A 72,089-nucleotide genomic window follows, 5' to 3' on the forward strand; every position below is an offset into this window, starting at 1 on the left:
TTTTCCTCATTGTGCTGGCAATTAACATTTGGTTCCTTGGTTACTTATGCAAATTTCTGCAGCCAGCATGAATTTCTCCTCAGAAAATGGGTTTTTCTTTTCTATTGCATTGTCGGCCTGCAAGTTTTCCAAACTTTTATGCTTTGCTTCCTCTTGAACGCTTTGCCACTTAGAAATTTCTTCCACCACATACTCAAAGTCATCTCTTTCAAGTTCAAAGTTCCACAGATCTCTATGGCAGGGGCAAAATGCTGCCAGTCTCTTTGCTAAAGCATATCAAGAGTCAGCTTTGCTCCAGTTCCCAAGAAGTTCCTCATCTCCATCTAAGACCACCTCAGACTGGACTTCATTGTCCGTATCACTATCAGCATTTTGGTCAAAATCACTCAACAAGTCTCTAGGTAGTTCCAAACTTTGCCACAACTTCTGGTCTTCTTCTGAGTCTCCAAACTGTTCCAACCTCTGCCTGTTACCCAGTTTCAAAGTTGCTTCCACATTTTTGGGTATCTTTATAGCTGTATCCCACTACCTCCTGGTACCAATTACTGTATTAGTCTGTTCTCATCCCGATATGAAGACATACCCCAAGACTGGGTAATTTATAAAGAAAAGATGTTTAATTGATTCACAGTTCCACATGGCTGAGGATGCCTCAGGAAACTTACAATCACGGCAGAAGGGGAAGTAAACATGTACTTCTTCACATGGTGGCAGGGGAGAAAAGTACAGAGCAAAGGGGAAGAGCCCCTTATAAAACCATCAGATCTCATGAGAACTCACTCACTATCATGAGAACAGCAAGGAAGATCCCAACCCCATGGTCTAATCACCTCCCATGAGTTCCCTCCCCGATCACGTGGAGATTATAATTTGGATTACAATTCAAGATGAGATTTTGGTGGAGGACACAGAGCCAGACCATATTAGTTTCTTTTTAGGGTGATGGAACATTCTTAAATGAGGTAGTAATGATGGTGACATGACTCTGTGAACATGCAAACAAGTACTGAATTGTATACTTTAGAAGGGATAAATAAGAACTAAGAAAGTGCTTGGCACTGCCTGATAAATATTAAGTGCTTGCAAACCTTAGTTGTTGGTATTACCATTAATAGGAATAGAGGATTATGTCATTAAGAATGGCAGAAAAATCTAAATTTTCTCTCTCTCTCTCTTTTTTTTTTTTTTGAGACAGAGTCTCTGTCACCCAGGCTGGAGTGCAATGGTGAGATCTTGGCTCACTGCAACCTCCACCTCCTGGGTTCAAACGATTCTCCTGCCTCAGCCTACCAAGTAGTTGGGATTACAGGCACCCACCATCATGCCTGGCTAATTTTTATATTTTTAGTAGAGATAGCGTTTCACCATGTTGGTCAGGCTGGTCTCGAACTCCTGACCTCAGGTGATCCACCTACCTCGGCCTCCCAAAGTGCTGGGATTACAGGTGTGAGCCACTGCATCCAGCCCTAAATTTTTTCTAGACAAGATAATTAAGAGTGTTTGACTGATAATGTGGGTCTCTGGAAGAGTAACCAGTTCCTGTGCCAAGTGGAACGAGAAGAAAAACATGATGTGCCACGCAGGCTATACTTGTCCAATGCTGATCCCACCTTGCATTACACAGGTGAAGAAAAACCCATTGCTAAACAAATTAAACCCTAATTCTACACCCCTGGTGAAAGCCACAGAGAGTTGAACTTGTGAAAAGCAGCTTGATTACAAAGTAATGCCTTCTTTTCTGAAAATCTGTTGTGACTTTCAGTCAGGACTCATGGGGAAGACCCCTGATTTATTTCTCTTTCAAGAGCATCCATAACAGCCTGGCCCCTCAATGAACTCTGCTTTCAGCGGTCCTGGAGGGTGATGGCATGTCTCTCTGAGGTCTATCCACAGGGAAATTTCTCATGGGGTACACGGTCTAGATTTTAAATCAGAGCAGCTCAAACATACCATCTAAATTCAGTGCAAATTTCTCCAGCTACTTTCAGGACATTCCAAAGTTTAATACTATCTATTTATATTTTAAAAAGGCTTTTGCTTTTATTTAATATGACAGACAACAAGGAAACTGCTGTGGAAGAAACTTCCATGTATATGTCTGAGGCTCCAGGAGTCCAGATGAATGTACTCAGAGAGTCAGTCCTCCTAAGTTAGAGCAAAAGCTGAACAACCAGGCTGAAAAAACGGCTGTGTGTGTGTGTGTGTGTATGCAAAGAAGGCAAAGAAGAAAATCTTGGCAGGAGAAAAATAGAAGGTAGGCCAGTCAGAAAGAGCTTCTTGAATGGCCAGAGAAGAAAGAATCTGGATGGAGAAGCAGAAGCAGAAAATTTTAGGCTACTGGCGGTCATCTGCACAAGTCTTCCCTCTCGTCTTCACATAATTGCTCTCTGCATGTAGGTAAAGTCACAGACATGGAGAAATCATTTTTCTGCATTCAGCACAACTCCCTTGAAGGTTTGTGACCACTGATGCTATTCCCAAGAAGGTCAAGAGAATTATGGGTGAAATCACTTTCCTCCAGCATCAGCTTCCTCAAGAAGGAAGTGCCAAAGTTTTTACTCTGGCAGAGAAACTGGTATTTCATAACACGGCCTTTATGCGGGAGTTTCTCTACCACTGTGACTATTAGTATGTCTGTTTCCTCTAAGGCTTAAAATTAGAACACCAGGCCTAATTAGGTTTGTTTACAATTCAGCATGTGTCAGCATGTGTAGGGCCCGAACCACACAGCATGTCCAACAGGAAGCGTGTGTGTGCAGGTCATCGCTGCTCTCCACCGAGATGATCTCTCCGAGAGCATCACCCATGGTGTGTTTGGACAGGAAAGCCCGGATAAATGAACACAGCATCAATGTTGCCAGTAATTCAGAAATGGAGATATCTGGAAGTGATAAAAACTGCAATTGATAAAAGCTTCTCTTGTTAAATTTAGGCCACACATACTCTACATAAAATATAGCAGTTAGGAAATGATGTGTGTTGATTAATCCTGATGGAGTTGTTTTTCCAAATGTCTTCTCCCTGCTGGGAATTTCCCACTTCGGCAGGCTCTCTCGGGCCTCCCCAGTTGCTAGTCTCCTTCCATGACCTGACCTGGTGTTGTTTATACGGCTATTTGCACATTTCTTAACAGCCTTTGCAAAGGGTCTTTAATGACTTTCACTCCTGGCAGTGCTTTGCTTCAGGCAGAGCTCCAAAGTCTGCCAGTGTTGTTGTGTTTATTTGTGCAGTGCCCTCCCCAGCTTCCCCTAACCCCCTCAGAGAGGGCCTGGAAAGCATGCTGCAGGTTAGATAGCTGTAGATGAGTTTTCAGACTTGGGCTGTAGCTGTTGGTAATGAAATACGGAAAGGCCATTTAAACAACTAGGAACTGTCCTCAGGTTCCCAGGGGGGCCCACTTAGAGTCCTGAACCTTAATATTTTAAGCCTGCTTGAAGAAGTAGCATTGTCAAGGTTCCAACTCCAGTACTTACCAGTTATGTGATGGAGAATAAGCTCACTATCTTTCTTGGGCTTTGGTTCCCTCATCTGCTAAATGAAGGGAGCAAAACAGATGACTGCCAAGGGCCAACCACCTCGAACAGGCTGAGCTCAGTGATTCCTACATAACCCTAGACAATGGGCTCACATTGGCTACACATTAGGAAAGATGGAAAATTTCCTTCTGCAGGTATCTTGAAGAATGACTAATATGATGGAAAAAGCATTGGACTCTGAGGCTAGATAGATATTTTAGAGTGTGAAGAAGATAATTAACAGTGAAATTATGTAATTCCAGCCATGAAAATGAAAATAAAATCTAGATTGCCCAGCATGATATTTTAACCTGGACTTCCCAGCTATCCCTTTCTACTTTGTGGAGATTATTGTAAAATATTGGGGAAGCCAGGAATTCACCATGAAACAAATGAGGCAGAGAAAGGCTAAGAAATATATATTTCCATTCTACTTTTTCAAGAAAGACCAAGAATGTCTGAGTAGGCAGAGCAAGAATGGTAAAAAGAGGAGCCAGGTGTATGACAGGCCAGGTTCTATAAGCACATAAAAGATGGATGCTGTAACTTCTGCAGCATTCTCACAGGATTACCAGGGCACTGCTGAAATCAACTGCATCCACACTAGCAAAATTCTGATACCAAAGGACACACCCTGCCTAGAAATAAAAATAAAGATATCAAAACAAGCATCATTTGTCCTTAAAGCAAGGTCAAATTCTTCTGATTTTGAAGTAAGAGTAAGACATGTTGGAATCAGATGACATTTCAAAACACTGGTTATTGTGGGAAATGGATTTATGTATTTGAAAATTTCAGAACTGTTTTAAATACAGAGAAAGTATGTTCAAAACAAATTAATGTAAATGTGAAAGTCTTTCCAGTCCACATAGCCATTACTAGAGGAATATCTCCTCTGACATTGTCTTTCTAAAATCCTCATGTTCTCATATTAGATTACCTTGGCCTAAATTTCTTAGAATGAAGATTTCAAAGTTGCTAGTGACATTCTTTTCTCATGAACTTACATTCAGTTCCAAGCACATGTTTATTAAATGTCTACTGTTGTATTAAGCCTGGGGACACCAAAATGAAAAAGGTAGGAGTACTGTACATCTCTGTCTCCAAAAGCTTAATGTTGAAAGACAGGGAATGCTAGATAATTTTTCAGTGAAACAAAACTATAAGAGAGTAAATGTATGCATGAATTTTTTCCTGGATGAACCTCTTTTTATATAAATTAGGAAACACATGATCAAGCACTCTGAATGCTGTGCCTTACTACATATACTTGGGCTCTTGGTCCACCTGAGTAATGAAAGTAGTTTCCTTTAAACATTTTTCTGGCTGGTGTTTTTTACAGTGTTACCCAGGTTGATGATTCTTCAGGTAATTGGGCCTTACAGTTCCTTAAACTCCTTTCTTCTTTTTTCCTTAAACTCCTTTTTTCAGTGGCCTATGGTCTGCAAAGGGCCACATTCAGCTCTGATCAAGAGGACTGCACAGTGTACTCTAGGAGTGGAAGAAAAAGTAGAATGGATATGTATTTTAAACTTTGCTAATAAAGTAAGCTAGAAAAAGATCGGTTGTTAGGAGAAAAATAAAAATAAACCAGGAAATGGGGACTAGTTATGGGGGTGATGGGTTGCTAAGTGACTAGAGAAGACTTTACTGAAATCAGGTTAAAAACATTAGAGAAAATACTGATATAGAATAATTCATGAGGCCTAACATTTGAAGAATGGGAGTTTCGGTCGAGGATTGACAAAATGGAGAAAAACTTGAGGTCACTCTCTTTATCTGTTTTCCCAGACCTTTACTTTTTCAAGGAAAAAATAATTTCTACAAAACAACCATGTCAAAATTTCTCTCTTCTCAAGTCTATTCACTGTCACTCCAATGTGAAAGCTTTTATATTCTTTTAAAATATTTCAACTTCCCTAAAAAACTACAATTGCCTTATCAGTCAGCAAGAAGTCAAGATCATAAGATTTAAAGACCATCCCACTGACCTAGGGAGGAAGGTTCAGTGAAACTTTTATCTTTAAGTTGAAGCTACTCCCTCTCTAGACAATTATTTGTAGATCTACATTTTATACCCAACATCAGCAAAAGCAGTGAACCATTAAGTGGCACCAAATTAAAGAATGAATGTCTCAGTGTGTGTCTCACTGCACTTAAAGAGCCGGAAGCAATCTGTAAGATCAAAATCACCCCCACTAGTTCCTTAATTCTGAGTGTATGAAATCATATGGCAGCTATTTACCGTGTACTGTAGTCAGAAAAAAAAAAAAATCAAATTTTAGTTATATTATTTAAAAGGCCCTGGGCAGAAAATTTTCATAGATCTATTTCATTGAAAGCAATATCACCCCTGGTGCAATTGAAAGAATATGAATTAGGATAAAGAGATCTAAGCCTGGCTTATTCTACCTTGTCTTCTGGATGGGTGAATTAAAGCTTGTTTTCTTTCCGTCATCTTTAAAATAATAATAGTGAATTTTAAGTCAAATGAGATCGTGAATATAAAAGTACTTTGCAAAGCAGAAAACACGATTCCTAGTTTAACCACCTTGGTTCATTAGGGATAATTATTATTAATCAACAAATTTGTCAGTACAAGGCATAGCTGAGCATGCATTATTCTCATTCCATCCCTGGAGCGGCTCTAAGAGGTAGGCTTTGTGATTTTGTGCATTTTACGATGAAGCCACTGAGGATTGGTGAGTGTTAGGAAGATGTCCCAAGGTTTTGAGAGGTCTTGGTGGGTTAGTGTCATGACATCTGATTCCAAAGTCTCTGATCTGATCCATTTCCTATCAGGGTCTGCAGGAGATTCAAGACGTGTCTCTTCTATCCTCTTTTGTTATTGCTTTGTTTTTGGTGTTAGTTATCAGTTAGTGTATTCACATAATTTTCTTCAAGATTGATTGTACTAAGTAGCAGAGATACAAAGAGGCTGTCCTTTCCCTAAAGTGGTTTCTAGTTTAATGGCAGAAGCAATCAAGGATGCAGACAATTAGAGTGTAGCCTGGTAAGTGTTTTGACCAGGGTTGACTTCCTGGGCCTGTGACCTGTGCAGTCCTGCTGTACCCAGTATTTGGAAGGGCCCCATGCTTGATATAATGCTGCATTACTGCTACTTTGAAATTCTTGATAATTTTGAACAAGGAAACCTGCGTTTTCATTTTGCTCTGGGTCCCACAAATTGCATAGCAGGTCCTGGTCTTGACACAAATGGAAGTGGTATAATATGGGCATGGAGCAGGGAAAGGGTTAGAAAGAGGGTCTTAGAAGAAGTGCTGCCCAAGCGTAATCTTGAAACATAAGGAGTTAGCCAGAAAAAAAAAGTTATTTGGGGCAGGGAGCTCCACCTCATTGCAGGCTGAGGGCCTTGCAGGTGCCCAACAGAGCTTGGTCTGGGGAGGATGACTGAGGAAACTGGCTAGCCTCAGGGGTTTTTCTTACAGGAGAAAGGACTTGGGAAGCTGTGGTGGGTTGGGGAATGTGAGGAATCTCTTCTCTACAGCCCACTGGGTAATGACGGATGTCAAATCTTTAGCACTTCTCCCCTTGCAGGCAGAAGATGTGATGGTGACACGGGGATGCTGGTCAGGTCCTTGGGAAACAGTATTAAAATCTAGAATGAAGGGAACAAGGGTTCAAGTTGCCTGCAACCCCTGATTGGAGTGCAAGAAAGGCACCGAGCTTATCCTGAGAGCTAGCATTCCACTTTAAGCCAGAGATGGAACACTAACTACTCAGCAGATATCGAGTAATAACATTAGATAACCATTTTGTCATGTTTACTAAGGACTAGACACTAACTTGTAAGTACTAACTTGTACTAAACCATTTAGCTGTCCCAACTTCTCTATGAGGTACTTACTGTCGAAAATAACGACTTCTTGAATAATGAGAACACATGGACACAGGGAAGGGAACATTGCACACTGAGGCCTGTTGGGAGTTGGGGGGTAAGGGGAGGGAGAACATTAGGACAAATACCTAATGCATGCAGGGCTTAAAACCTAGATGATGGGCCAGGTGTGGTGGCTCACACCTGTAATCCCAGCACTTTGGGAGGCCAAGGTGGGCAAATCACCTGAGGTCAGGAGTTTGAGGCCAGCCTGGCCTACATGGTGAAAACTTGTCTCTATTAAAAATAAAAAACTTAGCCAGGCATGGTGGCAGGCACCTGTAATCCCAGCTACTTGGGAGGCTGAGGCGGGAAAATCACTTGAACCCAGGTGGTGGAGGTTGCAGTGAGCTGAGATTGCACCATTGCACTCCAGCCTGGATGACACAGTGAGACTCTGTCTCAAAAAAAAAGCAACATGCTGGGCGCGGTGACTCATGCCTGTAATCCTAGCACTTTGGAAGACCGAGGCGGGTGGATCATCTGAGGTCAGGAGTTCAAGACCAGCCTGGCCAACTTAGTGAAACCCCGTCTCTTCTAAAAACACAAAAATTAGCCAGGTGTAATGGTGGGCACCTGTAATCCCAGCTACTCAGGAGGCTGAGGCAGGAGAATTGCTTGAACCTGGGAGGCGGAAATTGCAGTGAGCCGAGATCGCGCCATTGCACTCCAGCCTGAATGACAAGAGTGAAACTCCATCTCAAAAAAATAAAAGAAAAAGAAAAACAAAACAAAAACAAAAACAAAACCTAGATGGGTTGATACGTGTAGCAAGCAACCTTGGCACATGTATACCTATGTAACAAACCTGCATGTACTGCACATGTATTCCTGAACTTAAAGTAAAATAAAAAAAGATACAGCCTAGTCAAAACTAAAAAAACAAAAAACAAAAACAAAAAAAAACAAACAAAAAGACAAAGTAAAGAAAATAACAACTTCCTTCATTTTACAGATGAGGAAATCAAGGTGCAGACAGATTGCATAACATCCAATATTGCATAGCAAGCAAATGGCAGAGGTGGGATTTGAACCCAAGTTGTCTGTGTCCAGTTTGTGCTTATAGCCTCACCACTGTATTAAATACCAGCATTATTAAAATCCATTAAAATCCCATGGCTTATGAAGAAGATAAAAATTCTTCACATGGGCAAACAGGCCCCGTCTCGACCCACCATCTGTCTAGCCTCATCTCTCCCACATGCTCTTTCTTTGAGATGCTGAAGCATTCCATGCTTCTTTGTGTTTGCAGCAGATAGTATTTTCCAAAGAGGGTCATCACAATAGGTCCCAGCTCATAGGCCCTTCTTAGAATGTGACATTGACAAGCCTCCCAAGCAGACATAGGCCTATGCCCTCTCTCTTTGATTCTGAGTGGTCCTATGGTTACTGTAGAAACCATGCTCTATGACTTACAAACAAAAGTCACAAAAAGCAACAGAGCTTCCACTTGGTTCTCCTGACAGGCTAACTCTTGAAATCCAGCCACCACGTGGTGAGAACACAGAGAACATGTGGTGAGGTCTTCTATGGATAGGTGCTTCTGTCAGTCCAGGCCAAGCTGAAGGTCAAGCTTACAGCGACATCATCCTCCAAACAGGAAGGGAAGAAGCCTTCAAGGTGACTTTGGCCTCAGCTGCCAGTCTGATTGCAACTACAGGAGAGACCCTGAGCAAGAACTGCCTCAGGGAGCCCACTTACCCCTGGAATTGTAAGATAATCCTAAACTGAGTGTTGTTTTGAGCCACTAAGTTTTTTGGCTGGTCCATTAAACAGCAATGAATAATTGGAACAGGACTTTTGCTCCTTCTGTTTCTTCTGCCTGTAGTGCTCTTACTGTCCCCTTCTCCCAGATAACTTTCCTGCACAAACTGAAATATCAAAGGAGCCTCCTAACTGCATCCCCAGTGCCCCTCCATTCATGTTAGCGCCTATTGCTTTGTTATATGCTCTCTGAGACCATATTCTTTTCCTTTAGAGCAGGGGTCAGCAAAATTTTTCTGTAAAGAGTTAGATAGCAAATATTTTCAGCTTTGCAGGCCATGCGATCTAGGTCACAAGTACTTAGTTCTGCTGTTGTCTACTTGTCTGCATATTAGAACTACCAAGAGAGGTTCTGAGACTTCCAAAGTTCAGGCCACTCCCAGAACATTTAAACCATGCACTCTAAAGAGGGGGACATAGGTATCAGGTGAATCCACTATGCAAAAAGGTTAGGAAATCTGTGCTGTTGAGCCTTTTCCCTGTTTGTCATTATGCATTTTTAGTGTGATTACAGTTTTAGTGCCCCATCCCTCACCAGAGCACAAGCCCAAGGAGAGTGGCTTTTACTTTGGGTTTGTTCTTGGTGTCCAACCAGTGCCTGGCGTATGGCATGCTCCATTATATATTTGTTAAATAAGCAGATGAATAACAAATATTGTTTGGATGAACTTGTTGAATCCCCCTTAGCCCCCAAATCTTTAGAAATTTTCCATTTCTTCCATGATTCTATTCATGCATTCTCTCATTTCCCCAGGATCACTCCCATAGGCTTGTCTCTAAATACTCCTTGTTATTTTCCTCTCAAATTCAGTGAGTCACTAAATCTTATCCATCTACCTCCACCACATCAACCATGGCCACCCTTTCTTTTGCATTCTTTTCATTCACCTGAGTTCACCCTATTTTTCTCCTGGATTCTTAACCAGGAGAATCCGACCAAATTTCACCAGTTTCTCCTGGATTAAGAGTAGAAATTCAACTACTTTCCCAGCTTCTTGTCTTCTCTCTCTCTCTCTCATCCATACTGGAGCAGAATGATATGGGCTGTGGTACCAGAGAGACATGAATTTGGATTCTGGTCCAGCCATCAGGACACTCTTGGGTGAGTCACCAGCCTTTCTAAAGCCTCAGTTTCCTTACTTGAATCCTGCAGTTAAAATCTTCTGTGAAAGCTTGTTGTACCATATGGAAAATGCTTAACACTCTGCACACCACACAATAGGCAACAGCTATTGTCGCCACTGTGTTTTCTGTACCCTTCATCTCAACTGGCTTCCTTAAGACACCCTATCCCTCCGCTAGAATATGAGCTCCATGAGGGCAGGAAATTGTGTCTGCTTGGCTTACTCCCGTATCCCCAGGTCACTGTTATAACATCCATAGCTTGACATTTTTGGACCTATCTGATTTGATCCCAGTCCCCTTTCCTTGATGGATTTTCCTCACACTCTATTTGTAGTCTGTGTTTTAGTAAAATTGAATGACTTATCCTTCTCTCACACTTCCTCTACTTTCCTGTCTTTCAAGCCTTTACTATTAGTTTCATCAGCCTTCACTGGGCTGTAATTTCTCTCAGCTGAAATTTTGTTTGTTTTTTTAAGCCCAGCTCACAAGCTACTGTGTTCATCAAGTTTTTTCTGATTCCCCACAACTCTTCTGATGCTATTGCTGATAATCCTCCTTTCTTAGCATTAGATGTCTTGTACTAACATTATTGCTTTCTGTGTATTATCAGATGACTTTTGGGTGTAGACAGAATGTCTGATTAAATTTTGTGTGCCCTTTGTACATATCCTGAACCATAAGAGCTCATCCAATAAGTATTAGAATATGTTTTTGACTGAATGAATGTATCCCAGTTGTATCATCTGGGCCAAGGAGATTGCCTTAAAAGGAAGAACCCTGGCAAGAGACAAATACAATTTTGGGGGTAACTCAAAGTTGTCATTCTAAAGTTGAAACTGGATTCCTCAAGTGCCAGTGGCAAAGACAAACTGTGTGGAGAACAAATGCACCTTGTTTGTAAACAGAGTTTACAAAGATAAACTTGTTCATCTCCCATATGTGTTTTCCAGCTGGAGCTCATACGCAATTTCCCCAGGGTTTAGACTTCAATGTGCTAGGGAATCCCCCCTGCGGATTAAGCCTTGCCATGTTAATGCTTAACACACCTCTAGATTAGGTTACAATGTGGAGGCTCCCCATGCTGCTAGAAGGAGATTTGCCTGTAAATTGGAACCACAAAGATCCTTCTGTGTGCACACTCCATTTCTTGCTTCCTACTGAGAGCTACCGCAGACACTTCTCAATGTAACGGTAAAAATGGTCTATATGTACAAAGAGCCAGCAAACATATGAAAACATGCTCAACATCGATAATAATCAGAGAAATGCAAATCAAAACCACAATGAGATATCTCACAACAGTTAGAATGGTTATTAATAAAAAGTCAAAAAATAACAGATGCTGGTGAGCATGTGGAGAAAAGGGAATGGTTATATACTACTGGTGGAAATGTAAATTAGTTTGGGCCTTGTGGAAAGCAGTTTGGAGATTTCTTAAATAATTGAAAATAAAACTGCAATTTGACCTAGCAATCCTATTACTGGTCATCTACCCCAAGGAAAAGAAATTATTCTACAAAAAAAAAAAACCAAAAAACAAAAAAAAACACTTGCACTTGTTTGTTTATCTAGCACTATCCACAATAGCAAAATCATGGAATCAATAAAGGTGCCCATCCATGGTGGAGAGAATGAAGAAAATGTGGTGCGTATATACCATGGAATACTATGCAGCCATTAAAAAAAGAATGAAACCATGTCCTTTGCAGCAACATGGATGCAGCTGGAAGCATTTATACTAAGTGAATTAACACAGAAACAGAAAATCAAATACCACATGTTCTTACTTATAAGTGGGAGCTAAACAATGGGTACACATGGATGTAAAGATGGGAACACAATGAGGACTCTAAAAATGGGGAGGGAGACAGGGGATGAAGGCTTGAAAGGCTACCTATGGAGTACTATGTTTACTGTTTGGGTGATGAGTTCAATAGAAGTCCAAACCCCAGTACTATGCAATATATCCACATAACAGTCCTGTACATGTAACCTCCTCAACAAGAAAGCAAGAAAGAAAGAGCAAAGGAAAGAAAAGGAAAGGAAAAGAAAGAAAAGAAAAGAAAAGGAAAGAAAAGAAAGAAAAGGAAAGAAAAGAAAAGAAAAAGAGAAAAATGGTCTGTAAATTCCTTACTTGGTCTTGGTCCTGGCTAAGCAGTGACAGACCTGTGCAAGCAGCGGGTTGTATTGCCCTCTACACTTCCATGTTATACACTCTTAGTAATATGGTTTGGCTGGATTCCCACCCAAATCTCATATTGAATTGTAACTCCCACAATTCCCATGTGTCATGGGAGGAATCTGGTGGGAAGTGATTGAATTATGGGCGTGGGTCTTTCCTGCACTGCTCTCGTCATAGTGAGTAAGTGTCATGAGATCTGATGGTTTTAAACATGGGAGTTTCCTGGACAAGCTCTCCTTTGGCCTGCAGCCATCCATGTAAGATGTGACTTGCTCTTCCTTGCCTTCTGCCTTGATTGTGAGGTCTCCCCAGCCATGTGGAACTATAAATCCATTAAATCTCTTTTTCTTCCTAGTCTTTGGTATGTCTTTATCAGCAGCATGAAAATGGACTAATACAGTAAATTGGTACCAGCAGAGTAGGGTGTTGCTGAACAGATACCTGAAAATCTGGAAGTGACTTTGAAACTGGGTAACAGGCAGAGGTTGGAACAGTTTGGAGAGCTCAGAAGAGACAGGAAAATGTGGGGAAGTTTGGAACTTCCTAGAGATTTGTTGAATGGCTTTGACAAAAATGCTAATAGTGATACAAACAATAAGGTCCAGACTTGAGATAGTCTCAGATGGAGATGAGGAACTTGTTGGGAACTGGAGAAAAGGTGACTCTTGTTATGTTTTAGCAAAGAGACTGGCAACATTTTGCCCTGCCCTAGAGATTTGTGGAACTTTGAACTTGAGAGAGATAACTTAGGGTATCTGTCAGAAGAAATTTCTAAACAGCAAAGCATGCAAGAGGTGACTTGGGTGCTGTTAAAAAAATTGATTTATAAGAGAACAGAACATAGAAGTTTGGAAAATTTGCAGCCTGACAATGCAAAAGAAAAGAAAATCCCATTTTCTGAGGAGAAGTTCAAGCCACTGCAGAAATTTGCATAAGTAATAAGGAGCCAAATGTTAATCTCCAAGACAATGGGAAAAATGTCATCAGGGCATGTGAGAGGTCTTCACGGCAGCCCCTACCATTGCAGACTCAGAGGCATAGGAGGATAACATGGTTCTGTGGGCCAAGTCCAGGGTCCCTGTGCTGTGTGCAGTCTAGGGATTTGGTACCCTGCATCCCAGCTGCTCCAGCCCTGACTAAAAGGGGCCAATGTATAGCTGGGGCCCTGGCTTCAGAGGGTGCAAGCCCCAAGCCTTGGCAGCTTCCACACGGCATTGAGCCTGTGAGTACACAGAAGTCAAGAATTGAGGTTTGGGAACCTCTGTCTAGATTTCAGAAGATGTATGAAAACACCTAGATGCCCAGGCAGAAGTTTGCTGCCAGGGTGTGGTGCTCATGGATAACCTGTGCTGGGCAATGCAGAAGGGAGATTGTGGGGTCAGAGCCCCCACACAGAGTCCCTACTGGGGCACCACCTAATGGAGCTCTGAAAAGAGGGCGACCATCCTCCAGACCCCAGAATGGTAGATCCACCAACAGCTTGCACCATTTGCCTGGAAAAGCTTCAGATACTCAACACCAGCCTGTAAAAGCAGCTGGGAGAGAGCTGTACCCTGCAAAGCCACGGGGGCAGAGTTGCCCAAGGCTGTGGGAGCCCACCTCTTGCATCAGCATGACCTGGATGTGAGACATAGAGTCAAAGGAGATAATTTTGGAATTAAGATTTGACTGCCCCGCCAGATTTTGGACTTGTGTGTGGCCTATAGCCCCTTTGTTTTGGCCAATTTCTCCCATTTGGAACAGCTGTATTTACCCAATGCCTGTACCCACATTGTATTTAGGAAGTAACTAACTAACTTGCTTTTAATTTTACCTTCTCATAGGCAGAAGGGACTTGCCTTGTCTCGGATGAGACTTTGGACTGTGTCCATGTGGACACATGGGAATTGTGGGAGTTACAATTCAATATGAGATTTGGGTGGGAACACAGCCAAACCATATTACTAAAACCAAACACCGCATGTTCTCACTCATAGGTGGGAATTGAACAATGAGAACACTTAGACACAGAAAGGGGAACATCACACACTGGGGCCTGTTGTGGAGTGGGGGTAGCAGGGAGGGATAGCATTAGGAGAAATAACTAATGTAAATGATGAGTTAATTGATGCAGCACACCAACATGGCACATATATAGATATGTAACAAACCTGCAGGTTGTGCACATGTACCCTAGAACTTAAAGTATAATTAAAAAAAAAATGTCTGATAGTTTGCTCAGAATGATGGTTTCCAGCTTCATCCATGTCCCTACAGAGGACATGAACTCATCCTTTTTTTTGGCTGCATAGTATCCCATGGTGTATATGTGCCACATTTTCTTAATCCAGTCTATCATTGATGGACATTTGGGTTGGTTCCAAGTCTTTGCTATTGTGAATAGTGCCACAATAAACATATGTGTGCATGTGTCTTTATAGCAGCATGATTTATAATCCTTTGGGTAGATACCCAGTAATGGGATGGCTGGGTCAAATGGTATTTCTAGTTCTCGATCCTTGAGGAATCGCCACACTGTCTTCCACAATGGTTGAACTAGTTTACAGTCCCACCAACAGTGTAAAACTGTTCCTATTTCTCCACATCCTCTCCAGCACCTGTTGTTTCCTGACTTTAATGATTGCCATTCTAACTGGTGTGAGATGGTATCTCATTGTGGTTTTGATTTGCATTTCTCTGATGGACAGTTATGATGAGCATTTTGTCATGTGTCTGTTGGCTGCATAAATGTCATATTTGAGAAGTGTCTGTTCATATCCTTCGCCCACTTGTTGATGGGGTTGTTTGTTTTCTTCTTGTAAATTTGTTTGAGTTCTTTGTTGATTCTGGGTATTAGCCCTTTGTCAGATGAGTAGATTGCAAAATTTTTTTCCCATTCTGTAGGTTGCCTGTTTACTGTGATGGTAGTTTCTTTTGCTGTGCAGAAGCTCTTTAGTTTAATTAGATCCCATTTGTCAATTTTGGCTTTTGTTGCCATTGCTTTTGGTGTTTTAGACATGAAGTTGTTGCCCATGCCTATGTCCTGAATGATATTGTCTAGGTTTTCTTCTAGGGTTTTTATGGTTTTAGGTCTAACATTTAAGTCTTTAATCCATCTTGAATTAATTTTTGTATAAGGTGTAAGGAAGGGATCCAGTTTCAGCTTTCTACATATGTCTAGCCAGTTTTCCCAGCACCATTTGTTAATAGGGAATCCTTTCCCCATCTCTTGTTTTTGTCAGGTTTGTCAAAGAACAGATGGTCATAGATGGACTGTGGACTTTAAATGAGTTAAGACTTTGGGGGACTGTTGGGAAGGCATGATTGGTTTTGAAATGTGAGGACATGAGATTTGGGAGGGGCCATGGGTGAAATGATATGGTTTGGCTGTGTCCCCACCCAAATCTCATCTTGAATTGTAACTCCCACAATTCCCACATGTGGTGGGAGGAACCCAATGGGAGGTGATTGAATTATGGGAGCAGGTCTTTCCTGCACTGTTTTCATGATGGTGATTGAGTTTCATGAGATTGGGTGGTTTTTTTTTTTTTTTTTGACAGAGTCTTGCTCTGTCACCCGGGCTGGAGTGCAGTGATGTGATCTCAGCTCACTGCAACTGCTGCCTCCCAGGTTCAAGTGATTCTCCTGCTTCAGCCTCCAAGTAGCTAGGGCTACAGGTGTGTGCTACCATGCCTCAATTTTTGTATTCTTTTTACAGAGACAGGGTTTCACCAAGTTGATCAGTATGGTCTCAATCTCTTGACCTTATGATCTACCTGCCTCAGCCTCCCAAAGGGTTGGGGTTACAAGTGTGAGCCACCACACCTGGCTGAGATTTGATGGTTTTAAAAACGGGAGTTTCCTAGACAGGTTCTCTCTTTGCCTGCTGCTGTCCATGTAAGACATGACTTGCTCCTCCTTGCCTTCTGCCATAATGGTGAGGCCTCCCCAGCCATGCGGAACTGTAAGTCTATTAAACCTCTTTTTCTTCCCAGTCTCAGGTATGTCTTTATCAGTAGTGTGAAAATAGATGAATACACTTTGTTAAGACAAACTGAACTGAGCAGGTTCTGTGGCTCAGACAGTGGGCCAACAGTTAAAGATTAGCAACGTTTGACTGAGACCAAACTTCAGCAGGTCTTCTTGTCACTCTCTGGGAACTAAGACATGTGATAAAGAACCCTTATCCAAAATATATAAAGAACTCTTCAAACTCAACAATATGAAAACAAACAACCAAATTAAAAATGGCCCCAATACCTAACAGATGCCTCCCCAAAGAAGACATACAGATGTCAAATGAGCATATGAAACGATGCTCCACATCATGAGTCATCAATAATTAACTTATTTATTTTCTTGTTTCTTTTACTGTATTTTTACATATTATATTATTAGTTCCATGGTGATTACAATTTGTATCTAAATTTAAATACTCTATTTTGGATTAATACCAATTTAATAGCATATAAAATATGTATAGGTCCACTCCAACTCTACTCCTTTGTACTACTGTTGCACACAAATTACATCTTCTTACATTATATGGCCATCAACACAGATTTATAGTTATTGCTTTTGCAGCTGTTGTTAAAATCAGATAGAATTTTTAAAAAAAGTAATAAACAAAAAATAAATTTCTATGTCTTTTATATTTACCTTTTCCAGTTCTCCTTACTTCTTCACATAGATTCAAATTATTCTTCAGGGGTCTTTTCTTTTCAGACTGAAGGACTTTCCTGAGTATTTCTTGTATGGCAGTTCTGCTAGCAACACATTCTGTCCATTTTTGTTTATCTGAGTATGTATTAGTTTTCCCTTTATTTTCAAGGATATATTTGTTGGATAGAGAAGTTTTATTTGCCAGCATTTTAAATATTTTATCCCACTGCTCTCTGGCCTTTATATTTTCTGATTAAATGTTAGTTATTCATTTTATTGAGGATTACTTGTACTTAATGAGTTGTTCTTGTCCTGCTTTCAAGAGTCTTTCTTTGCCTTTCTTTCTAGAGATTGATTATGATGTGTCTAAGTTTGAATGTCTTTGAGATTATCCTACTTGGAGTTGTTGAACTTTGTGGATACATAGATAAATGATTTTCAGCATATTTGGTATTGTTTTTGGCTACTATTTCTTTAAATACTGTTTTTTTTTCTTTCTCACCTCTCCTTCTGGGACTCCCGTTATGCATATATTGGTATGCTTGGTGATGTGCCACAAGTCTTTGAGGCTCTGGAATTTTTTTTCATTCTTCTTTTTTTTCATTTCATTCCCAAGACCATATAATCTTAATTGAGCTGTCTTCATGTTCATTGATTTTCTTCTTCTGCCAACTCAAATCTGTTGTTCTCTACTGAATTTTTCATTTGAGTTTTTGTACTTTTCAACCCTACAACTTCTAATTAGTTCTTTTCAAGAATTTGTATTTCCTTATTTATATTGTCTATTTGGTATAACAATGTTTTTAATCTTTCATTTTATTCTTTAGACATGATTTTCTTTGGTTCTTTGAGCATATCTTAAATAGATTATTTAAAATCTTTGTTTGGTAAGTCCAAAATCTGGACTTCCTCAGGAGCTATTTTTCCTGGATGGTGGACTATATCGGGGTTCTCCAAAGAAACAAACACATAGAATAGGGGATACATATGTTTGTGTGTGTGTGTGTGTGTGTGTGTGTGTGTGTGTGTGTGTGTACACAGTATACATGCAATTGCAATTGCTACCTTTTAAAATTTACATCAAATTCACTTTCCCTATGCTACTTTCTGTCCTAGGCTATGTTCCCTTATTTTTTCACTTATCTTTCACCTTGGTTCCTACTCTAAGGATAAGACCAAACCTATTAGCCTTCTCAAGGCCTCAGCTTGGAATTCATAATCAACACATTAAAGAAATCACTGGTCATTTCTTTTATTACCTCACTCACCCCTTTGACTACCCTAAGCTACAACAATACTGGCCATCCTGACTCATGATTCATACTGCCTACACCTTCTCTATATATTTACTTATTCCTAAATTTTGGATACTTACAGCTTCCCCTAATTCACTGGGAGGAGCTTTCATTCTCCCTCAATAATTTTTATCAGAAAATGCAGTCTGATGCCTTTTCAATCACTGGCCCTCTTCTGTATGATATTTTCTCCTTTCCCTTTCCAAAATGTCCTTTATATTTTGAAATTCTAAGAGGCTAAACATTTGTATTTTCCATGTGGGAACTACTACTCATATTCATATTGTTGCTGCTGTCTCATTTTGAATTCTTTCAACTTCTCACTGTGCAGTATGTGCAAAACAATTGCATGCCATAAGTTTGTATATATAAACTGAGACCCAGCCACATGTAGAATAAAAATCTATCTTGAGAATGAGTTATTTTACATTGTTAGCAAAACAATTCAAACTAGTAATACTTTTTTTTCCTCTGTACCCTTCTCTGAATTTGAAGATGTGTCATATAACACATAACTGAGATAGTGTGGGGGCAGTCTGGGAATGGTAACTGTGGGTTCCTAAAACAACAAAGATGTCATGTAGCACTTTGGGTGAGATAAGGGAAGATTTGGGCTGAGAACAAGATGTAGGCAGAGGATACCAAAGCTCCAACTAATGAGGGAGTTATCACTTGAAAAGTTACACAGCTGTGGGTCACTAAAGTACCAGCTATCTAAGGAAACTTCTGGAAGCCATCTTGCTTTCATTTCACAATCTTCTGATGACAGAATAAACAGTATGATTGGTAGCACATTCCTTAAAGTATCCCTGCCCTTTCCACTTCAGTGGCAGAATGAAAAATTCATGAAAAACCAAATATTTTAGGGAAACAAAAGCATTCCAATAAGTTGAAATGCCTATGCCTTTTTAGTAGATTTAGGAGAATTAGCTAATATATAAAATTAAACTTCTTGGAAATGGTAAAAGCAAACAGTACCTATTGATCATTAAGGCTCCATGAAATGGTTAAAAGCATCTTGGCATTTGTTTGTCTTTGTCAGTATAAGGACTTTCCTAATAGTTGTGGGAAATCAGAAATAAGAGCTGCAAAAAGTGAGATAAACTTTCATACGTTAATGCATCTTTTAATTTCTGAACATATTGTGTGGAAACATAGGATTGGTTAAATTCCATTGTCTCTTTTTATTTAATATACATTATGGTCATCTCCTTTGTGTAAAGTATTGATGCATGTTTTGAGGACACATACACTGCATTCCTTAAGAAGCTCACAATATAAAATATGGGTGTAAAATATGAGCATTTTGGTAACTACACCTAGTATAGAAATTAATATAAAGAAGAGATTACTTGAGGAGTCAGTGTTCAGGAAGTTTCACAATGAAGAATGAATTCCTTGAAAAGTTAATATATTTAGAGGTGACTGGGGGGCAATAACACAAGTTACAACTGGAGGTTGAGACCCTGCAGTAAGTGGGACAGTAAAAGGGCCCAGCCTTGCTGTAGGGATTTATGTAGGAGAGTGGTGGGAGGAAGCATCAGCTGAGGTCAGGGTGTAGTTACCAATCTGATGGGCGCTACTTTTCACTTGAGGGGCGATGGGCAGCACCATGACGCTACCGCAGTCCTGTTGCTTGTCCAGCATGCTGCTCCCTCAGGACAGATTCTTCATTGCTTCTTAACCTCCCCTCTGTCTCCCAGCTCCTTCGTGCCCCCATTGCCTCTTCTTGTTAGCCTCATTCAGCATCCTGATTCCCCTCTCACAGCCCATTTGATAATTCAAATGGATATGGTTGAATACTTTTATATAACTGAAATACTTTTGAAATTTAACTTTCTGTCATTTGAAAAATAAAATGAGACATCTCCCCAAATTGTGCAACATGGCAAAATTTTAAAAGATTAAAATGTCAGGGCAAAAACATTTAATAAAACATAACAAACAAAAGCAAAGAGAAAATAAAGATTGGATTGAAACTACAAATAGTGGGTTTTAAATTGAGCTTGGAGCTTCTTGGCAATCAAAGCGGGAGGGGTTTATAAGATCCGCACATCCTAGGACTTTTTAATCTACCTTTAGGCAGTTATTTTGATGTAGACAAAAGTATACTAGAAATAAAATAGCATACAAACCTAAATTCTTATTTCAGCTCTGCCAGTAATTAACTCTTGACATTAGTTATTTAATTTCACTAGGTCTCAGTTTCCTCATATGTTAAAAAAAAAGTGTTCAGTTTGAATAGTTGACAAAGCCCTTCCCAGGTCGAACATTGTACCATACAATTATACAGAGTCCAGCAAACATATTTCTATGAAAATCCAAGTTGAATGGAATAAAAAGTGAAATAGAAAAGCTCTTAAATGTCTGTTTTCTTCAGTCCATAGATAATAAATATATTAGATAATAAATGTATTGCCCACTTTGCTGTTGGAGAAAATACATTATTCATCCTTTACTACCCATTTGTACATAGGGAGGGCTATTAGGTTGAACTATATGAAAGAAACTGTCATTCCTCTAGCTCAAATATGGGCAAATATTGGCAATTTCACATGGTTTAACCTAATGAATGTTGTGTTGAATTGAGATAATCAGGGATATTGCCGTGGAAGGCGCCGATTTTAAAGTCCTTTATTTGGGACAGTGAAGAAGGTATTGGAAATAAAATGGGAGAGGGGCTGGCCTCTTGAGGTTCAGACTCTGCTATGGTCTGAATGTTTGTGTTCCCTTCCCGCCCCACCGCCACCTCCCAAATTCATATGTTGAAATCCTAACCTCCAAGGGTGACAGTATTAGGAGGTGGGGCCTTTAGGGGTGATGAGATCATGAGGGCTATGAGATTAGTGTCCTTATAAAAAATGCCCAAGAAAGTTCAACTGCCCCTTCTGCCATGTAAGGACAGTGAAAAGATGGCATCTATGAGGAAGCGGGTCTTCACTAGACATGGACTCTGCTGGAGCTCTGATCTTGGACTTCTCAGCCCCCAGAGCTGTAAGAAATAAATTTCTGTTGTCTATAAGCCACCCAGTTCGTGATATTTTGTTAGAGCAGCCCAAATGAACTAAGACAGGTTGCTAATTATTGTCAAGTGTGAGCCTCTGGAGCCAAGCTGCCTGAGTTCAAATCCTAGCTGTGTAAAGCTGAGCAACTTGTTTAACATCTCTGGGTTACAGTTTTCTCACCTGTGAAACTGAAATAGTTGTATAATACTACTTTATTAGTAGAGTTGTTTTAAGGACTGAAATACGGGTAAAACACTTAGCACACTGCCTGACAGCAGATAAGTGCTCAGTAAATGTTAGTTATTAGCTACATTAGCTGCTGGGTGGGCAACTCAGCAAAGTGCACAGAAAGGTATATGCAATGACCACCATCCTGAGAGATATAGTGGAAACCTCTCTCCTTGCTACTTGGTAACCTGTATTACAAATTCATACAGGAATATTGCTTATTAGCTAGTAGCTTTCAGAATTTTTAAAACTGAGACCCAAAGTCAGAAATACGATTTACACCATGAACTGCTATATACGCACATAACTGAAAGAAAATTTCACAAAACAAATCTAACCTTTACTCTGTACTTTGCACTTTGATCAGCACTTTTCTATTCTATTCTCTTTGTACTGCCTTCTAACCACTAAATTGATTTTATGACCTAGTGACGAGTCTCAGCCCAATAGGTCACATTTAGCTTTAAGTAAAAAGAAATGTATTTTGGTTCAATAGAGTTAGGAACAGGCTCACAAGGTAGTGTTCACGGATAAGAGACCACTTTGAGCTTTCCTCCAGCTCTAAAAGAGCCAGTGTTTTGTCTCTTGGTCCCCCTTTCCCAAAATCCATATCCCTGCCATACCAGCTGCAAGGAAAATACTAGTTATGCTTTAGCAAAATTCTAATGTGTATATACAGGCTAATCAGTTCACTTTTATACAGACTTTAATATAAACCCTTCCATCATCACATGTAGGGTTGAAATGATAGCTTAAATATTTGTGGTTCTTTTACTGGATTTTCAGTGTCCACTTATCATTGGGTTAAAAGTGCAATCAGCCAATGTAGCTTTTCCTGGCATTCTGTCTTGCAACATTTCTACCACACACCAGCATGTAAGAGATATTTGTCAGCACACACTACATTTTTCATAGTAGCAATTTTACTTTTACCTTATGAAGTACTTCACTGCCTTGCTATTTGGGTAGGACCAAAAAGATAATTTCTTAAAGACCAAAGTGCAGATAGCAGTATGGTAATTTCACCAATAAATCATTATTATTTTGATAGCATGTTTCACCTTCAAGTTCTCCATGAAAATTATCTCCACCTTTCAAAAGGATCATTTCAAAAAATGTGTTAAAAGGAGCACACACACAAGGCATGATGTCAAGACAGGGGTAGGAGTGGGAAGCCCACTGTGATTCCTGCCTTCAGAATGGAGAAGCAGGATTTTGAGACAAAATCATCATGTTACCACGTATCTTACTCTTCTTGGAATTGTCTCACAATATTTTTTTTTTTTTTTGAGACAGAAACTCTGTCACTCTGTCACCCAGGCTACAGTGCAGTACTATGATCACAGCCAACTGCAGCCTGGACTTCCCGGACTCAAGTGATCCTTCTGCCTCTGCCTTATAAAAGATGCCCAAGGTAGCTCCACTGTCCCTTCTGCCATGTAAGGACACAGTGAAAAGATGTCATCTATGGGGAAGCGGGCCTTCACTAGACATGGACTCTGCTGCAGCTCTGATCTTGGGCTTCTCAGCCTCCAGAACTATGAGAAAGAAATTCCTGTTGTCTATAAGCCACCCAGTTTGTGATATTTTGTTAGAGCAGCCCAAATGAACTAAGACTGATTTCTAATAATTGTCAAGTGTGGGCCTTCGGAGCCAAGCTGCCTGAGTTCAAGTAGCTAGTACTACAGGTGTGTGCCACCGTGCCTGGCTAATTTTTTAAATTTTTAATAGAGACAGGGTCTTGCTGTGTTGCCCAGGCTGGTCTTGAATTCTAGTGCTCAAGCTGCCCTCCTCTCTCAGCTTCCTGAAATGCTGGGATTACAGGCATGAGCCACAGCATCCCACCTGTCTCACAATATATTTTTTTTAATTTTATTTTTTTATATTTTTAAATTTTATTTTTCCATAAGTTATTGGGGTACAGATGGTATTTGATTACATGAGTAAGTTTTTTAGTGGAGATTTGAGAGAACCTGGTGCACCCATCACCCAAGCAGTATACACTGCACCATATTTGTTTTCTTTTATCCCTCGCCCCCTCCCACTCTTCCCCGCAAGTCCCTAAAGTCCATTGTATCATTTTTATGCCTTTGCATCCTCACAGCTTAGCTCCCACATATCAGGGAGAACATATGATGTTTGGTTTTCCATTCCTGAGTTACTTCACTTAGAATAATAGTCTGTAATCTTTTCTAAGTCATTGCAAATGCTATTAATTCATTCCTTCTTATGGCTGAATAGTATTCCATCATATATATATATGTATATGTGTGTGTGTATATATACACACACCAGAGTTTCTTTATTCACTCGTTGATTAATGGGGATTTGGGTTGGTTCCACAATTTTGCTATTGTGATTTGTGCTGCTATAAATATGCATGTGCAAGTATCTTTTTTGAATAATGATTTCTTTTCCTCTGGGTAGATACCCGGTAGTGGGATTGACAGATCAAATAGTAGTTCTACTTTTAGTTCTTTTAGGAATATCCACACTGTTTTACATAGTGGCTGTACTAGTGGTGGGAATGTAAACTGTCTCACAATATTCTTAATGTCCAAAGAAAACATTCGGATATTTTTTAAAGTCCTCAGTTCAGCAAAACATGTTCATTGTTTCAACTTCCAGAAATCATTAATGGTTCCCTTCTATGTGTGAAGCTCTTTTCTAAGCTCAGTGAGGAATATAGAAGAGCTATAAAATATAATCCCTGCACTGAAGGGGACTGAGAAAATAGCAACTAGTGGTTCTGAGCACTGATTATATATGCCAGGCATTATGGATTTCTCATTTGAGTCACATTACAATTTTGAGAAGTAGGTGCTATTGTTGTCTCATATTACAGATGAAAACCCTGAAACTTAAAGGGTTTAAGAGCCTAAGTAAATGAAAGAGCTAGGATTCAAACTCAAGCAAGCTGACTCCAGAGCTCACTCTTTCCTTCATTTTACAAAAATGTGATGAGAAATTAACTTATGAGTTTGCCGTTTGATGGACCAAACAGCCAGTGACAAATGCTGCCCAGAGCCAGGTGAATAGGCATTTTTTTGTCATTTGGGTATTCGTGGATACACAGCAATCTCGTACTATTTTGAGAAATACACAAAAAGGGTCCTGCACCAAAGACTTTTAGTGCTACAGAGAGAATAAATGTGCCCCCACCTTCTCACATACACACTAACATAGCACTTCTGCTCGTTAATATGAGCTGCAGAATAGGTGGGTTTTACAGAAAAAATAGCCTAAGATCGACTTTCCAGGTTAATATCAAAATGTATTCTTATCCAGAGCTTGCTATGTTGATAATGTTATGTAGGCACCTTGAATATTTTTAGACAGTATTACTTTACTTTATTATGTTCAAAATCAAAGAGTGTCCAGTTTTTCTATTTCTATTTATAGTAGCTTTGCTAGCAAATGTTAAACTTCTTTCCCAGACATATAAATTTGGATTTTTCAAAAGAATTCGTGTAGGAAAATACTTGCACCCTTACTCAGGCAGGATGAAAGTATGCCTTTTTAATTTTTTTTAGTTTTTATTTTTATTTTTTTAGAAAGTCAGTATATTACATCAGGGGGCATTATGTGCATAATACAATGGTCCTGACAGCCTGCTGGTCAATCAGCAGAAGTAGGCACTAGTGGGTACTTAAGGCAATCTACCGAGATTTTTGAGGATGAACTTCTGTTTTCCCGGTTCAAAAAGCACAGGTCTGTCACAGATGACAGACATCTCATGCTAATGAGCCATTAAAATCACAGGATCCACACCACTGCCCACTTCTGCAGCATTTTGCAGATCATGGTCTGGGGAAACTTGATTTAGAATTACCCAAGGAGCCTATAAAAATGCAGATTCCTGTGATTTTGCTTGACATCTGGGGCCAGCCTTTGGAATTCATGTTTTAAACAAGGATCTCAAGGGACCACATTTTGAGAAATGCTGGACTCAATATTAGCACTCCGAACTTTAAGAAAATTAGAAGCCAGTGTGTCTTCAGTGCATACATTTTGAGAAATAAAGAAAAATTTCATCAGTGTTTTCTAAAGCAATTTATGCAGAATAACAACCAGAAGAGATTAGCTGTAATAAACAATTTCCATGGTCAAATAAGTTTGGGAAAGCTCCATCTAATATACTTCCTGTTAGAAATCCTTAATTTGCATATTAAAGGCTCTGAGAAATACTGCAGGAAAGAAACCTACTTTCCAAAGAGATTTCACCATAGGAATTTGTTTTGGGGATGAGATTTACTAATTTTCTATGGAACTAGTATTCTGCAGGCCTCATTTGGGAAATTCTGATCGCAAGCCAGTGGTAGACTTTCTAAAGGAGATGAACAAGGTTTAGAGACCCAGAGTCCCAGCTTTAATCCCCAATACTTAGGAATCTTTATAGAAAGGTGAAAAACTTTGTAATTTAATAATGACACCTCATATCTGTGTGGCTTTTGTAATTTTGTAGGCCCCCTTTCACACTTTTTCACTTTAAAAATAAAATCCTGACTCAATTCCTGTGAGCCATACAGATGAAGCTTATTATTATCGCTATATGAGTGAATAAACAAACTCTTATTACAAGTGAATAAACAAACCCAGAGAGTTTGCCTTGGTAAGTCATGCATTTCTACATCTTGTGCATTATTCATCACATAATACATCCAAGCTTTAGATGACCTGGAAGCTCAGATTCCAACAATACCTCAGCTTATGAGATTTTTGCTAAATTTACTAATAATGTATTATCTCCTTTATGGGAATAATGATTATACTGATTGGCCACTGGTAGAAAGAGCTGTGAATTACTTTTCCAAAAGTGTTGATGAATTGACTTAAACTCAGGTACCTCGATGATATAGTTTGGATATTTGTCCTCACCTAAATCTCATGTTGAATTGTAATCCCCAACATTGGAGGTGGGGCCTGGTGGGAAGTGACCAGATTGTAGGGAGAATTTCTAAGAATGGTTTAGCATCATCCCCTTGGTGCTGTTCTCATGATAGTGAGTGAGTTCTTGTGTGATCTGGTCATTCAAAAGTGTTTGGCACCTCCCTGCCACACTCTCTCTTTCTTGCTCCCTCTTTCACTGTATGAGGTGCCTGGTCCCCCTTTGCCTTCTGCTGTAATTGTGGGCTTCTTGAGGCCTCCCTAGAAGCTGATGCCAGAGTTATGTTTCCTGTATAGTCTGCAGAACTGTGCACCACATAAACTTCTTTTCCTTAAAAATTACCTAGTCTCTGGTATTTTTTTTTATAGCAATGCAAGAATGGCCTAATACACTCTGCTTCATCTGTCCTGCACCCAGTGGGGTCCAGTGGCTTAGTTATTACATGTAGCCATGGCTGGGGGTGAATTTGTATCTGAGGAATTATTTTTATCTATGTAACTTTATTTGACCCTTTAAAGAAATGAACTCATAAAATTGTTCCTACACTATGCCTTGATCCTATTAGTTAACATATTCCACTAATATAATCCTTTAGCTAATACAACATATGGGCTTTTAGAGTTACTATCCTAGTACTTTGGTCCTACTTTTTAAAATTTTTATGACATTTTTTTTTCCCCTACACTTTTCCACAGCCTGACTTCTCTAAAGCTCATTCTAATTTATCTTAGTCCCAAGACTCATGGACTTTCCCTCACTAGCATGGCTGCCACAAAAATATTTAGATTAATATCTAAATTATAAGACTAAATAATTAACTACATCTGTAACAAACTATTTTAAATAGTGAACACACATCTGAGTGTACCTGGGAAAGCTTTCTGACTCTTCAACATCCTTGATAATGTGGCTAAATGTCACATTCCTACATTTAATGTATCTTCCCCTGTCCTCTCTCACCCATCACCTGCCATTCAATTCTGATGTTTGTGTCAAATTTGAGTTATGACTATAGGTAGGTGTTACTTTCAGGAATTATTTAACAAATTTCCCCTAAGTTTTAGTGTCTATGCTTTTTTCAATGTCAAAAAATTTACTAAGTTGTACATAACAACTCCTTTTCTTCTAGGTTAAACTGAGACTTATTTTCTTAGGCTTTTAACCACAAAAATATAGACCTCTCTAGAAACACTTCATTCCCAGCCCTAACTTTGTAATCTGTTTTGTTATAACTGATCCAGAGAAAATAAAAATGCCTCATGTTTGAAGTCTACGCTATTCAAGGGTAAACTATGTCTCACTTTGAGTCATTTTATATGTTCATTATATCTAGAAAAACAATTTGAATAATAAAAGTGCCAAATGTTAACTCAAGCTATAAACATACAATGGCATATTTACATCATACATCAAACTTTTCTAGATTTCTTTTCTTAATGCTTCTCATCCTGCACTAAAATCCTTAACTCATTTGTTTCTTGATTTATGAGATAGATTAATTATTTTCGATTAATAAAAATTAGAACCTTTAATTGGACTCTATTTGAGTTTGGTTGCATTAAATGAATCTACTGGTGATCAAAAATATATTTTTAAAGGGAGTTTAGGGTAATATATCAACAAATGAGGAGCTATAAACATGATTAATATACACATTAGACTTTCCTTATCACATTTTGCTGGCAGTTTTTATCCGGTCACAGCTGAAATTCCATTGAGTTCTTTCTCCTTTTGTATAAAATACAGATTATGTGGAGACAGCAGTCTGAGCAACTGGAGTTTCATCTTGTCTGCCCATTAATTATTAATGCTGTTTCAGTACGTCTTATCTATCACTGCTGAGAGATGAAGGGCTGTATTTTTATAGTCATTTTCTAGTAAGAAAACAGGCTGGATGGTGACTTTGCACTTGGCAATAAGGAAAGAATCACAAGGACTTTCATTTTTATGAAAACATTAAAAAAGACTGTTCTAACTCACTAATTTTACTCTTTCAATGAAGGGTGGTGTGATTTTTGATGAGTAAACCAAAGCTGAGGAAAGCACATATCTCTTTTTACATCTTTTTTCAAAATACCATGAACTCAAAGGGTTGAATCCAGGTCACTCTGAATATTGGAGATTATACATGGCACAGGTTGTATTGATACATCCATATGAGCAGATTTTAGCTTATGTCTCAATTGCTTAATAATGGATTTAATCTTCCTTTTAGGGTACAATGTTATGATTTAGAGCCCGGGCTATAATGGGGCACACACTAGCCAGGTGACCTTGTGCAAGGGACTTGCTGTGCTAAGTATCAATTCACTCATCTATAGAATGCATGAGGATACTTATTTCACAGGGTGGTAAAAAGGTTAATTAAAACATAGCATTTAAACAGGGTCCAAACAATGGTAGTAAGCCCTGACATTTGGGTTCTTTTGTCTGTTTTGTTCACTAAAATCAGTAAAATGCACTACTCTAATTTGCAACAGGAAATAAAAACAAAAAAAGTTGATTCAAAGAGTGTTTCAACAGTTTACACTTAATTTAAACTGGGGGCTTGGAGGGTGTGAAGTGGACAATAAGTTAAATTTTAAGACTAGAGTTTTCATCTATTCTAATGAATAATAGAAAAGCAGATCTGACTTATTAAGTAGATAAAATTTGGTATATCAAGACATTTTTCTGTGATTACTTGATGACCTTAAGTAGATTGCCTTAAATTTACTTCCATGTTCAATTTCTCCTTTATTAAATGTATTGAGGAAACACTTATTAGTGAATGTGTGGAAAATCTCAGAGCATAGAACACACACACACACACACACACACACACTTGGATTTCTCTGAACATTTACATTTACAATAATAGTATTTTCCCAATTACAGTAAGTGTGGCAGAGACCATTAATTGCCCCCAGGATCCATTTGTCTCTTCATCTCTTTAGTTAGAGAAAACCTACCCACAAATTTAAGCGAGGCTTATGGCCACCAAGCCTTTCCAGCCCTTTTTATAGCCATGTGTGACCAGGTGACTTATTTCTTGTCATTTAAATGGGAGCACAAGTGGTGTATATAACTTCTGGTCATGTCCTTGGAAAGAAAGCTGCTTGCCTCCATTTCTTTTCTCCCTTCCCACAGGCTGGATTTAGGATAGTGACCCTACTTCAACCATATAAGCAAGGTTATAATCCTAGGAATTTGCAAACAGAACGAGCCACACAGAAGGAACCTACGTCCCTGGATGACACTGAAGACAAGAGGCATTTACCTGCCTACTCCATGGACTGTAACATGGAAAAAATGCTTTTGAGCCTACAGTTTTTGAGCCATTCCATTTACGTTTTTGTCTTTATTTTGTTTGCAGCAACTTACTTGGATCCAGGTAATCACATCGAACCTAGGGGTAGGGCCCTTGCTGTGAATGACTAATCAATATTTATAGCTTCAAAGACTTGACCTGCTTTAAGGTGCAAATAGCTCTGGTCAATCTTGGTGACTTGCAGCAGAAGGCAGTTAATCAGGTAACAAAAGATAGTTTTCAAAGAAAATTTTCTTCATGAGGAAAATGTTATGGCATTATTTATCCTTTATCATTTATTGGTTGGGGACCAAATAGATGAAGGAAGAAAAACTGAGGGCTGTACAAATAGAAACTGCTTGCTGATGCTGTCCTGGCTTCTGCAGTAAGAATGTCTTTTAGAGACCCTGGGACAAAAAGCAACACTGAAAAATCTAAGATGTGTGGGAATTTTTTGATGTCAAAAATCATTAAATAGTTCTTTTCTAAATTCTTAACTCCCTATTTTGCAGACATCACTTCCTGATGACTCTAATTATTTTGTTGTATCACAGTGATGTTTTGCCAGCCAGTAGAAACACAGTATTAGTCCATATAGTAGTATTAAAAAACCTTTAAGCTAGGATAAGAACTATGTGTCTTTGAGCTGTCTACACTGACCCTGGTATGTGACATGTTATGATAACAATAATGGTAATGCTAATAATAGTAATGATATTATAGGAATAACAAAGGAGTCCTTTCATCTCAAAAGCATGGGTCTAACTTACTCTTTGTGTCTCAAAAGTTTAACATCATTTTTCTAGTCAGGTAATAGATTGGTTTTGCACCAGGGTAATAGTTCCTCTTAGTTCCCTCTATAATGTGCAGTTGGGAGACACTTGACTCTTCCCCCAGCCAGGGGGATCATATGAAACTGGCCTGCATTTAGTTTTAGCAGAAAAAAAAATCTAAATAATGGAACTAATCATTCAAACTGTAAAAAGTACATATGCAGAATCACTAGTATTTACTTGATTTTCCTGCCAACCTTCATTATGATACTTCATAAGAAGTTAAGAAAAGGAATATCATTTGTACCTAGATCATTGGATGCACACTAATGCTTAGTTACCAATTCATGACTTTGTGAAAAATATTCCCAAAGGACAGCATACTCTTCCTGTGTAACACCACTGAACAAATCACTGCCACATGTGTCCTTTGGTGTATCTGTGGCCTGATAATTATTTAAGGGCCAAATTTGTATCCTATTCTTTAACTACCAAGTGATCTTCCTTCCCTGATTAAACAGATACTCGGAGCAACAACTCACAAATGATGTTCTTAAATGACACTAAAAGTCTCAGGCAAGATCTGATTGAACTGTTGCTGAATCCTTGGTTACAGAGTTTTTTCTTTATAACATCTGAATTAGTTTCAGCCAGGAAACTATAATTGGCCTCTCAAATGTGGTAGTGAGAGATCTGGCTTAGTGACAGAAAGACCAAAATCAGTAAATGAGGGAAAATAACAACCTAGAGAATAATGACTGAAAGAAGAACATTAATACTAAATAATGAAGAAGAATGTAAACAGATAAGAGACTCAGAAAGCCCTAGATCTTTAAAAGGCTGAAAGAGGGAGGGCAAAGATAAAAAATGATAAGACCTGTCAAGAAGAACAAAGTCAATGTGTGTACATTATTCAGTTTAAGGAATTAGAGTCACAAGGTCAAGTGTGGGTAACAGTAAATATGAATGATGAGGAATAAAATAAGTAAAAAGCAAGCTAGTTTCATAAATCAATTCCACAGCAACTTAGCTGGGGGGAGGTGAAAGGAGAATGGAGGATAACCCATTGGAGCCTGTTGAAATGTCAAGATCTATTACCAATTACTAAATATCAACGTGTTCATGCAAAATCCCAGTGTTCAGGGTCATAAAACAGTGCATTCCATGGACCAGTGGGGATTATCTAATTTGCACTTTGAAGTGCACTTAAACAAAACAAGAGAAAACATGGGCATTTGTAGCAAGAGGAAAACATACATTAAAAGACAAGTAGAATGAAAGAAAATATAAGCCCCCATCTCAGCCTATTATCCCAGGATGATCTCTGAGCCCACCTTGGAGGGGACCCCATTTCTGCTTCTTTGGCTGTACAATGCCAAGGAAGAAGCTGCTATAAAAGACAAGCAAAGGGGGAGGTCTGGAATGAAGATTTGGGCAAGAGTCCATACGCCAAGGTTAAGGGCCAGAACTCCTGCTCTTTGCGCTCTCCCACTGGGAGCTGTACAGGCAGGAGAAACAGGGATGGGCCCCTTGGGGAAGAAGGGGACACTAGAGTTGGCCACTAACAACAGATTAAAGCCCAATGTAAACAGTGTGCTGGACACATGTGGGTTGTAGAGAGAGTGGTGATGAATAAGCCTGTATCCAGGAAAGGACTTCAAACAGGAGGAGGCTGAGCGATGATGAAAATGATTCAGTGCCCTAAGAAATGACTCATGAGAGGAACAGAATGTGCAGAAAACAAAGAAGAAGTGTCCACATTTATCAAAGCACGTGACAAAGATGGGGGATACACAATTAGGGAGAGCAAATCATTGGAACAGAGTAAAGACAAGAAGAGAGGCCATAGGCAGTCTGAAAAGAAGAAATCCAGGGATGCAAGGGCAGCAGTATAACAGAGTGGATTAATCCACTCTCACTGAATTATGGTCAACACAAATTAATCTTGCAGTCCAGTTGATTTAACACTGAACTGGACTGTAAAATTAAGGGAATGCTGATTCTATTTGACTAGCATTGGTCTCTACCTATTTTGTGAACATCTCCATTCTCAGGCTCTTTCTCCCTTTAGGTAGGGCTGATCTTCAGCAGGTATGCTCTGGTAGAGCCTAATCAGGTATATGCCGATGACTTACCTGACTGGGTAGTGTTTATATAATACTTGTTGCTACATGTTTTGATTATCATTTCTACCTTCAAGTATTCAGATAACATTCTGAACCCATTTGAACTAAACTTTTTTAAATGACCTAATTGATACCTGTGTTTTGGACTAACTATTCTAATCTGTTATCTTTCTCTCTCTCTCTCTCTTTTATTTTTTAGTATTGCCCAATCTTTCTAAATCACTCTTTGTACTATATCTTCCATGTCTCTGAGTGACTAGAGAGAGCAGAGCTTGTAACTGAACATGGCACATGAATAAGGGAGAAAAATCCAAAACAGACATTGTTTGTGCTGTTACTGAGGCTTCAGGATGGGTTTGTTACTGCACTGCATAACCTAGCTTCTACTGATTGATAACATTCACTTTAAGCTAACGTTGTATAATGCGTATTATAAGTCTGGACCTACAGCCTTCAGTTTTATTCACAAAGAACTATCCATAGAATTCGTACCGTATATGATTCTGTATGCATATTATAGATAAATCCTAGATCAGATAATAGAGTTTTCCCAATTGTGCATTTAATAATTAAATGAATATTTGTGGACTAAATGAATGAATGAATGAAAATGACAATAAAATGGTACCAGGAATCTCTGAAATCTAGCAAAATTATTTATAGAATCTTCCCAGCATTTTGTAATTGGAAGGGACTCTAAACACAGCTACTCCAGTCTCCCACAACATCCCTTCCATTGGGTGTATCCAACCTCCCTAAATATTTCCAGTGTCAAGGAGCTCACCAACTTATAGGATAGCCTTGTTTTGCATATGGTGAGTTCTGACCCTAACACACATGTGTTTGATTTAACTCATGTAATCTTTGTCTCCACTTAAATGGAATCCCCTGAGAGAATTAATGAACATTTTGTGTTGAGTTTTATACTCAATGGTGTAGCCAGTTTCCTTTCTTTAGCAATCCAGGGTCCCACACTGAGGCATGATTGGTCTCTCTCAGCACTGTGGTTCCCCATTAGAACTTCCACTTCTCACCTTCTCCAGCCTCTAGTCAAATACAATTGTCTGGAGTTATATTTGAAATAACTGTAATAAACAATCTGAACACTTTAACATAGGCTTCTTGGGGAAATGTCTAACCCAGGGAAGTTTTTCCTGATATGGACCTACTTACCTTAACAGGTAAGAAAGACAGATAGTCGGGGCCAGATAGACCCTGTTTGGAGCTCTAATCTTACTATGCAGGCAGCTCTATGTTGTCCATTTGTATAGAGTTTGTTTTCTTTATCTTACTTTGTCCTGACCTTTCACTAGGTGGAAGACTAGAGCATTTTACTCCCTTGCTTAGCTCCAAATTCTCAGGCATTTATTTATGAACGTATTTAAACCTCTAGCTAAAGCTTTTAAAAAGTTGTTTCTCCCTATTAAATATTAAGACCATAAAACAGAAAATGAGTTTTCTTAGATTTGAGAAATGCACAATTGGCACATCTTAAAACAGTGTGTTCACGCATGCACACATGTGTGATGGGGGTTGTGTGTTTTCTGTGAGCAACAGTTGTAATGGAGGTTCAGTGGGAAGAGTCTGAGCATTGGAGTCACAAGGCCCAAGGTTTGAATCCTAGCATATGAATCTTTGAGGAAGTCACTACTTTGAGTTTCGGTTTCTTCATCTGTAAAGTGGGTCTAATGATATCACATTCTACGATGGTTTTGAAACTCATATATTCCTGGCACAAGAGGGGCACAAAGTCAATATTTATTTCCTTTTTCTATTCAAGAGGAACTTTTGTGGGAGAACTTTCTCATTATAAATCGCTAATTTTCTTTAAAAATAGATCTTCATTGTTCAATTAAGCTAAGAAGAAGAGTAAACACATACTTTGCCCGAGATAAATATATAACACATATGCAGATCTGGAAAGAGCTTTCTGTCAAAAACCATCCTAAATTAGCATGGTTAAGCCCTTGTGTTGTTAACATATAGAATGGTGACCATGCCTGTTCCATGCACTTTGACACTACACTGCCCTGGTTTGACTCACAAGCATGACTCGACTTTGACTTAGGAATCTGATTGACTTTTGGAGACAGGTCGGATTCATTTCAGCATCACCCCTGAAACACTTTGCAGCCAGCTGAGTTCATTCCATGTGACCCTGAAAGCCACTGAAGTCACTGTAGCAGCCCCTGGGATCATCCTTTACCAAGAGATTTGTATTCCAACGGGCAATTGTGGATTATCAGGCCAGTTCTATTGTAGACTTATTCCCTTTCCACCTACCTTTACTTATGATGTTTATCTTACCTCTAAAATACACTTTTATCTTGACTTAACAGGAATAACCTTTTAAAAGCCTGTCTGAGATTTCTTTACCTCATGATAGACATGGCCATCTTCAAAATTACTCTTCTAGCCTGCAGATCTGTCTGCAGAAATTGGGTTGGGTGTGTGAGTTGATGTTCCATTTATTTGTGTCACTTCCTATTTTTTATTAGTCTTGTTTTCTTAAATACTGTACATTGGATAGTCCAGAAGGTAAAGGACCATTTATTTGGTGCTTCTATAAGTTTCCTTGATGTTAAACACTATATATACACACATATACATATATATAATGTATATATGTAGTACATACACACACAAATATATACAACATACAATATAAACAATAAGATTAATTTGCTGACTGATTCTTATAGAATTATTTGCCAATTTCTTGTCTTCATTTAAAATCCTACCCAGGATTCCTTCATTTGTTCATTAGTTAGTTAATTCATCCATTTGTTTCTTCAATAAATAATTGTTACGCCCATTTAGTTCTAAGCAGTGATTTAGACCCTTTGGGCAACATAAAGTGAATACTATAAATTCTTACCTCCAGAGGGTACAGTCTTGTTGGGAGAAGTGAACAATTGTGATAAGTAATACAAGGACCATGGTGGCATAAAGGGGCTAGTCATTAATGTGTAAAAAGGTCAGAGAAAAAGTCATAAAGAAGGTAGAACTAAGGAAGGGTCCTAATTTATGAATGTGAATTTTTCATACAAGCAGTATCAGGGGGTTGCACTTCAGGCAGAGAGAACAAAATATGCAGTAATAAATTGTGTTCAACCATGGAGCACAGGAGGCAAGTAACAGTGGTGGGAAATAAGATTAGTGAGGTAGGCAGGGCCAGAACCATGAAGAATCCTGGAAGCCACACAGAGCAGCTGGGACTGATTGTTTTGAACGGAAGCACATTATCAATGACTTGAGTAAGAGAGACAGGACTTGCTCTCCTCTTACTGGGTCACCTTTTGATCACTTGCATCATCAGCTGAATTAAACTTGTTCTAATATTAAGTTTGACACTTGTGCACTGGCTGGGCAATCTACATGTTTTTCCTTTCCAGAGGAAAACTGTCTAATAGCTGGCCTGATGATAGCCTTTCAGGGGAACAGTCAGCATTGGAATAGGAAATTCTGTTTTACATATTCATTGTTTAAATCCCTCCACTAGACCCACAAGCTGTTGCAAAAGAGAAAGATCTTGTCTGTTTTATTTACCCTTGTATCCCAGCATCTAGATCAGTGCTGGCTCACAAAAGAAACTAATATTTGTTGAGTAAATGAATGAATAATAACAGATCATTAAAAAATGAGACAAAAACTTATAGACTGCAGGGAGAAATAAATGAATCTACTGTTACAGTTGGAGACTTTAACACCCTCCATTAAAAATGAACAGATCCAGTAGGCAGAAAATCAGTAAGACATAGTTGAACTCAATAGCACCACCAATCAACAAGATATAATTGACAGCCATAGGCTACTTCATCCAACAAAAGCAGATTACATATTCTTCTCAAGCTCACATGAAACATTTTCCAAGATAGACCACATCCTAAGCTATAAACTACACCTTAACAAATTTAGAAGAATAGAAGTCATACAATGTCAGCTCTCAGACTGCAATGGAATAACACCAGAAACCAATAACAGGAAGTAAATGAATGAGTTCAGGAGTAGATCTGAGTCAAGATCAGATAATTTTGGGGAAGTACCTTTTTTTATCAAGCAGGAATTTGGGGTTGTTTGCTAGAAATATCTTTGAATTACAGTTTCTCTTGAACAGGTAGCAAATCTGGTTTTGGTACTTTTTCAACACCCTGTTTAATTGCCAAATATAGGGTAGTTGGCAGTTTCTCATCTGTCTATACGCCCTGTCTATGGGGAATAAAAGAGGAAAGTCCCCAAGGAAGTTGGCCTTGGTATCTACTTCAACTATATTTCTTCTTCCCATACCTCCATTGATGGCCAAACTGGTGCTATGAGAGCAATTAAACTTAAGTGGCTGTTTCTGCCTTATTTTTCCCTGACACAGATATTTGTTCTTTTGTTATTTATCCTTTTGTCCAGATGAACATTTTTAATTTCTTCAGATAATGCAAATAGAGTCACTAGGTCCAAGATTGTAAGCCACAGAGGTTTCTCTCACCATAACTACTTTTAGAGGTAGTTAAGTAGACTTGATAAAAAAATTGTAAAGATTGTCAAAAATATTTGAGTCAGATTGTAGTCAGAACTGCTAAACTGCTAACTGAACAGCTCATCAGGAGTGAGAAGTGGGGGAAACAGAATAAATCCAGCTATTAGAAGTCTTCATTGCCAGATGTCCCCTTTGTGACATGGAATAGCTTTGAGTTACAAGAAAAAAATCTCTGAGAGCCTGGCTGTGGTTGTCCAAAACTTATCTGAATTATTATTCCTTTTGCTTCTTCCTCACTCTGTCCCATACCCTATCCCACCCCCAGATGCTTGACTTTTCTGACCCCACTCTTGCCTCCCCAGTCTTTGTTTTTTATCTTTTCCCATTGTTGATTAACCTCAACTTCTTAAACCTTGTTTATGCCAACTTGGTCCCCAAATATCTATTTAGTCATCCAATGAATATTTACCAATCCAGATTAGTCATTTTTAAAATTTGTCTACAAATTCTGTTCAATATCTGGTATAGTGGCACTCTATAAACCTGAAAACAAACAAATGAAACATATAAAACCCCACAAATGCTTTGTATTATTGATTATAAAATTGATATAAGTTGATTATATCTGATGGGCTTTTGACTAGTCTTATAGAGGGTGCTGACAGAGGGCCTGGCAGGAATGAGGGAAAGAGGTAATAATCAAAATCAGCCACATCATCTGAGAGTCTCTGATAGACTGCTCTTTATTAATCTGGAAGGCAATTAATCTAGATTCCCCATTCTCTTTTCTCTCTGAACCATTTGACTCACCTTACTTTACACACATATTTTTATTCTAAGATTACTTTGTCAAAAGATAGATACCCATGACTTCCTATTTGAATACTAATCTCTTCTTAGTAACCTTGACGTTAATAAAGATCCTCTGAAGATTTTGCCATACTTGCTAGAATACTCTTAGCTTATCCTAACATAATACCAACCTGTAAAATTGCCAATATATACACCTTGATTTGTCATTTCAAAAGTGAGCAAATGTTTTGCTTCACCACCTGTTGCTGTCAATCAAAGTCAGAGTTTTGAAAGAAGCATGATTGGCATAAAAATGCAGCCCATGACAAGATTTTATCTTTAGAACAAGTTTATCTTTACCCTTCTGCAAGAATTTGCAACTGTGTGTTTTTTAGTACCTTATTCTAATCAAAGTAAGCATTAAATAAAATTTTTCTTTCCATGCCATTATTCTTCCACATTATAGAAAATATGGAGTTTACAAAGAAGAAGAAGGGAGAGGAGGGGAAGGATGAAAAGGAGAAGAAGAGCATGATATGAATTTTTGATAATCCTACCACCTGGGAAACAATTGTTAACATTTGACTCATTACATTTCCGACGTTTTCTTTACACATTTTCCCAAGCTCTGCCTCCTCATTAAATCAGATGTTCACTTTCCTGAGTGTCTTTGCATATGGTTTTGTCTTATATTTTTCAGGAAGGCCTGAGAGTATGTGATGTAGCTCCTCACTCCTTTCTACCCCGAACAGCTATGTATTAATACAGTGTTTTCATATGCATCACTCCTCAAAGCCCTATAGCAGACTGACCTTCCACCTGTGGCAACAGTCCCATCCCTTGTGCTAGCTTTACTACCCTTTATCACCAAAGAAAGTGAGTGACAGCACCCTCTTTTTTCATCTTCTACCCCTAAACACTCTAATTTCCCTCTGTATAAAAGCACATCCTCACCCTAAAAACCAAACACACAAAAACAAAACAAGAGGAAGTATCCTTCAAGCTCCTCTTTCAAGTGGCTAGTACTTCTAGGTCTTTCCACCACCCCTGCTTCCATACTTCTCAATTACTTCTAGCAATCAGCTTCTACCATCACCCCTCTATGAGAAGTGTGTGTTCAAAAGATTCCAGTGATCTTTTCTCATCATCTTTTTCCTCCCACATAAGCACCTTTTCAATGCTTTTTCTGCCTTGGGCTTTGAAGTGCCTGTATTCTCTTGACTCTTCAAATGATCTGAACTTTCCTTTTGTTGTCATTTTAGGATTCCTCTATTCATTCCTGCTCTCTGGTTGAATTTGTTTCCAAAAGTTTTGCATCTGCTGTATTCTCTCTATAAAAGTTTTTTTTTGGTGAATTATATTCAATTACAATTCTTCTTTTCTCAGAAAGCAATGACCTCTCAAGTCTGTTTCTCCAGTTCTTGCCTCTCTTTCAAGTTCTTCTGTAAACCACAGAACATGATACACTTCTGCATGTATAGCAACTAACTTATTGTCAGTTGTCTAGATTTATCTTTCTTGTGAGTTTTTATACTCTTTGTTACCTTTACTATTAGTACTAACACCCTACCATTCACTAAGTAATTGATTTATGCTATCAGATGCCTTATAAACATTATTTCAATTATTCCTTGCAATGTATGTAGTAAGAATTACCTAATTTTATACACAGGAAAACAGAAGTTTGGTTAGTTCAGAAAACTTGTCCAAAATCACAACTAGTAGTAGAGCAGGGATTTCCATGTAGCTCTATCTGGGTTTAGAGTCTGGTTCAGTTGTCTATTGCTGCAAGACAAGCTACCTCAAAACTTGGCGGCTTAAAAAAATGATTTGTATGGAACTTCTAGAATGGCAGAATAAAGAGCTTAGAATGATAGTTATAAAAATAATCATTTAAAGCATCTGGAAATTATTCCAACGGCATATAGCAAATGGAGAAATCTTTATTAAAGAAACTCTACTAAAGCTCAGTAGGAATAATGAAAGTCTGTGACATTTGAGCCATGACCTGTTTTCTTACCCCTCCCCAGTTCTTTTTTCTCCAAACTCTATCCCAGGGACTCTACTCCATACAGAAGTTACCAAAAATACAGGGGCTCCCTCTCTGTATCCTCCTTTCCAGTTTGAGGTAGGTTTCACTCTGATAAGGGTGAGCTGCTGGTGTTTCTCATATGCCAACCCAGCCCTATATTGCAGACACTCTAGTCCAGTCAAATGCACCCAAGAAGATGGACTCTCCTCTCCCCTACCCAGTGATCACTTGTAGGGCAGAAGCTCTACTCCATGTACAGCAAACCAAAAATACTAGGGCTCAAAATTGCTTCCAGCCCAGTTTGCATATAATGTTCCATACCAAGGAAGGATGAGCTAAGAAGACAAAGGTCTGCCAGTGGCCACTTGTTCAGTGAGAGGGCCACTCTGGGAAAAGAAGATATTTACCACCAGCTTTAGTGCAGTGGTACAGGAGTTCTGCCCAGAGGAAAAGAAAGGCTATACGGACAAAGATTTCTACAGTTCCGCCAAAAGGAATGACTTTTATTTAGAACAGAACATGGAGAACTCCATGCCTAAGAGCAATGTCAAAAACAACAGAGATTTTGGTGGTTTGGTGGTGAGCAAATAGGAGGAGGCTGTTAGTTTCTTGATAAAATCAAAATGTCAGAGCACCATAAAATTTACAGAGGACCAGAGAATTTGAGTGACAGTAATGAAGAGCCCTTGTGGGTTCACATTCAAGTATGAGGCTTGGGAAGACTTTGTGCATGTGATAGGGTGCACTCTCACAGGATCAATCCAGCAGGATGTAGTACACATTTTAAAGCATTCCCCAAACCCCACACAGACCCATTCACACAAGGTGGAAGCCTCATGGGTGTGAGGGGCTTAAACACAACTTCTGATTGAACACGGATCGAACAATAAACTACTGTGACATGACATGACTAATAAAAAGTCAGATTTTTTTTTTAATCACAGTAATCTCTGGCATTCTGGAAGAATGTATGTATGCTCATGACTGCACATTCTCAAAAATTCTAAGGAAGGAAAAGTTCAAGCTACTAATCTCTGGCTGAATAGGGAAAAATATATATACTCCCTGAACTTTAATAGCAGCCTCCAAGCCATACACATATATAGTGGTAAAGGATAAAATTCTAATTAGCTGAGGGGCGTAAGCATAATCACTTAACAATAAGTGGCTTATGCCAACTCAGGGGCAATCTCTAAGTAGCCAAGATAAAAGATAAAAATAAAAGAAAGAAAAGATCAGAAAAATAATAGGCTGCACAGAATTAGTTCAGCTAAGTTTTTAAACAAATAACCAAAATGACCAAGTGAATAATAATGACCCTGGTGGGGATGGGGAGACTCAGTATCCAGATTTATATCCAGTTTTCAATAAAAATTATGAGACATTCAAAGATGTAGTAAAGTGTCACCCATACTCAGGGAAAATAAACAACAGGTAATAGAAAGTACTCTTAAGGGACCCTAGATAGTGAACTTAGAAGACGAAGACTTCAAAGCAGCTGTTATAAATATGTTTGAAGAAACAAACAAGATCCTGATTAAAGAACAAAAGGAAGGTATGATGATGTCTCATAAATAGAGAATAGCAATAAAAAGATAGAAATTAGAAAAAGAACAAAATGAAAATTCTCGAGTTGAAAAGTAAAATAAAATGAGTAATTTACTAGTGGGGCCTAACAACAGATTTGAGCTGGCAGAAGAAAGAATCAGCAAACTTAAAGATAAGTCAACAGAGATTATGGAAGCTGAAACTGAGAGAAAAAAATGAATGAAAATAATGAACAGAACTCAGAAAATTGTGGAACAACATTAAGCGCACAAACATACATTTAATAGGAGTACCAGAAACAGAGAGAGAGAAAGGGATAGAAACATTATTTAAAGGAATAATGGCTGAAAACTTCCGAAATTTGATGAAAAACACTGGTCTATACAACCAAGAAGATAAATGAACTCTTAACAAGTTAAAAGCAAAGAGAACTACACACAGAAAAATCATTTTGATTAAAAATGTTTAAAATCAAAGATAAAAATAACACCTTAAAAGTAGCAAGAGAAAAACAATGCTTCACATATCAGAGAATGTCAGTGAGAATAAGAGCTGACTTCTCAATGAAAGCAACACAGGCCAGAGGAAGTGAAATGACATATTCTAAGCATTGAAAGAAAAAGAATGCCAACTAAACATCTTATATCAAGCAAAAGGCCTTTAAAATAGAACAGTGAAATAAAAATATTCAAAGATAAACAATACTAAAATAATTCATTGATAGCAGACTTCCCTTACAAGAAATGCTTACAGATGTTATTCAGGCTGAAAGCAAGTGACACCAGGCAGTAATATACACCTATATGAAAAAACAAAGAGTGCTAATAAAAGTAATTATGTATGTAATTGTGAGAGACAACATAATTGCATATTTCATGTCTTCTTTTAACTGATTTAAATCATAATTGCATTAAACAATATGCATATAATTTTATTGTTGGGCCAATAACATATAGAAATGTAATATATTTGATATTAACAACACAAAGGAGGCAGGTGGGAGCAAAGCTGTGTTGGAGCAAAGAAATGGTATTAGATGGTAACCAAAATCCACAGAAAGAAACAAAGAGAACCGGAAAGTAAATGAAAATTAATATAGCAGACTTTCTAAATACATACTTGTTCTTTCTGTCAGCTGCTTTAAAAGATGTAAGATTATATAAAGTAATAACTATATCAACATATTGCTGAGTTTATAAAATGTAAACATAATAGGTATAAGAATGAATAGTTTAGAAAATGAAGGAGGAGGGAAGATAGCTATATGAGAGTAAAGTTTCTATATTTCACTAGAACTAAGGCAGTATAAATCTGAAGCAGACTCTGATGATCTAAGCTATATATTGTAAGCTGTAGATCAAAATTTAAAACTTTTGTGCTTCTAATGAAACCATCTAGAGAATGAAAAGGTAATCCATGGAATAGAAGAAAATATTTTCAAATTATATTTCTGATAAGAAACTTGTATTCAGACTATATAAAGAACTTTTACAACTCAACAATACAGAAACAAATAGTCCAGCTGAGAAAATGGGGAAAGTATCTGAATACATAATTCTTCAAAGAAAATATACAAATGGCTAATAAACATTGAGTAGATGCTCAATGTCAGTAGCCATTAGAAAAATGCAATTTGAAACCACAATTAGATACCACTTTATACTCACTAAGATTACTATAATCAAAAGAACAAGTAAAAAAATTGTTGACAAGGATATGGAGAAATTAGTACACTCATACATTGATGGGGGGAATATAAAATGGTAAAGCCACTTTAAGAAACTGGTATTTTTTCAAAATGTTAAACATAAAGTTACCATATGATCCAACAATTCCACTCCTGGATATACACTCAAAATAAATTAAAATATTTGTCATGCAAAATTTTGTACATGAATGTTCATAGAAGTATTTTTTATAATAGTAGTAGAAAAAATAAAAATGTCCATCAACTAATGAACGGCTAAATAAATTGTGGTCTATCTGTAGAATAGAGTATTATTATGCATTTAAATAAAAGAAATACTTATAGTTGCTTCAACAAAAATGGATCTCAAGAACGTAATATGCCAAGCATTTTGGCTGACACATATAATCCCAGTGCTTTGGGAGGCTGAGGCAGGAGGATCACTTGAGATCATTAGCTGAGCATGGTGGCACACACATATTGTCCTCAACCTGAGTGGCAGAGCAAGACTCTGTCTCAAAACAAAACAAAACAAAACAAAACAAACATTAAAACATTATGCTAAGTGATAGAAACCAGTCACAACTAAATGTTACATAATTATTTTAAATTATATGTCCAGAATCTATTCAGAGTATATGTAGGTTAGTGGTTGCCAAGGGCTGGGGGATGGATAAAAATGGGGAGTGAGTGCTAATGTGCATGGAGTTTCTTTTTTGGAGAATAAAATTGTTGTTTTAAAATTAGATCGTGCTGATGGGTACATAACTCCGTGAATGTAATGGTTTACTAAAAACCATTTAATTATATATTTAGATGGGTGAATTGTGTGGTATGTGAATTACACCTCAATAAGCTGTTTTAAAATGATTTGTCATTGTATAAGATTCTGTATGTTGGCTGGGTTCAGCTGAGTTTTTCTTCTGCTCCACACAGCATCAACTGCAGTTCTTTATGTAGCTGCAGCCATTTGGGTGCTCAGGTTGGATTGGAGCATACAAGATGGCCACACACATATGACTGACTGAAAGGGGTCCTGGTTGTTGGCCTAGCATCTCAGGTCTCCCCACTTGACCTCTCTCCTTCCAGTAGTCTAGATCAGCTCCTCACAGAGTAGTGACCGGGTCCCAAAATAGTGACTGTGGAAGCTTCCAGGCAGGTGCCCTTGAAGAGGCAGAACATCACTCCTGCTATTTTCTAGTGCTCAAAACAAGTCCAACTCAAATTCAAGGGGAAGTGGAATAGATTTCATGTCTTGATGGGAGTAGCAGGATGTGTTTAAGAGATGGGAAGAACTGTTGGTGACCATCTTTGAGACAATCTCTCACAGAGCTCTTAATCACTCAGCAGCAACATGTGAAATCTATCAATGAAGATAGATAGACATCTTAGTGAATGCCAATATCAATAGATAACATTCCTAACTCGAAGGATTCTTATTCTGATAATTTTCTCAGCTATTTTTGCAGCTAGACATCAGATATCTAGGAAAAATTCTACTGCTCTGCAGTCACATTAAGGCATGGACATTTCTGTGAGCTGGTCTAAGACCTTTCCTAGGATCTTTCTATATTACTTGGGAAAGGAACTCTGTGCTGTAGGATCTCAAACACTTATCAGAGAATAATATCATCCCACATTGACAGAGGGAAGGGAGACACTTAAAAAGGGAGAAGGGGATAGTTGAGAAACCTCCGGTCCTTTGATATGAAACCATCAATCTCCTTTAGACTATCTGTAGTTAACACTGTGGTGCATCTCCCCAGATTCTCTCTTATTTCAGGGCATGCGTCATTTTCCCAGATGCTGAGAATGTTGACTGCTGATGGTTCGCAGCTGCATTCCTCTCAAAGAATTTCCTCAGCTGAAGGTAACTCCCTCACTTTTCTTGCCACCCTGTCTCACGGTATTGAATCCCCCTCACTTGATGGTAGAATAAAGGAAGAGAAGAGCAAGGAGTTCAGAATGACTGAAGGGATGTGTCAGTAGCTTGAGCCATGCCAAGCAGCTGAAGTATTATCCTCGAAGTCATTGAAAGCCACTGAGTGACTTTAAGCAGGGAAGTGGCAGGACCACACCCACCTTGTTGAAGGACCCTTATGGAGATGGTGTGGAATATTAACTGAGAGTAATGGTGGAGATAAAAGTGGGAGCAGCCAGAGTGAAAATGAATACCTAACCTACAACATTACCTATGAGGTAGACAGAAATATATGATTCAAATAGCATTTCTGAACCAAAATGTAGAGGATTTAATACTCAATTGAATGTTTGGGCTGGGGAAAGTGGATAAATAGCAGATGATCTTGGACAGTGGTGTGCTGGTAAATTTTTAACTGGCTCTCTGGAAAAAAAACACATGTATGCCTATATATGTCATTACATAAGTTTATCATAAATTTTACTGATTTAAAGTGTGTGTACTATATGATTTATAAATAATGAAAATGCAATATTTTCATTAGAAATTCCATAGCCAATTGATTCTCACAGAATGCTTTTATTAATTTTTGCTGAGCTCCTGTTCTGTGGCCAACCTGTGATTGCAATTCAACCATGATTTGACAAATGAAGTTGCAGCCTAATCTTTACCCAATAAAATCATTTTCATTAAATCTGACAGAAAGCCTATTGTCAAACTATTCTGTCTTCCATAAAAATTACTATCCATTAAATTGAAACATCTTTTCGCTTCATCACTAGCCATTACTCACGTTTAGTGTAACTTGATTTATTAACTCATTCTCCATATCACTTTCTTAAGCCTAAAAAATGAACAAAACAAACATCAAGCCCAGATTTGTAGCATAGCCAATTTTTATGGTGGAAATGCTCCCACTATGACTGATTTAAAGCTGCCCTTGTCATGCTGTTAAACAGAGAATCGTGAAGAAACGTACACTACAGCCCCGTTAGATAATATTCCCAGCATCCTGGTACAATATAAATTCAAGATCATAGAAAAAAGTAAAATCATTAGGAAATGGTAATTTTTAATGGTTTACTACCTTTGATTTTAAGATAATTTATAAAATTATAATTTTATATGTTTTAATAATGACTGTGTTTAACAATTGGTTTGAAAAATTCTGCATTTAAAAATGGGCTTTTGTGAGATTGTGTGAGCTAGCTCCAGCACACCACTGTTCCCAGGTGCTCTGGATTTGACACCTGAAAATTAAGGATGAAAGATGTACACCTTGGATTAGATTTAAAACAACATCAGAAAAGCAGTTAATTTTTAAAAAATATGTGTAGTAGTATTGGATTCAGGTCATGTATCAATATCAACAACAACAAAAACTATTGGCTTAAACAGGATAGTCTCTCTCTCAGGTAAGAGAATCCAGAGGGAGGCTGTCCAGGCTGCTATAGTGTAATACCTACATGGTAACAAAGGCCTAGGTTCCTTTCATCTTTATGTTTTACCACTTCATGGTCCAAGATGGCTGCCTGAGCTCCAGTTTGCATATCTACTTTGCAATCAGTGGAAAGGAGAAAATAGGTGAAGAAAAGGCAATTCCCTTAATTTAAGACATTTCTAGGAGTTAGCAGAAATACTTCCATTTAAATGTCATTGGCCAAAGCAGAGTCACATGGGACTTCTAGGTCATGGAATATTAGAGAATCCAGTTTAACTAGATGGCAACGCCCAGTTATGTGTCAAGGTCCATACTTCTCAGGATAAACAAATGAATATTGGGAAGCTACTTGCCGTCTCTATGTCAAAGTCTTAGGTGCAAGTCATCATTTTTTTCATCTCAGTTCATCAATGGGAAAAAAATCCCAGAATTTATGTTAAAATAGCCAAAACGTTCAGAGAAAAACATTTTAGTAACTAGTGTGTCCTGCTCTTGTCCAGCCTTGTCTGCTATCATTCTACCTGGCACGGGCTGTGCCCCAAATAGACTGGAGACATTTTCTCCTCATTATCACCTTGTTAAGCTGCATGTCTCAACCCCCTGCCTCTGAGGCACGTTCTGGGATCTTAACGAGGTGATAATGAGGAGAAAAATGATGTGGCAGTCCTTGGTCTGGTCTAGTCTTCATAGTTCAGAAGAGACCAGAGCTTTAATTAAGACTACTTGCTTTAATATAAAACTTTCAGATATGTATTTTGAGATCTCTGAATATAAGTAAACAAAGGGAAATGTGCGTTTCTATTAAAAGGTGTATTTGGGCAATGTCTTTTTCCTGTTACTCCGACAAAAAGAGGTACATTCTTTGAAAGAAATGAAAAATTACAAGAAAGTGCACAGAATCAGGTAGGTAAGGGTAAGGAAAATGGGAGGAGAAACAGACTTGAAGAAAAAGAAGTCCAGTTACACATCTTACACACAGAACATTCAGTTTTTTTCCTGCATTTTCATCTGACCATTTGGTGTTCTGTTGACACACTCTCAATAGAAAAGTGTTTGTTTTACATGTTTGGCCCATTAGTGCCACTTCAACTTATTTTATAAACCAGATAATTCATTAAAAATGTAAAGGGTTTACATATTATTTGAGGAGCATACTTCTCAGTGATTAATTTTCAGGGCTTGCTGTAGTTCTTTAAAATGTGACTTTGGATTATTAGCTAAATACAATGGATAAAAATCACTCCAAACATTTTTTATCACTAAAATGTATTGAGTTTGCCACAGATGGTTTTATAGCACTGCAAATACTATTATAGAGCATCCATCTGCATCTCAACATTGCTGCACATTAGAATCAGCTTCAGAACTTGAAAAAACAATACCAATTCCTGGCCCTTTAAAAATAGGCCTTGATTTTATTGATTGGAAGTGGAGCCTGGACATCAGTATTTCTTAAGCTTCCTATGTGATTCTAATACACAAGTAAGGCTAAGAACAACTAATCTTTCTAGTCTCAGCCTCTCATCATTCAGAGAGGAAAGTGAAATCCAGAGAAACGAAATGCTTTACCCAAGGTTAGGCATCTAATTAGTAGTCATCTGAGACTAGAATCCAGTCTCCTCATTCAAGTGTTCAGAAAAATACTTTGGGAACCAAAAGTAATTGGTACTGTTCTTCTGTATCCAAATTTTATCATTTACTGTTTTTTCTTGTTATTTAATCTGCTAAAAGTCATGTTACAAGTAAGACAACGAATAGTACAAATACATGGTTCTGTGGTTTAAAGTACCCAATATTCTGTTCTTTCTCCATCAATTTGGAATTCCTTTTAAGATATTCTGATTTTTCAAGAGAAGATCTGCCAAGTCTTGACTTTAGAAACCCTGTTATTTAATAAAGTTCTTTGTAAATGATTCCAAAAACCCAAGAAAATAAGTGAAAAATAAATAATAAGTGAAATAATCATAATACCTGAAAACAGTGAAATAAGGGAAAATATCAAAACAGTCTAAGTAGAAGGCAGGTATATCTTCCTTGAAACTTATAAAAATCTAGTTTGATTCATGATACCATAGTTTCTTGTTTTTATTCTTATTTTCTGCTTGTACTTCTGAATTAAAAGTGACCCTATTTAGTCAAGCAGCTTCTATAATGCCTAAAAATGATTTTAAAATCAACCTACTTCAACAACATTAAAGATAGGTACTGACCACTTCTGCTTGATGGGGAAATATATCAATAAATGCTTGCATTGAAAAGGTCCTTCTTTTCAAGAGGTCAAAACACTTTTCTAACATTTAGGTGTTCTCAGTTTATCTCAATGAGATAATTTTAAATGAAAGAAATGATTGCTACCATGTTACACACAGTGACACTGAGCACTGCTCTGCACATAAAGCAAAGCACTGGATCACAGCCTGAGAGCGATTAGTGCTGTTTCCCAGTGGCTGTCTATCTTCATGACAAATTCTGACCACCCAACAGCCCATTTGGCTGTGGTGAACGCAGAGGGAAGAAGAGAAATGGCTGAAACCCACTGTGCTGACACACAGTCATGCCACAGTCCATTTGTTCATTTGTGCTTACAGTCTGAAGCAAATGGAGTTTAAGGAACTTTCCCCAAGGCTGATTTTCCCTTAATGATAGATTTACTTCTTAAACTATTTGGCTAAATCACACAACTGATTAAACTTTTATCGTGAAAAAGTCAAAACAACTTCACCTTGTGTTGTTGTCTGATCAGTCCCTCAGTGACACACCTCAGTGTCACAAAATCACTCTTCTTTGCACACTCTCATCAAGGAAAAAAATAATCCCAGGACAGTGTTCTTCTGTCTGAACCAAGCTATTTATCAACAGGAAACTGACCAGATTGTTAGTGCATGAAATGTTTTGCCAACATCTGATCTTAATTTATTTTATTAACTTAGTTCCTAGTTTTCTAAAATTTTGATTAAAACTTAAGAAAGAGGAGTTCTATGGCTTTGTTTTCAGTGGATGTGGAAGTAAGAGATCACTTCTAAGTAAATATATTCAACTCTAGGTTGCCTTTATTCTCAGAGAAACATAAGAGTAAGGGTTATTTTAAGTGGTAAATTATCAAATAAAATTTTATGTTTTCTCTAATAATCATATTTTTCTTGTGAAGGTGCTATATTACTTTTTATCCCCTGAGCTTTCAATAACCAACTGTGAAAAAAGGAGTATAAAAATCACATCCTGGGTGGCAAATGAGGGCTTAAAAATTCTTTCAAGGTAATACACATCGATGATCAGTGAACCTCCATGGAATGCTGATTTTTCTAATTATGGTTTATACTTTATAATCAGATTGGTTTTCATAATGAGCATAAAACAAATTTGACAGCCAAAATCAATTTGAAAGATCTTTCTATTTAGCTTGAGTATAGAGAAACAGTTGGCTCTTTCAGAAACACATTTCTATTAAAGAAAAATAAATTCACTACCATTTCACATCAGACAGAAAAAGAAAATAAAAAGGTTTAATTAAGGCAAATACCCAGATATTTAGATAGTCAATTACCCTAACAGGTGGAGTGCCCCAATGGATGCAAACTAGAAGCCAGGACCTACACTAACAAATTAGAATATTGTACAAGTTTCTCAAACGTGTTTATTACATAACAGGTTATATTGTTGTTTAAAAGATTGGGATGCAGGTGGCTGGCAAGATGGCTGAATAGGATGAGCTCTGGTCTGCAGCTCCCAGTGAGATCAACACAGAAGGCAGGTGATTTCTGCATCCAACTGGGGTACCTGGCTCATTTCATTAGGACTGGTTAGACAGTGGGTACAGCCCATGGAGGGCAAGCTGAAGCAGGGTGGGACATCGCCTCACCTGGGAAGCACAAGGGGTTGGGAAACTCCCTCCCCTAGCCAAGGGAAGCCATGAGGGACTGTGCCATGAGGGACTGTGCTGTGAGGGACAGTGCATTCTGGCCTAGATACTATGCTTTTCACACAGTCTTCACAACCCACAGACCAGGAGATTCCCTTGGGTGCCTACACCACCAGAGCCCTGGGTTTCAAGCACAAAATTGGACAGCCATTTGGACAGACACCAAGCTAGCTTCAGGAACTTTTTTTCATACTCCGGTGGCACCTGGAATGCCAGCGAGACAGAACCGTTCACACCCCTGGAAAGGGGGTTGAAGCCAGGGAGCCAAGTGGTCTAGCTCAGCAAATCCCACCCCCACAGAGCCCAGCAAGCTAAGATCCACTGGCTTGAAATTCTCGCTGCCAGCACAGCAGTCTGAAGTTGACCTAAGACACTTGAGCTTGGTGGGGGCAGGTGCATCCATCATTACTGAGGCTTGAGTAGGTGGTTTTCCCCTCACAGTGTAAACAAAGCCACCAGGAAATTTGAACTGGGCAGAGCCCACCCCAGTTTGGCAAAGCCACTATAGCCAGACTGCTTCTCTAGATTCTTCCTTTCTGGGCAGGGCATCTCCAAAAGAAAGGCAGCAGCCCCAGTCAGGGGCTTATAGATAAAACTCCTGGGACAGAGCAACTGGGGGAAGGGGCGGCTGTGGGTGCAGCTTCGGCAGACTTAAACATTCCTGCCTGCCAGCTCTGAAGAGAGCAGCAGATCTCCCAGCACAGTGCTCGAGCTCTGCTAAGGGACAGACTGCCATCTCAAGTGAGTCCCTGACCCCCGTGCCTCCTGACTGGGAGACACCTCCCAGCAGGGGTCGACAGACACATCATACAGGAGAACTCTGGCTGGCATTTGGCAGGTGCTCCTCTGGGACGAAGCTTCTAGAGGAAGGAACAAGCAGCAATCTTTGCTGTTGTGCAGCCTCAGCTGGTGATACCTGGGAAAACAGGGTCTCCAACATCAAAGACCAAAGGTAGAGAAATCCCTGAAGATGAGGAAAAACCAGTGCAAACAGGCTGAAAATTCCAAAAACCAGAAAGCCTCTTCTCCTCCAAGGGATCATAACTCCTCACCAGCAAGGGAACAAAACTGGATGGAGAATGAGTTTGATGAATTGACAGAAGTAGGCTTCAGAAGGTGGGCAATAACAAATTCCTCTGAGCTAAAGGAGCATGTTCTAACCCAATGCAAAGAAGCTAAGAACCTTGAAAAAGGGTTAGAGGAATTGCTAACTAGAATAAACAGTTTAGAGAAGAACATAAATGACCTGATGGAGCTGAAAATCACAGCACAAGAACTTCGTGAAGCATACACAAGTATCAACAGATAAATTGATCAAACAGAAGAAAGGATATCAGAGATTGAAGATCAACTAAATGAAATAAAATGTGAAGACAAGATTAGAGAAAAAAGAATGAAAAGGAATGAACAAAGCCTCCAAGAAATATGGAACTATGTAAAAAGACCAAACCCACATTTGATTGGTGTACCTGAAAGTGACAGGGAGAATGGAATCAAGTTGGAAAACACTCTTCAGGATATTATCCAGAGAAATTCCCCAACCTAGCAATGCAGGCCAACATTCAAATTCAGGAAATACAGAGAATGCCACAAAGATACTCCTTGAGAAGAGCAACCCCAAGACACATAATCATCAGATTCACCAAGGTTGAAATGAAGGAAAAAATATTAAGGGCAGCCAGAGAGAAAGGTTGGGTTATCCAAAAAGGGAAACCCATCAGACTAACAGTGGATCTCTCTGCAGAAACCTTACAAACCAAAAGAGATTGGGGCCAAAATTCAACATTCTTAAAGAAAAGAATTTTCAACCCAGAATTTCATATCCAGCCAAACTAAGCTTCATAAGAGAAGGAGAAATAAAATCCTTTACAGACAAGCAAATGCTGAGAGATTTTGTCACCACCAGGCCTGCCTTACAGGAGCTCCTGAAGGACGCACAAAACATGGAAAGGAACAACTGGTACCAGCCACTGCAAAAACATACCAAATTGTAAAGAACATCAACACTGAAGAAACTGCATCAACTAATGGGCAAAACAACCAGCTAACATCAAAATGACAGGATCAAATTCACATATAACAATATTAACTTTAAATGTAAACAGGCTAAATGCCCAAACTAAAAGACACAGACTGGCAAATTGGATAAAGAGTCAAGACCCATCAGTGTGCTGTATTCAGGAGACCCATCTCACATGCAAAGACACAGATAGGCTCAAAATAAAGGGATGGAGGAAGATTTACCAAGCAAATGGAAAGCAAAAAAAAGCAGGGGTTGCAATCCTAGTTTCTGATAAAACAGACTTTAAACCAACAAAGATCAAAAAAGACAAGGAAGGGCATTAAATAATTGTAAAGCGATCAATGCAACAAGAAGAGTTAACTATCCTAAATATATATGCACCCAATATAGGAGCACCCAGATTCATAAAGCAAGTTCGTAGAGACCTACAAAGAGACTTAGACTCCCACACAATAATAGTGGGAAACTTTAACACCCCACTGTCAATATTAGACAGATCAATGAGACAGAAAATTAACAAGGATATTCAGGACTTGAACTCAGCTCTAGATGAAACGAACCTAATAGACAGCTACAGAACTCTCCACCCCAAATCAGCAGAATATACATTCTTCTCAGCGCCACATTGCACTTATTCTAAAATTGACCACATTATTGGAAGTAAAACACTCCTTGGCAAATGCAAAAAATAAACTAGGTATTGATAAAACATATACCAAAATAATAAGAGCTATTTATGACAAACCCACAGCCAATATCATACTGAATGGGCAAAAACTGGAAGCATTCCCTGTGAAAACTGGCTCAAGACAAGGATGCCCTCTCTCACCACTCCTATTCAATATAGTATTGGAAGTTGTGGCCAGGGCAATCAGTCAAGAGAAAGAAATAAAGGGTATTCAAATAGGAAGAGAGGAAGCCAAATTGTCTCTGTTTGAAGATTACATTATAGTATATTCAGAAAACCCCATCATGTCAGCCCCAAATCTCCTTAAGATGGTAAGCAACTTCAGCAAAGTCTTAGGATACAAACATCAATGTGCAAAATTCACAAGCATTCCTACACATCAATAATAGACAAACAGAGAGCCAAATCATGAGTGAACTCCCATTCACAATTGCTACAAAGAGAATAAAATACCTAGGAATACAACTTATAAGGGATGTGAAGGACCTCTTCAAGGAGAACCTCAAACCACCGCTCAAGAAAATAAGAGAGGACACAAACAAATGGAAAAACATTCCATGCTCATGGATAGGAAGAATCAATGTCGTGAAAATGTTCATACTGTCCCAAGTAATTTATAGATTCAATGCTATCCCCATTAAACTACCATTGACTTTCTTCACAAAACTAGAAAAACACTAGTTTAAATTTCATATGGAAGCAAAAAAGAGCCCATATAGCCAAGACAATCCTGAGCAAAATGAACAAAGCTGGAAGCATCACGCTACCTGACTTCAAACTATAGTACAAAGCTACAGTAACCAAAACAGCATGGTACTAGTACCAAAACACATATATAGACCAATGGAAGAGAAAAGAGGCCTCAGAAATAATGTCACACATCTACAACCATCTGATCTTCGACAAACCTGACAAAAAAAGCAATGGGGAAAGGATTCCATATTTAATCAATGGTGCTGGGAAAACTGGCTAGCCATATGCATAAAACTGAAACTGGACCCCTTCCTTATACCTTATACAAAAATTAACTCAAGATGGGTTAAAGACTTAAACATAAGAACTAAAACCATAAAAACCCTAGAAGAAAACCTAGGCAATACCATTCAGGACAGGCATGGGTAAAGACTTCATGACTAAAACACCAAAAGCAATGGCAACAAAAGCCTAAACTGACAAATGGGATCTAATTAAACTAAAGAGCTCCTGCACAGCAAAAGAAACTACCATCAGAGTGAACAGGCAACCTACAGAATGGGAGAAAATTTTTGCAATCTATCCATCTGACAAAGCGCTAATATGCAGAATCTACAAGGAAATTAAACAAATTTACAAGAAAAAATCAAACAACCCCATCAAAAATTGGGCAAAGGATATGAACAGACACTTCTCAAAAGAAGATGTTTATGCAGCCAACAAATATATGAAAAAAGCTCATCATCACTGGTCATTAGAGAAATGCAAAGCAAAACCATAATGAGATACCATCTCATGCCAGTTAGAATGATGATCATTAAAAAGTCAGGAAACAACAGATGCTGGAGAGGATTTGGAGAAACAGGAACGCTTTTACACTGATGATGGGAATGTAAATTAGTTCAACCATTGTGGAAGACAGTGTGGCGATTCCTCAAGGATCTAGAACCAGAAATACATTTTGACCCAGCAATCCCATTACTGTGTGTATACCCAAACGATTAGAAATTATTCTACTATAAAGACACATGCACACCTATGTTTATTGCAGCACTCTTCACAATAACAAAGACTTGGAACCAACCCAAATGCCCATCAATGATAGACTGGATAGAGAAAATGTAGCACATATACACCATGGAATACATGCAACCTTAAAAAGGAATGAGTACATGTCCTTTGCAGGGACATGGATGAAGCTGGAAACCATCATTCTCAACAAACTAACACAGGAACAGAAAACCAAACACTGCATGTTCTCACTCATAAGTAGGAATTGAACAATGAGAACACATGGACACAGGGAGAGGAACATCACACACTGGGGCCTGTTGCGGAGTGGGGGCCTAGGGGAGGGATAACATTAGGAGAAATACCTAATGTGGATGATGGGTTGATGGGTGCAGCAAACCACCATGGCACATGTATACCTATGTAACAAACCTGCATGTTCTGCACATGTATCCCAGACTTTAAAGTATAATAATAATAATAAAAGATTGGGCTTGAAGAGGCACATCATTAGGTAATTGTGAAACATAATGTTACTCTCAACATCAGCTCAAGCACAAAAGAGGAAGTATAAATTGCACTAGATATGGAGTGTCATACATTTGATTTCTCTTCCTAAATTGGTCACCAAAGAGATGTGTGGCCCTAGGCAAATTACTTTACCTCTCTTGGCCCCAGAATCCTCATCTATAAAATGCAAAAGTTGCACCAAATGACTTTTAAAGTCACTTCTAGTTCCATGGGTTTTATACTTAGGGGACAAAGCTGGGAATATAGACTCCCTAAAGCAAAATGTTCAGAGTTTTACAATAGAAACAACCCCAGAATCATCTCTCTTTCCTCTAATTGTGCTCCTTCTTCCCCACACACTTTCCTGCACACCATCAGGAAATAAAGTGAGAAAAAAAGAAAGCCTCCTGTTGCATGCAAAAAACAGATCTGCCAGTGGTGAAGGGTTAGGTTAATGGAGCCTTTGCTGGTAATATCAGATTATATTTTAATTACATGTCAAGTTCTAAGACCATGAAGCTGAAATGATAAAGAGCAGGCTATTAATGGTCCCAATTACAGAGCCCCAAGTATCTCTTAATTTATGTACTGATAATCTCCTGGTAATTTTCTGGATGCTGCCACAGCGTACACATTCCAGTTCCTCTCCTGCTTCATGTGGATTTGTTCTCCAAGTTCCTTTCTCCATTATACTCTGCCCAGCTCATTTAGAGCAACCACTTTGCCTCATAGCCAGACCGCCAGGCTCAGCTGGGGCGAGGGGAACCGGCGACAGCTCATCTGCAGCAGAGCCTTTGGTGGAAGTGTGGCCAATTAGTCACACGTTTGGTGTTCTAATTAGGCGAGTCTGGGACTTTGGAAAATGTGCTGTTGATTTAGGTACTTCCTCAAACAATGCTAAATTGTGTTATGTGAAATTCAATTAGTCTTTTTCTAAACGTTTCCACATCTGTTCCTCTTTAAGCATAAAGTGATGAGGAGAGAAAGAGAAGTGAAAAGCCAGAGTCTCCACTGGTGAAATATGTTAGGCCTTAGGGACCAGCCCTTTTCCCAGCTTTTGACCCTGAACAGTGATATACAGGAAGGAACAAAGTTGGAGAGCTATCATGGTGAAGCCCTTTTAAATAAATCATTATAGAAGAAATACCGCAACTGCACGGGAATGTAATCTCGTATGATGGCCATAAACTCAGCTTTGTTTGAAAATAGATGGCATGGAGGAAGAACCATTAAGAAGCGAATGATTATAAATTCTATCTTAAAGGTAATATTTGTGATTATTCTGGTTATATTTTTTAAGAATCTTTTCTAAACAAAAATCCTTTGGTTTAGTATTTCATGTCCAGGTCTAGTCTAATGAGTTTTTGTCCCTTTCTATCTATTAAAATTTCCATATAAAATTGAGAACAGCATGAAATCCCACAACACTTAGTGACTAAAACAGAAGACAATGAAGATGAAGATGATGAGGAAGAAGTTTCCACTTTCTCTGAAGTGTTTCCTAGTTTCCATTTGTGCCACTGCTGGCGGCTGCACGATGGCATGTTGCTTTGATCCCTCCAGCTCTGTCCCAAGCTGCTCCTACCCTAAGCCTCTCACTCTCCTATTTGCTAAAGATGGTGTGTCATTGCTTCTTAGCACCTCTTAATTCCAACACACTTAACTCCAAGTTCATCATGTGTTTTCATGTTGTATCACACTCGGTATATCCACTGATTTTGCCAGGAGGCCAAATGGCAATATCTTTTACCAAAGTGGCACGGCTCAAAACCACAGGCGTCCAAAGGTGAAGGTGTGCATGCATTTGATCCTTGTTTCTGTTATCACCTTTTCAGTGACTAACATTTCAAAACCTTATCTGTGGCTGGCAGACCATGTTTCAGTTTTGTCAGAGCCTGGATATAGACTGTGTGGTTTTCTGATGATATATCTCTGTAAGATTTGTGGAATGCTAAAGATGGAGTTGTCAACACTACTTTATGGCACCTCGGTGCATGTCAGAAAATGAAAATATTTTCAGAAGTGATAGCATTATTTTGACTGATGATATACTCTTTTAAGACAAAGACTTATTTAAATAAAAAAATTCAAGGGAAAAAAAACAAACAAAATAAGGCATTACCCATAAACAAGTTGATTTATCTGGTGTCTGTAGCTCTCATGAAGAAGATAAAGGAAGATTAAAAAATTAAAATAGTGATATTTTAATGCCATTCTGGGTTTGCAGTTTTCATTAACTAAAAAGCATCCTGAATTTGACTACCCTATTGAAATCAGGTTATAATTCTGTGGAATAAAGTTTACAGCAATAAGTGTAAATAAATGACTCTTTTTTACTATGGAAGATAATTATTAAATTACTAAGTTTTTGATAATATTGTCTAGAATTTGGTTTTACAGGAATATTGATTGGTAATTACAGTCTACTATCTCTCATTGTATTTTTCTTACATAAGGGATTATTTACCAGTATTGCAACCTGTACAACCATTGTTGAATGGAAATTTTGCTTTAATCTCTCAACTTTTTACCTGCTTCATTTGTGACTTAGAGAAGTTGGATTAATTGTGAGATAACATTAACTCCACAGAGCAACATTATCTGATTTTTAAAAAATCATTATTAATTTTTTTCTTTTCTTTTTTTTTGAGACAAACGTTCTCTCTGTTGCCCAGGCTGGAGTACAGTGACATGACCTTGCTCACTGCACTCCACCTCCCAGGCTCAAGTGATTCTCTTGCCTGAACCTCCTGAGTAGCTGGGACTACAAAAATTACAGGGCACGTGCCACCACACTCTGCTAATTTTTGTATTTTTAGTAGAGATGGGGTTTCACCATGTTGACCAGGTTGGTCTCGAACTCCTGACCCCAGGTTATCTGTCTGCCTCGTATTTCCAAAGTGTTGAGATTGCAGGCGTGAGCCACGGCACCCGGCCTAATTTTTCTTTCCACTGGGTAACTTTAATCTGAATACTGATTTTTTTTAAAAAGGGCATTTAAGCCATTAGCTTTAAGCCAAACAAACAAGCCTTGTCTTTTGCTACTTAAAAGCTTAGTCAGATAATTCATCATAGCTAATTCCTGTTCTTAGAAAACATGCCCACCTGGCTGTTCTGAATGAAACTAGCTCAAGTCATTTTGCTTCCTATTGGCAATACCAGGGCCATTGCTTAATTAAAAAAAAAAAAAAAAAGGCGTCGGATTCACACCTGTATTATGTGATCATATGTACTATGATTAGTACATTTGTAGTTATCACAAGCACAGATTCAAAATCACTCTTTCTTCTAAAATGCCAGTCTTGGGGAACAGCATCATTAATTTTTATTTTTAATTTTTGTGGGTACATGGTAGATATATATGTTTATGGATTACATGAGATATATTAATACAGGCATGCAATATGTAATAATCACCTCAGGGTAAATAGGGTATCTATTACCTCAAGCATTTATCCTTTGTGTTTCAAACAATACAATTATACTCTTTTAGTTATTTTTAAATAAACAATTAAATTACTTTTTACTATAGTCACCTTGTTGTGCTAGCAAATACCAGGTCTTATTTGTTCTTCCTATTTTTTTGTACCCTTTTCCATCCTCTCCCTTCCCAGACCCACCCTTGGCTATCCTGCCCTGCCTCTGGTAACTATCATTCCACTCTTTATCTCCATGAGTTCAATTGTTTAATTTGTATCTCCCACAGATAAGTGAGAATATATGAAGTTTGTCTTTCTGCACCTGGCTTATTTCGCTTAATATAATGACCCCCAGTTCCATCCATGTTGTTGAAAATGACAGAATATGATTCTTTTTTATGGCTGAATAGTACTCTATTCTGTGAGTGTACCACATTTTCTTTATCTGTTTGTCTGTTGATGGGCACTTAGATTGCTTCCAGAGTTTGGCTATTGTGAATAGTGCTACAATAAACATGCGAGTGCAAATATCCCTTAGATATACTGATTTCCTTACTTTTGGGTACATACCTAGAAGTGGGATGGCTGAATCATATGTTAGCTCTATTTTTAGTTTTTTGAGGAACCTCCCACCTGTTCTCCTTAGTGATTGTACTAATTTACATCCCCACCAACAGTGTATGAGGGTTCTCTTTTTTCCACATTTTTGCCCGCATGGGAAACATCATTTTAATATTTGTACTAATGTCATCTACCAGAGAGACAAAATGTGTAAAACAGTTCTCCCTGCGTTATTAACTCAAACCAGAATTAAACTCCACATAATGGTGGCGTGTCGCTGAGGAGAGAAGGAAAGCAGAGCTGCAAAGGTTGCCACCTGCAGGCTGTCCCTGGTCTTTGAAGGGCAGTGCCTGGTCAGCAGAGGAGCATCCCTGCCTCCTTATTTCCACAGAGTGAAAATCAGAGTCAGTTTTCTTTTTTCTTTTTTTCCCTTAACTTTTAAGTTCCAGGGTACATGTGCAGGATGTGCAGGTTTGTTACATAGGTAAACGTGTGACATGGTGGTTTGTTGCACAGATCACGCCATCACCTAGGTATGCGCCCACCATCCATTAGCCATTCTTCCTGATGCTCTCCCTCCCCCTACAACCCCTCTCCCCCATGCTTTTTTCCTGCTTTATTTGCTTGTTTTGGAGAATGAACTCCATGAAGGCAGGAATTGCTTTTCATACATTTGTTTCCTTGTGAAATAATTTGCTTAACACATTTCTCTATTGATTTGGCTTGATAGATTATCTTAAGTGCCACCTAGTTTGTACCATAGCGTAACGGCCAAACATTTTTATATCTCCAGTTACTACAGCCACATCAGAATTGAATCCCAGACCCCAACACTCCCAGTTTCTTTTGTCGTCTGTCAATAGGCTGGTGTTACCAATGATTTTCTTGAGTATTTGCACTTGGGGTTCAGGATAGGTGGGATGTTATAGGACTGACCTGCCTAGACACACTCAGAGAGGAGTCAAGTAACAAAATTAAAGAATAGTATTGGGTATAAAAAGTGTATTGATTGATTAAGACAAAATGATACATCCAGAAAGAGCTAAAACATAAACAAAAGTTAAATAATAAAATTAAACTCAAGATGAGAAGTCACACAGCACAGAATTAAATGCTAAACTATGAGAAATTGGTAAGATGTAAACAAATGGAGAGGATTAAGGACTACATTTCTGAACATTTCTGGTAGACAGACTGGCGTGAGCTAAGGCAAGAAGGAGGGTGGTTGTCCTCTCATTTAACTGGTTTCCCAGTCTCAGTCTCCTGGTTCTTCTTTCTCTCCTTGACTTCTAAAGGCTGAATATTCAGATCTCTTCTCTTCTGTACTTTATATATCCTGATATCCTAGGTGATGCCATGCAGGTCCACCAATTTAAATGTCATTTATATACTGAAAGTCCCTAATTTTTCCTGCCAACCTAGAATACTCCCCTGACTTGGACACCCAATTCCATTTATTTATTTATTTATTTATTTGGAGGTTGGGTCTTGCTCTGTCATCCAGGCTGGAGTGCACTGGTGTGATCATGGCCAATTGCTTATTTAACATCTTTCTTTGTGCGTCTAATAGCATCTCAAAGCTATACAATATAGATACCAAACTGAACTTTTGATTTCCCACCTCCCACCTCTAAAAATTACTCCCCAGATCATTTAATAGAAATTCCATTCTTTCAGTTGCTCAGATAAAAGAATCTTAAAGTTGTGCCTATCTTCTCTTTTTCTCCCTTATCCTGCATTGAACATGCTTATCTTCTCTTTTTCTCCTTTATCCTGCATTGAACCCATCAAGAGTTCTGCCCTCTCCTCTTTCAAAATATATCCAGAATCTGACCACTTCTCATCTCCCCGACTGCCACCATCCTGAGCCACCACCATTGTTTTTTGTTGGGATTATTACAATCACCTCATAATTGGTTCCTTTACTTTTACCCTCAACCCTCTTATAGGGTACTCTCACACTGAACCAGAAGATGATTTTAGAATGAATATCAGGATGTGTTCTCTTTTTTTGCTCAAATCCTCACATGGCTTTCTATCTCCTTCATCAGAGCAGCCTAGATCCTTACCACGGCCTCATTGGTCCTACCTGAGCGTACGTCCCCCCATTGTTTCTTCACTCATCTCCTATCATTTCATTCTTGTTACTCTGCCCCAGCTGCTCACACTGGCCTCCTTGCTCCCCTCGAATACAATGAGCACATTCCTACTGCAATGCCGCGGCATGTGCTGTTGCATCAGCCTGGAAAACTCCATACCTGTCTGCCCACATGGCCTGCAACCTCACTTTCTTCTGGTCTCTGGTTTTTTGTTTTTTTTGTTCTGTTTTGTTTTGTTTTTGTTTTGTTTTTGTTTTTGTTTTTGACAGAGTTTTGCTCTTGTTGCCGAGGCTGGAGTGCAGTGGCGTGAACTCAGCTCACTGCAACCTCCAGGTTAAAGCAATTCTCCCACATCAGCCTCTCGAATAGCTGGGATTACAGGTGCCTGGTATCACGCCTGGCTAATTTTTTGTACTTTTAGTAGAGACGGGGTTTCGCCATGTTGGTCAGGCTGGTCTCGAACGCCTGACCTCAGGTGATCCACCTGCCTTAGCCTCCCAAAGTGCTGGGATTATAGGCGTGAGCCACCATGCCCGACTTCTTCTGGTCTCTGTTGAAGTGTCACCTCCTCAGGAACTTACTGGACCCTCCTATGGAAGACAACACTCAGGCCTCTAGATCTCTCAGTGATTTATTTATCATCATAGCCCTTACCACCACCTGCCCCATTAAATATTTCTTTGCTTGTTTAATGTCTGTTTCTTTCCACTAGAGTATACACTCCTTAAGGTCATGAACTTCATTTGTGTTGTTCAGAGCTATACTTCTCAGTGCCTGGAATGATGCCTGAACCATAATAGGTGCTTAATAAATGCCTGCTGAATGAATGAACGAACAATGATGATGAATAGACTGTTTTTCAGGTAGGTAAAATAATTTGCACTGGGAAGTACTGGGATATGATGTTGGAAAGTCAGAATGAATGTAAATTGTGGTAAAAATTTATTAAAGGGAAGAGTATAGATTTTATTGTGTAAGTCATGTGTAACCATTAAAACTTCTTGAGTGGACCATTACATGATGAATATCAAATTTTGCGATGAGCAATCTGGGAAACATTATAGGGTAGATTTTGAAGCTGATTGGAGATTTCTTAGTAATCCAGGCTTTAGGCCCCATGTCATAAATGCAGGCCTTAGAAGAAACTAACTATAAGTGGAAATGTACCTATCATTTCAAAGACTCACACTTTTTTAAATGGGATAAGAATGTCTATGTCATTGGTATCATGTTAAGGCCCAGTCTGTAGGTTTGGACAGCACCTACTTGAACACAGATACCCAGAGTGAGATAAGAAAACAAAATTAGCTATTGAGAGGGGATAGTTTCCTCAGTGTTTGACACAGCTGCCTGCTAGAAACAAGAGTCCATTTTCCAGTTTCCTTCTGACCGATTACTTTAGACCAGTTGGATGGCATTCCTTACCTGTGCTCAGCAGAACAGCCAGACGTTTCTGGAATAAAAGGTATGATCCTCAAGAGGAGAGGAGTAGAATGGGTGAGCAGTGATGAAAACTTGCCAGGGAATATTTTCACCAGGTTGACTTCTCCATTGAAAAGGCAGTCAAGAGAGCTATGACTAAGAGGTCCGGCAGTCCTTGAGCAAAAAGGTAAAGAGAGGGAAATATAGCCCTGGGGATTCCCTGTGCCTTTCCTCTGGAGTTTCCATGTTTTACTTAAGTGACTGGTTTATCCTTATAAGGTGCTCTCTTCTTAAATATTACCCCTAGATCCTGAGATTTATCCATCTTTTTCTCCAGAGATTATTTATCTGCTTTCGTGAAGATCTAGAATTTCTCCAGTGTAGGAGTGACTCTCTTTCCTGACATTAGGTTTTAATAGTAGGTAAATCAGTTGGAAGAAGTTTGGTTGTCATTATTGTCCTGTTAGAAAAAGATTCTCATTTGAAAGTAATGCATCTTGACTAGATATGACTGCAGTGAGAATTTTAATGATCCTATCATCATATTTTTATAAGATTAGAAAACTCCTGCTTCTGTGACACTGAATATTCAAATGCTGCCCTCTCACTGAGGCTCTCTGTGGCCTCTAACCTTATCATTAGTGATTCTGTGCAGATTCACAGAGTAAGCAGTTGACCCATCAGTGATTGCAAAACATTTGGAAAATGTCTGGGAAAGTAGCCATCATTTGTTTCCTATGAAATAGTCATTTTCAATGTGAATGATGCAAAATATTAAGACAAAAGGAAAATGATTATATGAGCTACATAGAACATGTGGGAATTGGTACAGAATTTTATCATGTTTAAGAAATCTTTGTCCTTAACAATTTGGAATATGGGAAAATCTAGGTTGCTTTAAAAATAAAATAGCTATGTGATATATGAGTTATCAACCACAGAGTCTCAAACAAGAAAGGAGTGGACTCAAGAGATACATAGAGGGTAAAGTCAAACATATTGGTTATAGATTAGATATGGGAAATGGTGAAGGAAAAGAAGGGGGCAAAATGAGTCCTAAATTTTTGACTTGCCCAACTGGATGGAAAAGTGAACTTGCTCTGAAATATGTGCATTGGAAGAGGATTAGGTTTAAAGGGAATGATCATGAGCTGAGCATTGAACTGGCTGAGTGTAAAATCATTTGAAATAATTCAAGTGCAGAAGTTGATGCAGCACTTCCATATATGGGTCACAAGTTCTGAGGAGAAATATGAGCTAGAATTAGAAATGTGAGTCAAGCATAGAAGTGAAAATCAGCCATAAGAGAAGTGGGAGAGTGTTCAAGTCAGAAGCAATACTGAGAAGTTCCCTAAGACAAGAGACCGCATCCTCGAATTAAGAAACTGAGAGATCTTCAGACAGGCTGGAGCAGGGTGCCTGGGCAACATGATGAGTGATGAAGAAGAAAGGGCGATTGGGGCCAGATCACGCCAGGCCCCGGAGTCTTGAAGATTTCTGAGTTTAGCCAAACAGTGATGAGAATATTGACATGGAGAGGTGATACAATCAGAGTTACTTCCAAATTATTATCAAGGCTATTTATTGCATAAAGGACTAAAGATGCTATTTGTTGTCTTCTTGAGGAAGAATCTATGTGGGCACTTAGGCACATAGTTCTTTAGAACCTTCTTCTTTTGGCTCCTGAGACATAACTTCTCCATTTATGCAGTTCCACTGCCACTGTCCACAACGTTATCCACACTGAAAGGAGATGGGAAAACCTTTCCTACTAATGTTGTCCTGTTTTTAGATTACAAAATCACTATCTCTGCCTTTGGGTTCAGAAAGAAGTTCCATGAGATAGAAGAACATTTTCATTTCATATAGCAGCACTCTCACGGTATTTTCTGGTTTACCTTGGAAGCCTGGGACTTTACTCTTCAGAGTAAATCTTTAAAGGTGTAATTTCAAAATAAAATATGAACATCTGATTCACAATTTCCTTGAAGTTAAGTAAATGAATAAAATGGGTTTTGATTGTTTCGTTATGAAAATCCAGTTTTCCCCATTCACTTAAAAAATTAGTTTTATTAAACCCAAATATCTGAGAATTTAAAAAAGAATAATGAAAATGTTCTTCCATTTATTGAACATGTGTTATATATCATATATGATACTAAGTTCCTTTATTTATGTTTATCAAATCCTACTGTGTGTCAGCCATTAACTCAAACAGGTAGTAGAATTGTCCCAACCTCTAGTGGAGAATCTCCTCAGCCAAATGTCAGATAGGTATAGTCATTTACCATGCAAGAGTCTAGAACATAGACCAACTGAAACTTAATCTATAACTTCCATCCGCAATGTATCAGCATCATTAATGACATATTCCTCTTCTAGTCTTTCCAGATACTATTATAAAAGTGTTTGAAATATACTCTTCCACATACCTGTTTCTATCTGTGCTTTTCAATTTCATCAAGTCCGTTTTTGATCATCTGGGAATGAAATCTGGTTGCTTGAACCAGGGGAACAATTCTTTACAGGAACACTCAATCATTTATCCTAATAGGGATTTGAATTTACCTGAAATACAAAGAAACATTGCAAGAAAGGGAACAACGTAAGGATTGGGAGGAATTCCTAATATATTATAAGTTTTCATTCTCAACATATATCATTCTCAATAAGTCACTCATTTTTTTTTTTCATTTAACTAAAATGTAAGGAAATGCCTGCTCTGCTTGGTGCACTCTAGCTCCTGAGCAGTCTAACTACCTGATGCAGAATTTATGCACAAATGGTAAACCCGGTGTGCATACCATAATAGTTAAGAGTTCTGATTTTGGAGCCAGAATGCCTGGGTATGAATTCTGACTCCAACATTTATGAGACACATAACTTTGCACAAAATACTTAGCTGTGCCTCAGTTTCTCTCCATATATAAAATGGGGAAATATAGGGTTGTTATGAATAGCATGAATGTTATGAATAGTAAGTGACTTAATATTTATAAAACACTTAAAAGAGTGGCACAATGTAAGGGCTTGTTAAATTAAAAAAAATAATTTTTATCTGTTTCAAATAACCACAGATTTTCTTTTTTTCTTTTTCTTTTTATTATTATTATTATTATTATTATACTTTAGGCTCTATGGTACATGTGCACAACGTGCAGGTAAGTTACATACGTATACATGTGCCATGCTGGTGCGCTGCACCCACCAACTCGTCATCTAGCATTAGGTATATCTCCCAATGCTATCCCTCCCCCCTCCCCCCACCCCACAACAGTCCCCGAAGTGTGATGTTCCCCTTCCTGTGTCCATGTGTTCTCAATGTTCAATTCCCACCTATGAGTGAGAATATGCGGTGTTTGGTTTTTTGTTCTTGTGATAGTTTACTGAGAATGATGATTTCCAATTTCATCCATGTCCCTACAAAGGACATGAACTCATCATTTTTTATGGCTGCATAGTATTCCATGGTGTATATGTGCCACATTTTCTTAATCCAGTCTATCATTGTTGGACATTTGGGTTGGTTCCAAGTCTTTGCTATTGTGTATAATGCCGCAATAAACATACGTGTGCATGTGTCTTTATAGCAGCATGATTTATAGTCCTTTGGGTATGTACCCAGTAATGGCATGGCTGGGTCAAATGGAATTTCTAGTTCTAGATCCCTGAGGAATCGCCACACTGACTTCCACAAGGGTTGAACTAGTTTACAGTCCCACCAACAGTATAAAAGTGTTCCTATTTCTCCACATCCTCTCCAGCACCTGTTGTTTCCTGACTTTTTAATGATTGCCATTCTAACTGGTGTGAGATGGTATCTCATTGTGGTTTTGATTTGCATTTCTCTGATGGCCAGTGATGGTGAGCATTTTTCCATGTGTTTTTTGGCTGCATAAATGTCTTCTTTTGAGAAGTGTCTGTTCATGTCCTTTGCCCACTTTTTGATGGGGTTGTTTGTTTTTTTCTTGTAAATTTGTTGGAGTTCATTGTAGATTCTGGATATTAGCCCTTTGTCAGATGAGTAGGTTGCGAAAATTTTCTCCCATTTTGTAGGTTGCCTGTTCACTCTGATGGTAGTTTCTTTTGCTGTGCAGAAGCTCTTTAGTTTAATTAGATCCCATTTGTCAATTTTGGCTTTTGTTGCCATTGCTTTTGGTGTTTTAGACATGAAGTCCTTGCCCATGCCTATGTCCTGAATGGTATTGCCTAGGTTTTCTTCTAGGGTTTTTATGGTTTTAGGTCTAACATTTAAGTCTTAGATCCATCTTGAATTGATTTTTGTATAAGGTGTAAGGAAGGGATCCAGTTTCAGCTTTCTACATATGGCTAGCCAGTTTTCCCAGCACCATTTATTAAATAGGGAACCCTTTCCCCATTTCTTGTTTTTGTCAGGTTTGTCAAAGATCAGATAGTTGTAGATATGTGGCATTATTTCTGACGGCTCTGTTCTGTTCCATTGATCTATATCTCTGTTTTGGTACCAGTACCATGCTGTTTTGGTTACTGTAGCCTTGTAGTATAGTTTGAAGTCAGGTAGTGTGATGCCTCCAGCTTTGTTCTTTCGGCTTAGGATTGACTTGGCGATGCGGGCTCTTTTTTGGTTCCATATGAACTTTAAAGTAGTTTTTTCCAATTCTGTGAAGAAAGTCATTGGTAACTTGATGGGGATGGCATTGAATCTGTAAATTACCTTGGGAAGGATGGCCATTTTCATGATATTGATTCTTCCTACCCATGAGCATGGAATGTTCTTCCATTTGTTTGTATCCTCTTTTATTTCCTTGAGTAGTGGTTTGTAGTTCTCCTTGAAGAGGTCCTTCACATCCCTTGTAAGTTTGATTCCTAGGTATTTTATTCTCTTTGAAGCAATTGTGAATGGGAGTTCACTCATGATTTGGCTCTCTGTTTGTCTGTTATTGATGTATAAGAATGCTTGTGATTTTTGTACATTGATTTTGTATCCTGAGACTTTGCTGAAGTTGCTTATCAGCTTAAGGAGATTTTGGGCTGAGACAATGGGGTTTTCTAGATATACTATCATGTCATCTGCAAACAGGGACAATTTGACTTCCTCTTTGCCTACTTGAATACCCTTGATTTCCTTCTCCTGCCTAATTGCCCTGGCCAGAACTTCCAACACTATGTTGAATAGAAGTGGTGAGAGAGGGCATCCCTGTCTTGTGCCAGTTTTCAAAGGGAATGGTTCCAGTTTTTGCCCATTCAGTATGATATTGGCTGTGGGTTTGTCATAAATAGCTCTTATTATTTTGAGATACGACCCATCAATACTTAATTTATTGAGAGTTTTTAGCATGAAGGGTTGTTGAATTTTGTCAAAGGCCTTTTCTGCATCTATTGAGATAATCATGTGGTTTTTGACTTTGGTTCTGTTTATATGCTGGATTACATTTATTGATTTGCATATATTGAACCAGCCTTGCCTCCCAGGGATGAAGCCCACTTGATCATGGTGGATAAGCTTTTTGATGTGCTGCTGGATTCTGTTTGCCAGTATTTTATTGAGGATTTTTGCATCAATGTTCATCAAGGATATTGGTCTAAAATTCTCTTTTTTTGTTGTGTCTCTGCCAGGCTTTGGTATCAGGATGATGCTGGCCTCATAAAATGAGTTAGGGAGGATTCCCTCTTTTTCTATTGATTGGAATAGTTTCAGAAGGAATGGTACCAGCTCCTCCTTGTACCTCTGGTAGAATTCGGCTGTGAACCCATCTGGTCCTGGACTTTTTTTGGTTGGTAAGCTATTGATTATTGCCACAATTTCAGCTCCTGTTATTGGTCTATTCAGAGATTCAACTTCTTCCTGGTTTAGTCTTGGGAGGGTGTATGTGTTGAGGAATTTATCCATTTCTTCTAGATTTTCTAGTTTATTTGCATAGAGGTGTTTGTAATATTCTCTGATGGTAGTTTGTATTTCTGTGGGATCGGTGATGATATCCCCTTTATCATTTTTTATTGCATCTATTTGATTCTTCTCTCTTTTTTTCTTTATTAGTCTTGCTAGCGGTCTATCAATTTTGTTGATCCTTTCAAAAAACCAGCTCCTGGATTCGTTTATTTTTTGAAGGGTTTTTTGTGTCTCTATTTCCTTCAGTTCTGCTCTGATTTTAGTTATTTCTTGCCTTCTGCTAATTTTGAATGTGTTTGCTCTTGCTTTTCTAGTTCTTTTAATTGTGATGTTAGAGTGTCAATTTTGGATCTTTCCTGCTTTCTCTTGTGGGCATTTAGTGCTATAAATTTCCCTCTACACACTGCTTTGAATGCATCCCAGAGATTCTGGTATGTTGTGTCTTGGTTCTCGTTGGTTTCAAAGAACATCTTTATTTCTGCCTTCATTTCGTTATGTACCCAGTAGTCATTCAGGAGCAGGTTGTTCAGTTTCCATGTAGTTGAGAGGTTTTGAGTGAGATTCTTAATCCTGAGTTCTAGCTTGATTGCACTGTGATCTGAGAGATAGTTTGTTATAATTTCTGTTCTTTTACATTTATTGAGGAGAGCTTTACTTCCAAGTATATGGTGAATTTTGGAATAGGTGTGGTGTGGTGCTGAAAAAAATGTATATTCTGTTGATTTGGGGTGGAGAGTTCTGTAGATGTCTATTAGGTCTGCTTGGTGCAGAGCTGAGTTCAATTCCTGGGTATCCTTGTTGACTTTCTGTCTCGTTGATCTGTCTAATGTTGACAGTGGGGTGTTAAAGTGTTAAAGTCTCCCATTATTAATGTGTGGGAGTCTAAGTCTCTTTGTAGGTCACTCAGGACTTGCTTTATGAATCTGGGTGCTCCTGTATTGGGTGCATATATATTTAGGATAGTTAGCTCTTCTTGTTGAATTAATCCCTTTACCATTACGTAATGGCCTTCTTTGTCTCTTTGTTGGTTTAAAGTCTGTTTTATCAGAGACTAGGATTGCAACCCCTGCCTTTTTTTGTTTTCCATTTGCTTGGTAGATCTTCCTCCATCCTTTTATTTTGAGCCTATGTGTGTCTCTGCACATGAGATGGGTTTCCTGAATACAGCACACTGATGGGTCTTGAGTCTTTATCCAGTTTGCCAGTCTGTGTCTTTTAATTGGAGCATTTAGTCCATTTACATTTAAAGTTGATATTGTTATGTGTGAATCTGATCCTGTCATTGTGATGTTAGCTGGTTATTTTGCTCGTTAGTTGATGCAGTCTCTTCCTAGTCTCGATGGTCTTTACATTTCGGTATGATTTTGCAGTGGCTGGTACCAGTTGTGCCTTTCCATGTTTAGCGCTTCCTTCAGGAGCTCTTTTAGGGCAGGCCTGGTGGTGACAAAATCTCTCAGCATTTGCTTGTCTGTAAAGTATTTTATTTCTCCTTCACTTATGAAGCTTAGTTTGGCAGGATATGAAATTCTGGGTTGAAAATTCTTTTCTTTAAGAATGTTGAATATTGGCCCCCACTCTCTTCTTGCTTGTAGGGTTTCTGCCGAGAGATCCGCTGTTAGTCTGATGGGCTTCCCTTTGATGGTGACCCGACCTTTCTCTCTGGCTGCCCTTAACATTTTTTCCTTCATTTCAACTTTGGTGAATCTGACAATTATGTGTCTTGGAGTTGCTCTTCTCGAGGAGTATCTTTGTGGCGTTCTCTGTATTTCCTGAATCTGAATGTTGGCCTGCCTTGCTAGATTGGGGAAGTTCTCCTGGATAATATCCTGCAGAGTGTTTTCTAACTTGTTTCCATTCTCCCCGTCACTTTCAGGTACACCAATCAGACGTAGATTTGGTCTTTTCACATAGTCCCACATTTCTTGGAGGCTTTGCTCATTTCTTTTTATTCTTTTTTCTCTAAACTTCCCTTCTCGCATCATTTCATTCATTTCATCTTCCAGGGCTGATACCCTTTCTTCCATTTGATTGCATCGGCTCCTGAGGCTTCTGCATTCTTCACGTAGTTCTCGAGCCTTGGTTTTCAGCTCCATCAGCTCCTTTAAGCACTTCTCTGTATTGCTTATTCTAGTTATACATTCTTCTAAATTTTTTTCAAAGTTTTCAACTTCTTTGCCTTTGGTTTGAATATCCTCCCATAGCTTGGAGTAATTTGATCGTCTGAAGCCTTCTTCTCTCAGCTCGTCAAAGTCATTCTCCGTCCAGCTTTGTTCCGTTGCTGGTGAGGAACTGCGTTCCTTTGGAGGAGGAGAGGTACTCTGCTTTTTAGAGTTTCCAGTTTTTCTGCTCTGTTTTTTCCCCATCTTTGTGGTTTTATCTACTTTTGGTCTTTGATGATGGTGATGTACAGATGGGTTTTTGGTGTGGATGTCCTTTCTGTTAGTTTTCCTTCTAACAGACAGGACCCTCAGCTGCGGGTCTGTTGGAGTACCTGGCCGGCCGTGTGAGGTATCAGTCTGCCCCTGCTGGAGGGTGCCTCCCAGTTAGGCTGCTCGGGGGTCAGGGGTCAGGGACCCACTTGAGGAGGCAGTCAGCCCGTTCTCAGATCTCCAGCTGCGTGCTGGGAGAACCACTGCTCTCCTCAAAGCTGTCAGACAGGGACATTTAAGTCTGCAGAGGTTACTGCTGTCTTTTTGTTTGTCTGTGCCCTGCCCCCAGAGGTGGAGCCTACAGAGGCAGGCAGGCCTTCTTGAGCTGTGGTGGGCTCCACCCAGTTCAAGCTTCCAGGCTGCTTTGTTTACCTAAGCGAGCCTGGGCAATGGCGGGCGCCCCTCCCCCAGCCTGGCTGCCGACTTGCTGCTTGATCTCAGACTGCTGTGCTAGCAATCAGCGAGACTCCGTGGGCGTAGGACCCTCTGAGCCAGGTGCGGGCTATACTCTCCTGGGGCACCGTTTCCTAAACCCGTCGGAAAAGCACAGTATTCGGGTGGGAGTGGCCCGATTTTCCAGGTGCCATCTGTCACCCCTGGAAAGGGAACTCCCTGACCCCTTGCACTTCCCGAGTGAGGCAATGCCTCGCCCCTTCTTCGGCTGGCGCACGGTGCACTCACCCACTGACCTGCGCCCACTGTCTGGCACTCCCTAGTGAGATGAACACGGTACCTCAGATGGAAATGCAGAAATCACTTGTCTTCTGCGTCGCTCGTGCTGGGAGCTGTAGACCGGAGCTGTTCCTATTCGGCCATCTTGGCTCC

This window comes from Pongo pygmaeus, chromosome 5 (genome assembly GCF_028885625.2).
Source record: "Pongo pygmaeus isolate AG05252 chromosome 5, NHGRI_mPonPyg2-v2.0_pri, whole genome shotgun sequence".
In the NCBI taxonomy this organism is placed as follows: Eukaryota; Metazoa; Chordata; class Mammalia; order Primates; family Hominidae; genus Pongo; species Pongo pygmaeus.